Below are 71,258 nucleotides of genomic sequence, written 5' to 3'. Positions count from 1 at the left end.
TTGGGACCGCGAACGCTTAACCGCTGGAGAACACCACAAAGTCAGTTACCCACACCCTGAGTACGACCAACATCAAGTTGACGACCATCATTCTAATGATGAATTAGCTGACTTAATCCAGCAATCCTTCCTCTTTGGTCCTTCCGAGATTGCTGCCCTACGACGCAATATCCCTCCGCAAACCAAACAATTCTCCACATTTGACATTCTTAGTGCTTCTTTGTGGCGTTGTCGAACCATGGCACTTGGACTTGACCCTGACGAGGAAGTTCGCTTGCTCTTCGCTGTCAATGCCAGGACCAAGTTTAATCCGCCCCTTGCGAAGGGATATTACGGAAATGCGTGTGCATTTCCGGCTGTTTGTGCTAAGGCAGGGGATATATGCAATAACAAAGTTGAGTATATTTTGGAGTTGATAAGGAAAGCTAAAAATGAAGTGAATGAGGAATATATGAGGTCTATTATGGACCTTATGGTCACAAAAGATAGACCACATTTTAGTGTGCATCAATCCTATGTAGTGTCGGATCTAAGGCATTTAGGGTTTGCAGATGTTGATTTCGGGTGGGGAAAGCCCGTTTTCGGAGGGCCGGGGAGTAATGGGTCAGTACCAGATGCAAGCTTCTTTATTTCCTTTAAGAATATCAAAGGAGAGACGATGATTATGGTGCCCATTTCCTTGCCTGTTCATGCTATGGATGTTTTTGTTAAGGAATTAGGAGAGATGCTGCGTCACGTTTAGCACCATGGATACCGTTAATTTCAGCAATGTCAAATCTTACTGATTCCTTCTTACTATTGTAATAATTTAATAAATGTTGATTGTAAGGTTTTATAAGTAACATGTACAATAAATTCACAAATGTGCTATTATTTTTTATTTTTCATTTTTAATAAAACACAAATGTATTTTTATTATTACTAGTTGGACCGTGCGCGCTTGCGGACGATTCCAAGGTATACAAATTTATTTTGCTTAAATGTTACGTAAAATACTGACATTTACAATTTTACGTTTAATGCTAGAAACTCAATGCTAAAGTTCAATTTGCTGTAATTAATAATATGAAAACATACGTACATTTACAATATTTGTGTCATTGATATTGTAACATTCCACAAGCAACATTGATAGAAAAGACAAGAAAAGGGCGGAGGAAAGCTAGGTTAGAAAGAGTGGCGAAATCCGGTTAAATGGGTTGTTTGGTTCTCAGCAAAAGGAAGAAAGAAAAGCAAAAGCAAAAGAGGGGGAAAAAAAAAGGAGGCACATGGTAGCCAGATGAATGAGGGTATAATTGTCTCCACACTATATATTGATAAGAACAATACAAGGCTTTACAATGGGGGTAGAATAGTAAGTTCACTATTAGGTTAATAGTAAAAGTTCAAGGCAAGTGTTAGGATTTGTCATTTTATTATATTACGTACTACTTGTTATTCTCAACCATTTTATTAATTATATATTAATTTCTAAAGAAAAGGGTTTTTTTTTTAATTTTGAACTTTAACACACAAAATTATCATTTACTATTTGGTAATACGAAATTGTGAAAATATATTATTTATATACTACTCCCTCCATTCCTTTTTGTTGTTCCCATTTTCTTTTTTGGCGTTTCTTTTTGTTGTTCCCCTACTGAATCTTTACTATTTTTGGCCATAGTTTTTTTACTAATTTACCCTAAGATTCCCCACTATTTACCAAAAATACCCTAAGATTCTACCCTTTCCCACCCACTTTTACCCCACCCACCTTATTTAATTATTTAACCTAACCCCACCCCCCTCCCTTTATAACCCGTCGCTTTCTCACATTTAACTCTCATCCCTCATTCTGATTTCTCTCTCTCACCTCTTCGGATCTCTCTCTCTCTCTCTCTCTCTTATTTCACTCTCTCTCTCTCTCTTAAAATCCCTCCCCTGTTCTTGAGAAAACCCTAGGTTTTCCGCCTCTGTTCTGGGTTTTCCTCTCCAAATCTCTCAAATCTGAAACGTTTTCGCCGAAAAACTTTCATAAAAATTACTCGGATTCATTTTCCGATCAGATCCCCTCTATTTTTGTCCCCTTTTTGGTCCCTAATCGTCGCTGATCTTTGTTTTTCTGGTACGTGATGGGTTCTTCTTTGTCTAGAACTCGAGGTGATTCTGGGGTGGGAACTTCTGGTCAAAGAATCCCCGATTCCAACTGTGATTGGGGATCCAAGTGCAACTGTCCCAATAACGAGCATTCCTACTCCGCCGAATATAAAAACAATCTGTATTTGACCCAAAAAGAAAAGACGAGTACTCGAAACTATTTGGAAGAATGGTTTCGGAAGAGGGAAGTGGAGCCAGGAGAGGAGGTTGAGTCAAAATATGACGATCGGAAACCCACTCCCTCAGATCTGCGTTTTTTCGGTGAAGGAGATTCCGATGAGGTATTACTTTTAATTTTTTGCGATTTATTTAGGGTTATTTATGTCGGTTTTATTAAAATGGTTTGATGATTGTTTGCATGTCTAAAAAAGTGGGATTTGATAAATGTTGGATTTATTTGGAGTATTGTTCATTGAACTCGGATTATTTATTGGATAAGTTGCTCTGATTTCCCATTGCATGTGTTAAAAATGCAGATCTGATATTATTTCGAATTTGTTGGGAATTTTTTGGAGATTTGTTGGATTCAATCGGGCTTTTTATGTTATTTTTTGCTCTGTTTTCTCATTGCATGTTGTTAAAATTGATTTCTGATTTTATTTTGTGCTCTGTTTTCACATTGCATGTTGTTAAAATTGAGTTCTGATTTTATTTGGATATATTTGGAAATTATTTGAAGAAAATCGGAATATTCATGTGTTTTGTTGATCTGTTTTCCCATTGCATGTGGTTAAAAATGGGATCTGGATGTATTTGGGATTTTTTTTGAAATTTTTTGGGTAAAAATGGGATCTGGATGTATTCGGAAAATTAGTTGGATTTTAATGGAATTATTGTGTGGTTTGCTCTCATTTATCTCATTGCATGTGGTAACCATGGTGATCTGAAATTATTTGGAACTTCATTTTGAGTTGTTTGATTAAATCTGATTTTAATTCATGGTCCCCGGTTATTTTATGATGGCACTAATCATGTTGTTTGTCCCCTATTGATTGCAAGGAACCAAGTGGGTCTGATTCATTTGATCTGGTGTATGTTGGAGAGTGTGAATGTAACACCCCGACAATTCTCTCTTTTCTAAAATAATCTTTTAATATAAAACGTAGAGAATTATCAAGGCATTATCGCCCGTGTGAAAACGTAACGGCTTATTCAGAATTTTGCAGCGGAAAACATAAAACTAACTTTAGGTTTATAAATAATCGATTACAGGTTTAATCCCCAAAAATCAACCAACGAAAATAAGGAAATATAAATAGTACGACAAGTTTAAAGTCCCAATTAACAAACCCAAGTCAACTTAGTAAATCAAAACTAAATACAAGCTCTCTATTCCCGATCCCAATGATGCAACATCTTCAAACCTGCAGATGGACAATGCTTATTGATCCTTAGAGACTGCTCACCAAAGATTGGGTCATCACAGGATCAATAAGGCATAGCCATGATCAACATGCACAAGCAAAAGCACGTAATCAGCAAAGCTGCGTACTACATACTAAAACAATAATAATCCTAACATAATTCTATTAAACGAACAATCCTAACATGATGCTAATGAAACAAAGGTAAGGGTAAACAATACATTAATTTGAATGCCACACTTGACCAGACTAAGCTAGACTGGACTAGACTTTTATAACAATAGTATTATTTTAATTGAAATAGGCAATGGACTGAGCTGTCTACTAGAAACTTCTTCTTCTTCACTAAGGAAGACGAGGTACGGGCGCGACTCCGTAAACCCCAATGACCTGCGTTATCGAGGGACTTTTAAATAAAATAGAACCGGTGATCAATCCGGCCCCAGAAAAAGCCATAGGCGACCCATGACCCCAACTCCTGATTGTCCGTCACTTTAGACGTGCACAGTCTAAAGCTATTGCTACTCAGTTTCACTTTACATGACTTAACTTTTAATACTTGGTTATGACTCATCAAACATAAATATTATATTCAACAAGTAAACACAACTTCTTTTATCTTTGAATTAAGCAAGTGATCACAAAGATGTCACACAAGACTTATTCCAATTAATTCAACCTTTCCTTTAATACTGATCAACCCCTCTATATGGGTATAAAGTTTCAACTTACTAAACAAGGTCATCGGCCCTTATAAAGTAGTGAAAAGCTAAAAGGGAACAATAAACAATCGATCTGAATCAATATATATAATAATCTAATGTTCCCAACCAACATGTTCGTATCAATCATCCATACTAACATGTTACGATTCTCATAATGCAATATAAGTTCAATATGTCCGTCCAACAGTATTAAACATGCAATTTCAACCTAACCAAGTTCGTCAATAATATCAACATAACTAAGTTCAACAACAATCTCAACACAACCAAGTTCACCAACAAGTTCAACATGGTTTCAACAATTAGCACACATTCCAAGCACACAGGTATGTACGTACCTTGTGTAAACAAACTGATAGGCCACTTTAACGAATTCAAAAGTCGCCCACAAAGAATTCTCCGCCTAAAATAACCAAGAAACGTACCCAAATCAATTCCTAATAATTTACAGCAACACTAACGTATTCTAAATACATCCTAAACCTATTTAGAACATTCCCCAATATCGAAACTTAATTAAATAATCTCCAAGCATAATAACTATTAAACTAATGATCCCAAAACGTTCTAAACTCCAATAAAACATCCCTTTTAAAATTTCCAGCAATATAGAATAATTTCAAACGTCCACAAAACATAATCAACGTTCTTAAAATCGTAAAAATAATAGCTTTAATAATATATAGTCATTCTATTATGATTTAATCATTAAAAACCTTAAAAATTCACACTTTAATAATTAAAAACTCTTACTTCAATTCAATTATGTAATCTGAAAATTAAATTATTAATTAAGCATAGTATATAATCTGAAAATCTAACTTAATCATAAAAGCTTATAATTTATATTCAAGAAACATGAATTAAATTATTAAAACTCCATTAAAACCCTAACTTAACGTAATTAACAAATCTGAAAATAATTAAATTAGTTTCAACAACATATAATCTGAAATTTCATAACTTAATCATAAAAATCATAAATTTAATTCAAGAAACATAAATTAATTTAATAAACAAAATTAAAATAATTAGCTACTTAGGGTTTAAGAAATAACCAAAAAGAGAAGAGAGAGAGAGCTGGCCGGCGGCAGGGGCGGCGGCAGCGAGGGAGTTGAGCGGCGGAGGGAGCTGGGCGGTCGCGGAGCTAGGCGACGCAGCAGGTGGCTGCAGGTGGTCGCGGTGGTGGTTGCACGTGGCTGAGCAAGAAACAGAGAAGCAACAAGTGGAGAGATGAAGGAGGGCGGTGGCTGGTCCTTTCGGCGGCGGCGATACAGAGGGTACTGGTCGACGTCGGCGGCGGAGGTGTTGTTCATGTAACAAGAACACAAGGCTTAAGGAGAAGTGAAAAACAACAAAATAAAGAAAGGAAGAAAGAGCAAGACGGAAGAGAGTACCGACCGGCGAAGGGCGGTGGCGCAGGGGCGGAGGTCCGACGGTGGTTGGCGGCGACGGCTACAAAGAGTACGGTGGTGCGAAATCAAGAGGAGTAGGGTGGTTCACGTGAAGGAGAAGGATGAGGGTTTTTTTTTTTTTTCTTTTGTTTTCACGTGAAGTTAAGGAGGAAGGGAGTATGGGGTTTATTGGTTTATATTATTGGGCTTTACCCATTTGGGCTAGACTTAGGATATTAGTTTTAGGATTTGAATCTAAAACCGAATAGGATCGTTTTCTAAATTCAATCGATTTTCGTAATTCGAATTCTTTTCAACTTAAAATTCAAACATCATTTTTGATTGCACAACCCGTTAAAATATTTAGAATATATTTAAATAAAATTAAATATACATTTGATATATAAATATAATAAAGTTCAAAAATCGTTAAATATTTAGAACGTACTTAAAATAAAATAAATATACGTTAATTATATATTTATTACTTAAAATTCATAAATTCTATTTAAATATAAATAATATACGTTAAAATATATTAATAAAATTTATAAATTTACGGGGATTACAGTGAAAATGAGAATGGTGATGCTGTTGGGTCTCCAGGGCAACTTTCATCTGGTTATCCCTCCTCAAAGAAAGTTGAAAAGGGAAAAAAATCGGCTTCAGCATCTGATGATGCTTAGATAAGTCTGTCTCCTTTCTCCCTTTTTTAATTTTATTGAATGCTGGCTAGCTGTGGAGTCATAAGGTGGATGCCAACAACTGTGATCTGTTGTTGGCCAGGGGTGTTGTTGTTTGGATGATGATGTTGTGATTAGTTGTATGGATGTTGATGTTAGATAATGATGTTGGTATAATGATATTGATAATGATGATTGGATGATGGTGTTGCCATATGGTTATGAAATTTTGTGGAATGTTGTCTGTGTGATGAACATGATTTGATGGCTTAATGTCCCCTGTTTTATTGTATGTTTTGTGTATGATAAATATTGTTGTTCCTAAGTTTTGGTTGATGACACACACATATTGCAAACTTCCTGATTATGGTTGCTAAATGACTTTGAACAGGTAAATGCCCAAGTTTCTATTAGGATAGGAACTTGAATAAGCTGGTGAAGTTCCTGATGTACACTTGGAACAGTCACTGGAGTTCCAGAGCTGGAAGTTGTATTTGTTCCAGTTTGAAGTCACAAGAGGAGCAACACAGTTACATATCAAGAGTTCCGAATATCCACAAGAACTATTACAGACTCATGGCAACGAGTTCCTATTTAAACATAAGAGGAACTCATTATTGTTCCTGAGCTGGAACAAGTGAAGCTTCAGAGTTGAATGCCTCACCAAAGGAAAGACATATATGTCTAGGTAGTTTATCTTGCTTAGACTATATGTAATATATTAATATGCTAAGTAGTATATAAGGAACTAGAGGAACTTGGATTACTCGTGTGTTTTTTGTCAAAAATATCAAGCAACACAGTTTTAAGGAAAATACTATTAAATAAAATATCTTTTCCTATTTAATAAGAATAAGATTTTCATCACATTCTGTTACTTAAATAAAAACAGTTTTTATCTTCCTAAAACTTCTCCTATTTATTTTGACAAAATAAATAAACATTTTCCAGTGATTGACATAGTCTTAAACACGTCCAGCAGTTGAGGAAGTTGTGTGGGAAGTGGTCTCCCCTTGTTCCTCAAGTCTAGGGACGTGAAAATCAAAGTGTCAGTTGTTGGCAGTTGAGTTTTTGAAGGGAACAAACCCTAAGGACAAAACTCTATATAAGGCCAAGAAGTTTTCTGAAAAAAAAATACACAAACTTTCTAAGAGTTCTTGCTTTCCTAAAAACGCATTGTCAAAGATTTTTCTAAAAACAGTTTGTGTCCTAGTTAATCCTAAGTTCCTAAGTGACATATATACACAAAAGCATCATTAATATCTAGAGTTATCCAAACACGAATTGTATTTGGTATTAGTAAGGATAGAGTTATCTTGTTGAGACTTAGAGTTTAAGTCTGAGAGAGAGAAGTGAAAGAGCTGTAATCAGAGTAGATTACTGTGAGGAACACAAGTTTGAGAGGAACTTGTGTTGGAGAGATTATTGTAATCGAGGCATTACTATAATAAAAGAATTCTCTTCTTGATTAGTGTCAAGAAGTTTTCACAATTGTTGTTATTGTCTTCTCTATTCTCAGTTCCTTGATTGTTTCTTAAGTTCCGCAAGAAACTTTATCAAAGTTCTAATTACAATTCACCCCCCCTCTTGTGCGTGTTCCTACTGGAATAACAGTTGGTATCAGAGCCAGTACTCACTAAAACACAGGAAACCCTGTTTGAGTCAAGTTCCTGAAAGTATGAACTCACAAGAGAAACTGGAAGAAGGTTACTCGACACAAAGGCCACCTATGTTCAATGGCAAGTTCTACTCATACTGGAAGAATAGAATGGAGATATTCATCAAAGCTGAAAATTACCAAGTTTGGCGTGTAATTGAAGTTGGAGACTTCGAGGTAACAAAGACCAATGCTGAAAACGAGGTAGTTCCTAAACCAATGTCTGAATTTTCTAAAGAAGACTTTGATAAATATGAGATGAATGCCATGGCTGTCAAAATCTTGCATTGTGGGCTTGGACCTCATGAACACAACAGAGTCATGGGGTGCAAGAACGCAAAACAGATTTGGGAACTACTTCAAGTAACCCACGAAGGAACTAATGAAGTTAAGCGTTCCAAAATTGACCTTTTGATGTCTAAATATGAAAGATTTGAAATGCTTCCAAAAGAAACTATTCAAGAAATGTTCACTAGATTTACTAACATAACCAATGAATTAGTTTCTCTTGGTAGAATCATTCCCACAGATGAACAGGTAAGAAAAATACTAAGAAGCATGCCACAAGATGATCGTTGGAGAACAAAGGTCACTGCACTGTTTGAGACCAAGGACTTCACCAAGTTCAACATTGAACAACTTGCTGGTTCCTTGATGACACACGAATTGCATCTTGGAGCTGCTGTTCCTGAGAGCTCAAGAAGTCGAGGACTTGCTCTAAAGGCTGAGGAACTCGATGAATCTGAACCAGATGAAGAAGAGGCTGCCATGCTGGTCAGAAGAATGAGAAAGCTCTATAGGAACTTCAAACCAGGAAACCAGAAAGGAAGGAACTTTGCCAAGAAAATCACTAGTTCCAAAACTGAGCAAGGTTGCTTCAAATGTGGAGAAACTGATCATCAAATTCGTGAATGCCCTCTGTGGGAGAACGACAAGACCAGAGGAAAAGGGAAGGAACAGGTCAAAGATCGCTTTAACAAGTCTACCTTCAACAGACCAAACTTCAAGAAGGCCATGATAGCTGCATGGGGCGAAGCAACAGACTCAGAAGACGATGAGGAACAACCAAATGAAGAAACTGCAAATCTCTGCCTTATGGCTAGAACAGAAGGAACTGATCAAGTTCCATCAGAAGAAGTAAGTTCCTCCACTCTTCAGTGTCTCTCAAAGTCAAAACTAATTGAACTGTTGCTAGAAACTCTAGATGATTACAAAAAGCTAAGTATATTAAAAGCACAAAGTGATAGAGCCTTGGAACTCAGTAAAGACCACATAAATTATCTGAACAATATTCGATCTGATGTCCAAGGCAGGTTCTTTGAATTACTAGATAGAAATACCTCTATTAATGAGTCATTCGAAAAAATTAGAAATGAAAACATCCTTCTACAAGTTCAACTCAGTCAATATAAGATGTTTAATCTAAGTTTAGATCCTACAAAATCCTTGGAGATCAACATGGGAGTTTTTAACATCGACTTAGAAAATTTAAACAAAGATCTGATCACCACAAAGGAACAAAAAGAGAAACTGGAAAGGGAACTATCCATGGCCAGGGCACAGAGACAACCACCTAAAGTTCCTCCCAAATGGATTGAGAATGCTCAATCTAAGAGAACAGAAGGATTGGGCTTTAACCATAAAACTAGTCATAAGAAAAAGTATGTGGATCTTCCTAGTGTAAAAGTCTGTTTCTCATGTGGAAGTGGAAGTCATATAAGTACTGAGTGTTCCAAGATGAAGGAACAGGATCAAAGAAACATAAATTATGTAAAGCAAAAATGGGTCAAGAAGTCTGAAGTTATAGTTGAAAAGGAACTCGAGGAAACCCGAGTTCCTGTAACTAACCTTTGATCTCTTTACAGATTCTAGTGAAGGGGAACAGCTCGTGGTATCTCGACAGCGGGTGTTCCAAACACATGACAGGAGACAAATCTAAATTCCTCTCACTAGAAGCCTACAATGGAGGAACTGTGACCTTTGGAGACAACATGAAAGGAGAAATTGTTGGAATTGGAAAAGTTGGAAGGTCAAGTTCCTACGCCATTGAAAATGTATTTTTAGTCGAGGGTTTGATGCACAGTCTACTAAGCATCTCTCAATTCTGTGACAAAGGAAACTCTGTAAGTTTTACTTCTGAAAACTGTCAAATCATAAACAATAACACTGGGAAGGTTATTTTGGAAGGAACTCGTAAAGGGAACACATATTCTGTGGATCTCAATACAGTTCCCAGGAACAATCTAACCTGCCTCAGTGCCCTTGAAGAAAATTCCCTACTATGGCACAGGAGGTTTGGACATGCTAGTTTCTCTCTGCTTGACAAACTAAGATCAAAGGAACTGGTTCGAGGACTCCCCTCAATCAAGTTCCTAACTGATAAAGTGTGTGATGCATGTGCAAAAGGCAAGCATGTCCGAAGTTCCTTTAAATCTAAGAAATTGGTAAGCACCACAAAACCATTGGAACTCATCCATATGGACTTATGTGGACCAATGAGAATTCAAAGCAGAAGTGGGAAAAAATATGTATTAGTTATTGTTGATGATTACTCTCGCTTTACTTGGGTCATATTTCTAACAAGCAAGGATGAAACGTTTGATGAGTTTGTTACATTTTCAAAGAAAATCCAGAAAACCACAGGTCACCAACTGATCCATATAAGATCAGATCATGGAACAGAATTTGAAAATTACAAATTCGATGAATACTGCAAGGAACAAGGTATGGACCACAATTTCTCAGCTCCCAGAACTCCACAACAAAATGGAGTTGTTGAGAGGAAAAATAGAACCTTAGAGGACATGGCAAGAACCATGCTAATAGCCAGTTCCCTGCCTAGGAACTTCTGGGCTGAAGCAGTCAATACTGCTTGTCACATTATAAATAGAGTTATGATTCGAGCAATCCTAAACAAAACCCCCTATGAGCTACTAAAAGGTATAAAACCCAACATCTCTTACTTTAGAGCCTTTGGCAGCAAATGTTTTGTCCACAACAATGGAAAAAGGAACTTGGGGAAGTTTGATGAAAGAAGCGATGAGGCAGTGTTCCTAGGATATGCCTTAAATAGCAAGGCTTATAGAGTTTATAACAAAAGATCTATGTGTGTTGAGGAAAGTGTACATATAATATTTGATGAATCTAACAAAACTGACATAGTACAGGAACAAGAATTTTTCGAGATTGGTTTATCTCGTGCTGCAGAAAATGATGAGGAATTCCAACCAAGCAAACACACAGCCAGAGGAACTGCTCAACAAAATCAAGAAGTTCCCGTACTAGAGGAACAAGCAGAAAACCAAGAAGATCCAGAAACAACACCAGAGGAACCCCACAATGACCAACAGGGAACTCAGGTCATAGAAGGAACTGACGAAAATGCCACAACACCAGTAGCTCAATTTCAACCTAAACCTTGGAAGCATCAAAAGTCCCACCCAATGGAACTCATTGTGAGTGACATCAGAAAAGGAACTCAGACAAGGTCACAACTAAGGAACTTTTGCGCATTCCACGCGTTCCTCTCCATATTTGAGCCAAGAAATCACACTGAGGCTCTGGAAGACGCTGACTGGATCATTGCCATGCAAGAAGAATTAAATGAATTCAAAAGAAACAAGGTATGGCACTTGGAACCCAAACCAAAGCACCAGAAGGTGATAGGGCTGAAATGGGTGTTCCGGAACAAGAAAGATGAACATGCAACAATCATAAGGAACAAAGCAAGGTTAGTGGTCAAAGGTTATAACCAACAGGAAGGTATTGACTTTGAAGAAACGTTTGCACCTGTTGCTAGATTAGAAGCCATTAGAATCTTAATTGATTTTGCTGCTTTCATGGGTTTTAAACTTTATCAAATGGATGTTAAATGTGCTTTCTTAAACGGTTTCTTAGAGGAAGATGTTTATGTGGAACAGCCCCCTGGATTTGAAAATCCCGAATTTCCAAATCATATTTACAAATTAGATAAGGCTCTCTATGGACTAAAACAAGCCCCTAGATCTTGGTACGAGAGATTATCAAAGTTCCTCCTTCAAAATGATTTTAAAAGAGGTAGAATAGACAAAACCTTATTCTTAAAATCTAGAGGAACTGACTTGTTAGTAGTTCAAATTTATGTTGATGATATATTATTTGGAGCAACTAATGAAAATTTGTGCAAGGATTTTGCAAGCTTGATGAGCAGTGAATTTGAAATGAGTATGATGGGGGAACTCAATTTCTTCCTTGGTTTACAAATCAAGCAAACCGAGGAGGGAATCATGATACACCAACAAAAGTATGTGAAGGAACTCCTAAAGAAATATGAGCTAGAATCAGCCAAAGTAAATCACACTCCCATGGGAACTGCTACCAGATTAGACACTGATCCAAATGGGAAAAGTGTGAATCAAACGAAATACAGAGGTATGATTGGATCACTATTATATTTAACGGCCAGTAGACCTGACATTTCTTTTAGTGTAGGACTATGTGCAAGATTTCAATCGAATCCAAAGGAGTCCCATCTAACTGCGGTGAAAAGAATACTAAGATATCTCAAAGGAACTGATGACCTATGCCTATACTATCCAAGAAGTGGATCTTTCGAGCTAAGAGGATATGCGGATGCTGATTATGCAGGTGACTTAGTGAATAGAAAAAGCACATCAGGTATGGTACAGTTCCTAGGTCCATGCATGGTTTCTTGGGGTTCCAAGAAACAGAACACTGTTGCTCTATCCACAGCTGAAGCTGAGTATGTAGCTGCTGCAGCTTGTTGCTCACAAATTCTATGGATAAAACAACAGCTAAGAGATTTTGGTATTATCTATGATTGTGTTCCTATCTATTGTGATAACACTAGTGCTATTTGTATTTCAAAAGATCCAGTTCATCATTCCCGAGTCAAACACATCCACATTAGACACCATTTCCTTAAAGATAATGTTGAGAAAGGTTTGATCAAATTAGATTTTTGCCAAACTGATCACCAAATTGCTGATATTTTAACTAAGCCTTTGAACAGAGAGAAACATGAGAAAATGAGAATGGAACTCGGAATGATCAAGCTAAGGTAATTGCCAAATTGAAGTTCCTCTAAGGCAAAAGCAAAAATCATGGTACATATAGACTATTACAAACACAAAATCTTGTGTGCAAACATAGTTGAAGCTTACCATCGTGGCAAATTCACTCACACTCCAAATGAGCAAGGTAAGCAGTTCCTTTCAAACTAGTTAAGTCAGAGATACGAAATTAAGCAAGTCAAAGTCAAACACAATTTTTTTTTACATTTTCCTTTTATTTTTATCTATTTATTTTTTAAAATTCAAAACCGAATACCCATATTCAAAGAATGTTTGGAACGGTTCCATTGGCAATAAATAGGAGAAACTCTTCCCTTTCCACATTCAATCCATGCAACCCCCTTTCTCTCTCTCCCACACGCCTTCTCCACTGACATCACCTCTCCTTTCACCTATAAAAACCTCCACCATGGTTCTCACAAGCAACAACACTGATCTCACATCCCTCAAACGAAAGAGAAACCCTTCATCTCCAGTTCCCATGGATACCTCACCCATTCAATCGCCAATTCCTCTTCGATCCCACAATCCAATGCTCGCAATCACTCAGGGGGAACAAACCGACACTGACATCGAAATGAAATCCCCAATCTCAAACCCTAGATCCTCCACAAGAAAATCCAAAAAACGACGAGTGGAAGCTTCTGGTGAAAACATCGAGGAAACAGAGGAGAATGCTCAAACTCAGGGGGAAGCAAAAGGGTCCAAGAAACTCACTGCAAAGGAAAACAACCTGGTCGAGGGGTTCGCAATCAACTCAACATGGTGTGAAGCCACGAAATTTAAAGAGTTGATGGAAATCCTTGAACAACAAAAATGGGTAAGTCTGTTGAGTACCTATGCCAAATCCCCCTTAATTCCTGAAGCTATGAAAGAATTCTGCAAGAACTTTGCATGTGTTGATAATGTATGTTCAAGTAAAGTGAATGGAACTCGCATCGAATTTGATGCCTCTTATCTGGAACAGCTGTTTGGTACACCCAATAGGGGTTTTGATATGTGGCTCAAAGGTCAAATCACAGTGACCATAGATAATGTAGATGAGAAAGATATAGTTGGTTCCATTGGAGGAGATTCTAAAGTATCCACCTCCACCTCACACAACTGCTTTTCACCTCTTCAAAAATTACTGTTTAATATTGTGTGGAGAGGTGTAGTTCCTCGAACTCAGAAAAGGAACATAGCAAGTCTGTTTGATGCATGTCTCATGTATTGTCTTGAAAGGAAAATTCCCATAAACTTTCCTGCAATCATGATCAAACACTTATCCACCTGTATCCCCAAATTCAAAATTCCATACTCCTCCCTTCTTACAGAAATCTTCAAAAGCTTCTCAGTTGACCTTAGCCCATACTTTGTGATTCCCTTAAAATCCACCCAAATCCTTCAACTTGAAATGCTTCATCTATTAAATCTTAAAGTGGTTCAGGGTAAAGTCATTAGGGCTGGAAAGGAAGAGAAACAAGATGAGGAAGATCAGGAAGGAACTGTAGTTAAAGAAGAAGTGGAGGAGGAGGAGGAACTCGAACAAATAGAGGTCCCTTTATCTCGAGGGAACAGGAAGAGTGTAGGAAAAAGAAAGAGCTTGAGGGTGGCAATGAAGGAGAACAAGAAAAGAGGGCCTGTCTTCATGGAAATAAATGAGGAAGGGGATGTCAAGGAGATGCCCATAGAGGAGGATGCTGTTCCACTGAATCAAGAGGAACTGCCTGAAACTGTTGGGCCAAGAAAAAGGACACCCAGATCCTCCAAAAAGTCCAAAGCTCGTCGTGTTCCATCTGAACAGGAACATGTTCAAGATCATGGGGGTGCCTGGAACACAAAGGATGATCAGATATTGGAGCTGAAGGCAACAGTTGCTCGTCTGATGGAACTACAGGAGGGAACAGATCACAGGATTAGCTCAATGCAGGCCCACATAGGTGCATTGGTTACAAGTGTCAAGACTCTCTAAAACAATCTTCACCACTACTCAGAACAAGCCAATGCAACTCGTGCCACAATCCTCACCAAGATCAACAATCTGGAATCTTTTGAGGAGACTGTGATAGAAGAAACTGCTGGTTCTGGTTCCCCATCCCAAGCCTAAATCACCCTATCCCATGTTTCTTTTATCTTCTGCCATGGAACAATCTTTTTAATTTGCTTTCGGTTTGTATAATTTTCAAACTTGGGTATTTGTTCCATCTTATTTTGACTTGCTTGGTTACACATATCTGTGCTTTCTAGTTTTGATCATTACTGCTTGCTTTCAATTTATTGTATGAGTTGGCTTAATACTTTGAGTCTAGCTTAACTTGCCAAACGTTGATCGTGGGGCACTGTGTTTGGAATGGCTATATTTCGTGCTATGCTTTTTGTTGATGTCAACAGGGGGAAGTCAAGGGTGCAAACTTCCAAGGCACACTCAATCCCAGTTCCTGCATCAATCTCTCTGAATCTCTCTGTAAGTTTATTTTTTTATTTTTCTTTCTTTCTTTCTTCTCTTTAATCTTTCTCTTTTGTTTTTCAATTTTTATGTTCTGTTTCACAATAGTCTGTATAAGTTCCTGTTTGTACTTACTCTCTTTGTAAAAAGTTTGCAAGTGTTGTCATCACCAAAAAGGGGGAATATTGTTGTTCCTAAGTTTTGGTTGATGACACACACATATTGCAAACTTCCTGATTATGGTTGCTAAATGACTTTGAACAGGTAAATGCCCAAGTTTCTATTAGGATAGGAACTTGAATAAGCTGGTGAAGTTCCTGATGTACACTTGGAACAGTCACTGGAGTTCCAGAGCTGGAAGTTGTATTTGTTCCAGTTTGAAGTCACAAGAGGAGCAACACAGTTACATATCAAGAGTTCCGAATATCCACAAGAACTATTACAGACTCATGGCAACGAGTTCCTATTTAAACATAAGAGGAACTCATTATTGTTCCTGAGCTGGAACAAGTGAAGCTTCAGAGTTGAATGCCTCACCAAAGGAAAGACATATATGTCTAGGTAGTTTATCTTGCTTAGACTATATGTAATATATTAATATGCTAAGTAGTATATAAGGAACTAGAGGAACTTGGATTACTCGTGTGTTTTTGTCAAAAATATCAAGCAACACAGTTTTAAGGAAAATACTATTAAATAAAATATCTTTTCCTATTTAATAAGAATAAGATTTTCATCACATTCTGTTACTTAAATAAAAACAGTTTTTATCTTCCTAAAACTTCTCCTATTTATTTTGACAAAATAAATAAACATTTTTCAGTGATTGACATAGTCTTAAACACGTCCAGCAGTTGAGGAAGTTGTGTGGGAAGTGGTCTCCCCTTGTTCCTCAAGTCTAGGGACGTGAAAATCAAAGTGTCAGTTGTTGGCAGTTGAGTTTTTGAAGGGAACAAACCCTAAGGACAAAACTCTATATAAGGCCAAGAAGTTTTCTGAAAAAAAAATACACAAACTTTCTAAGAGTTCTTGCTTTCCTAAAAACGCATTGTCAAAGATTTTTCTAAAAACAGTTTGTGTCCTAGTTAATCCTAAGTTCCTAAGTGACATATATACACAAAAGCATCATTAATATCTAGAGTTATCCAAACACGAATTGTATTTGGTATTAGTAAGGATAGAGTTATCTTGTTGAGACTTAGAGTTTAAGTCTGAGAGAGAGAAGTGAAAGAGCTGTAATCAGAGTAGATTACTGTGAGGAACACAAGTTTGAGAGGAACTTGTGTTGGAGAGATTATTGTAATCGAGGCATTACTATAATAAAAGAATTCTCTTCTTGATTAGTGTCAAGAAGTTTTCACAATTGTTGTTATTGTCTTCTCTATTCTCAGTTCCTTGATTGTTTCTTAAGTTCCGCAAGAAACTTTATCAAAGTTCTAATTACAATTCACCCCCCCCCCCTCTTGTGCGTGTTCCTACTGGAATAACAAATATGATGCTTTGGTGAGTATGAGATTTGATCAGTATAACTATGTTTTGGATTAGTAAAGGCATGAAATGAATATAATTTGGGGATAGGGTTTGAGTTATTTCAGTCCTCTCAGTGTGGCCTTGTGTTGAATGCTTAATGTCCAAGCATGTCCCTTTAGGATAAAGTAATGTCCCTTTATTTATTGTGATCGATGATGAGTCTTTTTAATGCTGAGGAACAAGTCTTACTAACCACAAATGCTCGTGCTGCCATTAGTATCAGTAATGATATTTCTCGGGCGTTAAGTGTTTGTGGTTTGGATTTGTTTTAATGATGCTTGGGGACATTTTGAGATCAATATTAGGAGGTTTGTGATCTTCAATGATGTGATTGTTGATATTCTGAGATCTTTGTTTTGATAATTGTCCTTTAACTTCTTTTGTCCAACGGAGTGAATGTCATTTCACACAATGAAATGTGAAATATCAATCATTCCATTGGGCAGAAGAACGTTAAAGATATGATAGTATTGAAACTACTTGATCAATGATGCGTGTCAATATGTCTGAGAAATGAAACCCTACATGTTAATGATCTGTTTAATGCTTCATGTCCCATGAATCAGTGGAGGTCTGTGATGAGTCTTTCATTTGATGAGGTTCAAACCCTATGTTTTGATCAGTTCATGGTGATCTGATGCATTGTTGATTGTTATTGTTATGCTTGATCTGTGATGAGTCTTTCATTTGCTGAGACTCAAACCCAATGTTCCAATAACACTTGTGCACCATTAGCATCATTGATGCTCTTCCGGAGCTAAGTGTTAGGGGATAGGGTTTGTGTCAATGATGCTTGGGGACATTCTGAGATCTTATGTCATGTTATATATGTTGTGTTAATGATTTATTTTGGCTTTCCGGTCTTTTGCCAGTCTTAATGTGTTAGGATACAATGAAATTGAATCCTTCACATATAAACTGGCATTAGACGGGAGAGGCAATTCATGTCTTGCAAAACATGTATAATATGTTTCTGATATTCAATGATGTTAGTGTTGATATTCTGTGATGTATGTGTTGATAACCTGAGATATTTGATTCTAAACATGTCCTTCATCACCAATATAATTACAAAAGGGAATATAGATCATGTCACATCATTGATTGATCATGTATCCCCTTTGGTAAATTGGTGATGAGGTTGTAAATCATTTAGAAACAAATCTGTCAATGATATAAAACAACTTAACTGAGATTCAATGATGTTGCCTTGTTCATTGCTTCCTTGTTTTTGCTGCTTTGTTCTTGTTTCCTTGTCCATTACATCTTTTGGCACATCGGCATCCAATTGGAAAGAATTTCCATCTGAAAATGATGTGATATGCATTCTTTCCATTTGGATGCCGATGTGTTTAGAGATGTGATGTGATAAAGTTGTGTACTTATGCCTTGTGATCTGTGATGAGTCTTCATTTTATGAGTGTCAAACCCTATGTTTTTCAATCAAACTCATGCACCATTAGCATCCATGATGTTTTTCAGGAGCTAAGTTTAATTGGAAAGGGTTTGATTCAATGATTTTTGGGGACATTCTGAGATATTTATGATTCTTTGTTTATGTGAGGCATATTCCATGTGTTATCAATGATGAATTGATTGTTTTTGTCAAAATTACATCTTTCGATGCATCGGTTTCAAAGTGGGAATAATTTCCATCTGAAAATGATGTGATATTATTATTTATTTCCATTTTGAAGCCGATGTGTTTAGAGTTGTGAATTTGTATGTCCTGAGTTTCTTAGGCCCTTAGTATCCTTTGCTTAATGGAGTCAGTTTCCTTGCATCTTTTTAAATTGTGTTAGTAATTTGCTCCATTCGGCAAGAGGATATTAATGTCATAAGATTCAATGATGAAAACCAACTTGTAACTGAGAATAACAATTAGATTGACTGGTCTTTATGTTTGCAAGTCCCCTTGCCTCTGCTGCCTATTTGTTGCCTTGCCAATGCTGCCTATTTGTTGTCTTGCCAATGCTGCCTTATTCATGGTTTGCCAATGCTGCCTTGTTCTTGTATTGCAAATGCTGCCTTGTTCTTAATTACCCAATGCTGCCTTGTTTATAGTTTTGCCAATGCTACCTTACCTCTTCTGCCTTGTTCTTTTTCTGCCAATGCTGCCTTGTTCTTGTTATGTACTTCTTCCTTGTTTATTGCCTTGCCTTGATTACTCTATATTCATGTGAATAAGCATGATGAAAAAAAACTTTACTAAACTCAAACATGAGATTCATTCATTGATGCTTCCAAAAGATATGCTTACAAAATGTTTTGCCTACATGTTATGCTTGCATTTAAGCTTACAAAAGTGACACATTGGTTTTACTTGTCAATTTAAAAACATGTCCCCAAAACACAAAAAGTTATCTAATTGTTTTCTCTTTGCTTCACTGGTTTGCTTTCCATTCATCATGGAGTTGCATGCATTCATTAACTGCCCATATAGGTGCCTTGACTTGCTCTGGCAGTCTGCCTTCATCTTCTAAAATCTTCTTCTTGTTGTGTGGAAGTTGGTAATCATTGTTGCCTTTGTGTTTTAGAATCTCATTAGAAACAAACTGTAATGTCATCCACACATTAGACAATGTCTTAGGATGCAACTCATTAAAAGAATCATACACTGCTCCACTTAAGTCCTCCACAGTTTTAGGCATTTTCTTGTGCATAAGTGATTGTATTGACCTGAAAAATCCCAAGTCCAAGATGTTGCAATCTGGACTGTTTGCTGGCTGTTGAGTCAACACAAAAGTGAACCCATCTTGTTTGTAGTGTAGTTGCCATTCAGGATCATTTTGCAATATATGTGCCTTTGCATTATCTTGAATGATATAGATGACCTTTTCCCCTTCATGTGGTGGCCACTTAGCCTTGATTGCTGGAAGTAGCTTGTTGATCATCATTGCCCTTGTCTCTATTTGATTTACAGACTTCACTGGCTTTGTTTCAATGGTCCCCTTGAGTCTGTTTTTTGATGTCCTCTTGGCTGCAATTGCATTTGTGAATGGAAATATGCCTATTTTACCATCAAATTCACATTCCCCATTTTCACCCCACCTTGGTCTGGCTACTGCTGCCATGAACATGAATTTTGGTATCTTGGTTCTTGAACTTGCACTTCTGTGTGGATAGGGTTCATTGTTTGCAAGATAAACTCTCTGGTTTTTTTGAGTCAAATAAAACCACTTCTCATCAATATGAATGAAGTCATACATGCTGTAATATGTTGGTTCTTGTGGTATAATGTAATCCATTATCAGTCTGATTGCCCACCTTATCCTTGCCATTTTACATGCTTCTGAAATGCCTGGATGCAAGGGACTTGAGTGTGGCTTTATAATTTTGCTCTTGATGAGCCTGCATACTGTTGTTGGTCCCAAATTCAGCATTCTTGCAAGATCTACGATGCATGTTCTGTCCCCCATGCCTATTTGTGCAATTGAGTCATAGGAGACTTGAACCTTTTTCCTTCCACATCTGTGATATTGGCTTTGCACAATATATGAATTCATTGCTGCCTTCTGTTTCTTTGCTTTGTCCCATATTTTGCCTATGGTTTTTCTGGTGTAATCATATTCTATGACTGCATCCCTTATTGCCCCATACAACAGAGTTTCTGAATCTGGAATCTTTCTATTGAGCAGGAACACCAATATTTCTAGCCTCAATTCATTATTTATTCTTGGAGTCTTTGGCTTGTGATGATCTGTTGTGTGTGTTGCTGTTTGATGATGATGAGGTGATGCATTTTCTGATGGTGGTGGAAAATTCAAATCAAAAAGGAATGGTACCTCTTGAAAGTTGGTATTTTGCTGCTGCACTCCCCCTTCTACTTCTGGTACATGTTGTACATCTTCAGTGTTGTTTGGTACATCTTCATTTAACTCAAAGTCCCCAAAATCAGCAGCAGTATTTTCAGAAGTTTGTACCAAGTCAGCAGCATCATCACCTTCCTCCGAGTCAGAATCGGAGTTAATGCCGTCGCCTTCATCATCAGAAAAACCGAGGAAATCGTCATACTCTTGATCTGAAGCCATTAAGTCCCCTGTTTTTTTGCTCTTTAATGCTGAATTGAGGAAGAAATTTTGGTGTATTTATTGAACTTGGTTTTAGTCAGATTTTGTTCTTTTGTGGGAGAAAGTGACCCTATTTATAAAGGGAATTCACTTTTACAACCCTCAAAAATTTGGAGGGAAAAATGTAATCCCCTGTTTTTTATAATTTGGGAAAATTTTGGAGGGAAAAGAGAAAGTCAAAAGTTTGGCCAAAATTTCCAGCCAAAAAAACGTGATTCATTGTTTGCTGCTTTCTGATTGGTCCATGTAATCTCAGATGGGTCCCATGGCCTCATGTGACTGAATTTATTTGCTGATTTTTTTCAACACTTTAATAAATATCTACTTTTCCCCCAATTAATTTAATACTTTCTCTCTCTTTACTTTATTCTTTTTCTTACACACAATCATTATTCTTACACCCAATCATTACCCATATCCCAATACAACCCAAGATTCAGTTTTCTTAAAATACCCCCAACATTCCTTATGGGTACAACAAAAAGGAATGGAGGGAGTAGTACTTAGGCCCTGTTTTTTTGGGTTTTATTTCAGTTAAGTTCAGTATCATTCAATTTAGCTTCATTCAGTTCCGTTGAGTTAAGTTCAGTTCAATTCAAAAGAACGGTTTTGTGTTCAATTTTGGTTTTAATAATCTTATTATTTTTTATTCTTTCTTACTTAATTTTTATTATTTATTAAATATTATTTATTTATTTATTTATAATTAAGTTCAGTTTCGTTGATCAGTTCAATTTAGTTTCATTCAGTTCAGTTTAGTTCAGTTTAGTTAAGCTCAGAAGAACGAGGTCTTAGAACCGAGTAGTGCCTCGATTAATACATGAATAACAATTCCAAATAAATTCATGATTTATTAAATTATAATTTATTATATTTTGTCAAGAAAATATGACATATAATTGTAGGGGCTTACAGTTAAATACATAACATGATAGCAGAATAACCTCAAAACCATGAAGCATGTAATGGAGGCACACTCAGCTCTAATGGAGGCACATAGAGAATTAGGGTTCTTTCTTGATGTGCTAGGGTTAGTGTGTGACTGAATTAGTTGGAAAACATTAGGTGTTAGGTTATTAGAATAACCTATTAAGTATGTGTGCCAACCGACCAAGCACAAGGCTTAGCCGGCCAGTACACACACATACACACACTTGCATAAGATTGCACGGCAGTGGGCCTAGGGCCGCACCCAAGTCGGCCTGCTGCATGCAGCACTATTGCTGTTGTGGTTGGGCTAGCGCGCGCACGTAGCCGTGTAATAAATAAATAAATAATGACGATACTAATCTAAATTTAATTAAATTAGATTGAATCAATTGAATTGAATTTGACTGAAATGATGTTTCCTGAAATTCAACGAAAGATTAATAGGGCCTAAGAAATCATGGTAGAGAAAACTAAAGAAATAATTAAAATGGTTTAACAAACAACATGTAAATCAATAAAAGATGTTAACTATACTTGTAATCCCCCGTAATTTTATACATTTTATTTATATATTTTAACGTATATTTAATAACTAATTTATGAATTTTAGAAATAAATATATAAATAACGTATATTCATTTATTACATTTTTAATGTTTTTAATGATTTACGAAATCAAAAATAATTTTGAATTTTATGTTGAAAAGAATTTGAATTACGAAAACACATTGGAATTTGGAAAATAAGCCTAATCGATTTTGGATTCAAACGTAAAAGTTCAATTCTAATCCTAGCCCAATTAGATTCCTAGCCCATAAAATATCTAAGCCCCAACTAACCCCAAAAAGTTTACTCACTATTGTTTTCTCTCTCCTCTCAAACCCTCATGAAGTCTCACGTACTTTTGCTCTCTCCTTTCACGTGAAACTCTCAAAACACACAAACTCACAAACCCTCTCATCCCTCCTTCTCCAGCCGCCGCACCAACCGCCGTGACTGCTGCCGCGCCACCGTCGCCCTTCGACGTCCGGTACTCTCCTTCTCCTTCTCCTTCTCCTTCTCTTGTTCTTTATTTCTTTCTTTCTTTCTTCCTTTTTGTCTCCTTATTTCGGGTCCTCCTTTCTCACAGCCACCGTGCTGTCACTCGCAGCCGCCAAAGTCGCCGCACCACCGCCGGCGAGCCTCGCCCTTCCTTCTCCTCTCGTTCGTCTCCCCTCTCTTCGCCTATTGCTTGCTGTTGGGTCTTTCGCGAGCAACCAGCGCCGCTGCGACCCACCTGTGCCACCACCTTCGGTGCCCAGTCTCCGTGGCCGTGCCTCCTTGTCTGTTGCCGCCACCCTTGTCCGTCGGCCAGCACTTACCTCCCTCTTGATTTGGTTAATTCTTAAACCCTAAACTAATTAATGTTTTAATTACGTTTTATTAATATAATTCATGTTTTCCTTGAATTAAGTTATAGTTTTTATGGGTTAATGATGAATTTTAGATTTTATGTTTTTCACAATTAATAATTTTAATTTCAGATTATATAATTGAATTAAAATAAGGATTTTAATTATTAAAACATGAATTTTTAAGGTTTTAATAGTTTTAAAATCATGATAGAATGGTTTGAATTATTAAAGTTATTAGTTTTATGTTCTAAGCATGATAATTTGGTTTTCGGAAAGCTTTAAACGATTTCATATTGCTGAAAATTTAAAGTATGATGTTTGCGAAGAGTTTTCAACGAATTTCAATCAGTAATTTAATAATTATGATGTTAGGAAATCAAATATTCAAGTTTGGTTATTGGGGAAGGTTCTAAATATGTTTAGGATGTATTTAGAATGCTTTATTATAGTTGTGAATGATTAGAAATTGATTGGGAATCCTTGTTGGTTGTTTTAGGCGGAGAATTCTCTTTAGGCGACTTTTGAAAGTGTTAAAGTGGCCTATTAGTTGTTTATGCAAGGTACGTACATACCTGTGTGCTTGGAATGTGTGCTAATTGTTGAAACCATGTTGAATTGTTGATGAACTTGGTTATGTTAATGTTGTTGATGAACTTAGTCAGGTTGAAATTGCATGTTTGATACTGTTGGATGAACATATTAAACCTTTATTGCATTTTGAGGATTATAACATGTTAGTATGGAAGATTGATGCAAACATGTTTGATTGGGAACACTAGATTATTTAGTATATAATTCAGATCAGTTAATTGTTGTTCCCTTTTTAGCTTTTCACTACTTTATGAGGGCGGAGGACCTTATTTAGTAAGTTGAAACCTTATACCCATATTCAGGGGTTGATCAGTATTAAAGAAAAGATTGGAGTTAATTGGAATGAGTCTTGTTTGATGCCTTTGTGATCACTTACTCAATTCCAAGATAAAAACAGTTATAAATAAATGTGAGTTGCATGCCTTATGTGATTGTTGAGTCATAACAGGGTGTCAATTTGTAAATCATGTAAAGTGAAACTGAGTAGCAATAGCTTTAGACTGTGCACGTCTAAAGTGACGGACAAATAGGAGTTGGGGTTCATGGTGGTAGCCCATGGCCTTTCATTCGGACCGGATTGATCACCGCGTCCTATTTTCAGTCAAACGTTCCTCGATATCGCAGGTCACTGAGGTTACGGAGTCGCGCCCGTACCTCGCCTAGCTAGAAAACTCGGTCCATTGCCTATTTCAATTAAAATAACATTATTGTTATAAAAGTCTAGTCCAGTCTAGCCTAGTCTAGTTAAGTATGGTCGTCAGATTATCATGTTTTGTCTGCCCTTAATTATGTTTAATAGTATCATGTTAGGATTATTATTGTTTTAGTATGTAGTACTCAGCTTTGCTGATTACGTGCTTTGTTTGTGTGTGTTGATCATGGCTATGCCTTATTGATCCTGTGATGACCCAACTTTGGTGAGCAGTCTCTAAGGATCAATAAGCGTTGCCCATCTACAGGTTTGAAGATGATGCATCATTGGGATCGGGATTAGAGAGCTCGTAGTTATATTTATTTTATTAAGTGATTTGGGTTGTTAACTTATATTTGAAAGTTGTCGTACTATTCGTATTTCCTTATTTCCGTTAATTGGTCTTGGGCTTAGTATGTAATCGATTATTTATGAACCTAAAAGTTAGTTTTATGTTTTCCGCTGCAAAATTCTGAATAAGCCGTACGTTTTCACACGGGCGATAATGCCTTGATAATTCTCTATAGTTATATTTATAAAAGGGTTGTTTTAGAAAAAGGGAATTGTCGGGGTGTTACAAAGTGGTATCTAGAAGCTAAGGTTTTACTTTAATAAATTTTTAGGCGCCTAACTACCTAGTTATTTAAAATAGATTTCTTAAAAATCGAGCTTCTACGGATTATAGTGTTCAAAAATTGGTACTTTTTTTTTGGGGGGCCGATTTCATTTTATCTTGTTTGAAAGTATACGATATTCCTTATTTACGTTCAAAATCAAATTATTTTTCCAAGTTAAAGTGATACTTTGGACATTTATTTTTTATTATTTATTATTCAAACAAATAAATAAAAATCATATGAATACATTTTTTTAAAAAAGGAGTTCAATTTTTTTTAAAGTTGTTTCACGAGTTAGAATTCGTTAATTAGGAAATATAAATCTTTTTGAATTAATAACTTTATTCTCGAATTTATTCGCTACGTTATAATTTTATTATATTTTCGTTCTTTTATTTCGTTATATAAATGATTCTAATGCTTTAGTTTATGAGAGATGGGTAGTATAAGAAGGGCATATAAGATAGAATTATATGTACATTAGTAGCTAGTCAATGATAAGAAATTGATTGTTATGTATGTGCATGTGCTAATTGTTTAAGTGTTACATTTACAAGTGCATAAAGAATTGTTTGATTCCACCAAACTTATCGATTACTGAACCTTGTTTATGTTTTGGCTGGAAAATCGTTAGTGAGACCTTGAATTGTTTATTTCAGGAATAAAATGTTTCTTTCCAAGTATACCAATATAGGATCCTTCGAGAAACTTGATATAGAAACCCCAGATATTTATGTGAAGAAAATTGTGTTTGGATGTGAATATTATGCTAAGGTTCAAGGGCAACCTATCTTAATGAGAAAGGATATCATAGCAGCCACTATCATTAATTGCTTACCTAACAAATTTCCATACCTAGAACTCAAGGAAAGGTTTAAAGACATGCATTCTGATAATGGAACTCCAAACTTGGTTAAGTATGGAACTTGGGATGGTAGATGGAAATATGATTCAGAAATTCTGACCACCATTATTGAAGCAGCAGAAAGTGGGTTTAGAGACGGTAAAATCGTAGGGAGTCATGTTGGGGATTCAGTTACAGAAGAACCTATGGGAATTAGTGTAAATAATAACCTAGAGGAAAATGATGTAGATGTGGAGAACGAGAATGTAGGTGTTGAGACAGAGAATCCTAACTCAGCGGCTCATGAGCCAACCATTGAGATCTCTAGTGATTCGAATACAGAGCTCGAAAGTGAACAGGAGATGACAAGTGAGCCTAATCAAAATGAAGACATGGGTGAAGATGCAAACCCTGAGGAAGACCCCGATGAAGACCCTGAAGAAGAGTTCGATGATCTTGAGATCTAAATTTCACTCCGCAAGTTTCAGGAGCAATGGATAGGCAAGAGGCCACAAATATTTTGAAGTCATAAATAGTTTATTAGCTCTTTTATGTTTTAAAGAATAAGTAGCAAAGCTACAACAGTTTAAGGTTAAATTTTATTGAAGTTTGAAATGTTCTTTATTATTTTCAAGGATGTATTAAACCTTTATAGAACTAGCAATAAAAGTTAAAGTATTCGTTTCCAGTGTGAGAATTCCATAATTCGCCACAAATAGTTTATGTTTATATCATAGAACTTTTAATTTTATTTTAAGGACAGGTGTGTTGTGGATATTTAGGATTGTTATTAACATTCTTTTGAGGAATAGAGTTAGATCATTGATTATCCAAAGGATCAAGAGTTTATTTTGGGCACGCAAAGAGAATGTTTTCTTCTTTTATTCTGCCTTATTATTCGTGATGATTGAATTTGTTCCTTGTTTCTCAGTTGAATGTCATGTATGCGAATATCATTCATAAATGATCGTTTATGTATGTGAATTCTGGATGCTGGTGTGATATTACATTGCTAGGATAATGTTAAGTGAAGTTTTCGAACGTAAAATAGAATATATTACGTACAGGTCGCGCTTTAGGATGGCCAACAATAATGACCTAGCTGCTGCTATTCGCCTCTTGGCGGAAAAACTAACCCAGGAAAGAACTGAGCGCCCCGATTCTGCAGGGGACATGTTTGAAAGGTTTGCGAAAGTTAAGCCACCATACTTCAAGGGGCATGCAGACCCGACCTTCCTAGAAAACTGGATTAGGGAGTTTGAAAAACTATTTTGGGCGGTAAATTGTCCTGAAAATATGAAAGTAGGCCAAGCTGTCCTTTACCTAAAAGATGAGGCCGATCTATGGTGGAAAGAGAATGGAACTAGGCTAAGTGTTGTTGAAGGATTTAATTGGGACTCATTTGTCGTTGCGTTGAGGGAAAAGTTTTATCCTCCTTTCATAACAAAACGAAAAGCGCAGGAATTCATAAACCTGGGGATGGGGAGTATGACCATCGCTGAATATTATAGCAAATTTATAGCGCTGTCGGAGTTTGCACCTGAGGTTGTAGCCGCAGAAGAGATAAAGGCTCAGAGGTTTGAGCAAGGGTTGACCGATGAGATCCAGTTAGGATTAGGTGGAGAAACCTTTACATCTTTAGATAATGTGTATGAGAGAACCACTAATATTTATGGTTTGCAGTCCTTAAGGGACGAGAAAAACGTTGTTGGGAAGAAAAGAAAAGTGTTAAATGTCCGGGAAAACCAAGGGAATTTCAAGAGGAATATGAATGAGAATAGGAATGGAAACGGAAATGGAAATTATCGAGGAGGAAACAGTCAGGGGCACAACAATAGGAGTCAATCCGAGAGAGTGTATCACTGCAAGAGGTGCAACAATAACCACCCTGGGAAGGATTGTAAAGGAACATTGGTGAATTGCCACTACTGTCAGAAAAGGGGGCATAGAGAGTTTGAGTGCTTCACTAAGCACAGGAGGGAGCAGAATGGTAGTGAGAGTGGTAACCAAGGGAGACCAGGGTTTAACCAATCCGGAAATCGGAGTTCGAAGCCTATAGGGTCGCAGAATAACCTGGGGAACCACAGTAAGTCTGCCAATGAGAACAACAACCAGAATAAGGCTCCGGGCAAACTGTTCATGATGACTAGAAATGAAGCTGAACATTCTGCAGACGTAGTTCATGGTACTTTTTCCTATTAACTTCGTGCTAGTAAAAACATTATTTGATTCGGTAGCAACTTATTCTTCCGTTTGTCATCTGTTATTAAGAACCTGAAGTTAGTATATCTTGAATGATTGATTTACCTGTTAGTATACCTACCGGTGTAACCATAAGGTGTATAAGATTATTTAAGAACTTGCCTTTGAAGATAAAATATTGCGTTCTCATTCTGATTTGATAAAAGTTTAATCTGAAGGATCTAGATGTAATTATGGGAATGGATTAACTAAGTTTTTTTTTCAAGGCTAAGATAGACTGTGAAATTTAGAAAGTAAGTTTAAGGAACCCTATTAGAAGGTTGACCTCATATAGACGTTTTGAGAAGTCCAATAACCCTTAGTTATTTCGGTAATGCAAGTGAGGAAATTGATGAATAGGGAGTGTGAGCTATTTCTCTGTAGTGTGCTAGTGGGAGTAAATAAGTTGGAGTGAAGATCGAGGATGTTCCCAGTGTGAATGAATTCATTGATGTGTTCCGAGTGGAATTGCAAGTATGTTACCTGTTAGAGCCTTTGAGTTCACTATAGACTTAGTTCCTGGAAAGACACCTATATCTAAAGCACCATATAGAATGACACCTCCTGAAATGAGCGAATTAAGACACAATTGCAAGAATTGTTTAGTTAAGGGGTATATTATGCCTAGTGCATCACCGTGGGGACCTCATGTGTTGTTTATTAAGAATAAAGATGAGAGTGTGAGATTGGGTATCGATTTTAGGGAGCTAAGCAATGTAACCATCAAGAACAAGTATCCTTTGCCTAGGATAGATGACATATTGGATCAATTAAATTGGGCGAGTGTGTTCTCGAAGACTGATTTGCGTTTGAAGTACCACCAAGTGAGAATAGCTGATAAGGGCCTAAGACCTCATTAGGATTCATCATTGTCAATATGGGTTTAGAGTAACGTCTTTTGGGTTAACCAATGCACATGCATTAATTATGGATTTGATGAATGAGATTTTCTACGAATTCCGAATTAAGTTCGTTATGATGTTATTGATGATATCCCTATTTATGCAAGGAATGAGAAAGAACATGACAAACACTAGAGGATTACTTGGAGACGCTTACGAAGAATCTAGTTTTATTAAATGAAGTATACAAATCTTGAAGTCATATGTGTATAAGTGACACCGACGGAAAAGTGAAGGACTAAATTGATTGAGAACTATGTTACGTAAGGGAATAAATCTAAGAGATGATTTGAGTGGTCCAGGATCGTTAGAGATCATTGTTGTCTGGAAAAGATGAAAAGAAATACATGAATTGGTGCAAGAGCTAAGAGTTAAGCCCAAAAGTTATACACCCATGAAAAGTGTAATGAGGTTCGGTAACAAGGAAAAGTTGAACAGAAGAGGTTTTGTGGATCATGCTAAGATTCAAGCTGTGAGTGAGTGAGTGACCTACTCCAAAGAACGTGTCCGATACTTGAAGTTTTCTAAGCCTAGATGACCATTATAGGAGGTTGTGAAAGACTTTTCGAAGAGAGCAAAACCATTGACCAACTTGTTGAAAGAGGAATCAAAATTCGAGTGGAGTGAGAAATGGGAGAAAGCTTTCTAGATTTTAAAAGGGCGTTTGACCTCCGCACCTGTTGTCGCGTCAATTGAAACTTTATGAAACCAATTACCCAACCCATGACCTAAAACTAGCTGCTAGTGCGTTTGCTTTGAATAATTTGGAGACATTATCTTTATGGGGCAACATTTGAGATCCTTACCGACTATAAAAGTCTGAAATTTTGGCAAAAAGGTCTAGTGAATCTTGTGAACGACATTGAAATGAGTATTTCTTTCCACCCTGCAACCGATAGACAGACTGAGATTACTACGAAATATATGTTGAGATTCTGTGTTATTGACTTTAAGGGTAATTGGGAAGACCAACTAGAGTGATTGAATTTCTTGCACAAATAGTTACTATGCGAGCTTTAAGATGGAACCTGTTGAGGCATTGTGTAGAAAGAAGTGTAGAAATCCCACTTGCTACGATTTTAGTGGAAATATAGCTTTGGGGGCATGATTCGTTGAAGTAGAAATAGCCAAAGTCATTCCCTGGGATGAGTTACGAGGGCGTAACTCGTTTTCTTTTAGGGGGTAGAATGCGATAGAAATTCGCGCTTTTTACCTATTTTTATGGTATTTTTATGCATTTCATGCTTATTTTAGCAACCTTTACATGTTGATGCAAGTAAATAGATTCTCCGCATAAGAAAATGTGTTCGTGAATATTACAAGTAACTCTTAGTTGGCAAAAGAGTGAACAAGAGTGGCACAAAGTACTTGTACAATAAGAATAAGTTGAAAAGTTTGGAAAGATATGTGAATTTTCGTGTCAAGTTTCGGGACGAAACTTCTTTTAAGAGGGGTAGATTGTAATCCCCCGTAATTTTATACATTTTATTTATATATTTTAACGTATATTTAATAACTAATTTATGAATTTTAGAAATAAATATATAAATAACGTATATTCATTTATTACATTTTTAATGTTTTTAATGATTTACGAAATCAAAAATAATTTTGAATTTTATGTTGAAAAGAATTTGAATTACGAAAACACATTGGAATTTGGAAAATAAGCCTAATCGATTTTGGATTCAAACGTAAAAGTTCAATTCTAATCCTAGCCCAATTAGATTCCTAGCCCATAAAATATCTAAGCCCCAACTAACCCCAAAAAGTTTACTCACTATTGTTTTCTCTCTCCTCTCAAACCCTCATGAAGTCTCACGTACTTTTGCTCTCTCCTTTCACGTGAAACTCTCAAAACACACAAACTCACAAACCCTCTCATCCCTCCTTCTCCAGCCGCCGCACCAACCGCCGTGACTGCTGCCGCGCCACCGTCGCCCTTCGACGTCCGGTACTCTCCTTCTCCTTCTCCTTCTCCTTCTCTTGTTCTTTATTTCTTTCTTTCTTTCTTCCTTTTTGTCTCCTTATTTCGGGTCCTCCTTTCTCACAGCCACCGTGCTGTCACTCGCAGCCGCCAAAGTCGCCGCACCACCGCCGGCGAGCCTCGCCCTTCCTTCTCCTCTCGTTCGTCTCCCCTCTCTTCGCCTATTGCTTGCTGTTGGGTCTTTCGCGAGCAACCAGCGCCGCTGCGACCCACCTGTGCCACCACCTTCGGTGCCCAGTCTCCGTGGCCGTGCCTCCTTGTCTGTTGCCGCCACCCTTGTCCGTCGGCCAGCACTTACCTCCCTCTTGATTTGGTTAATTCTTAAACCCTAAACTAATTAATGTTTTAATTACGTTTTATTAATATAATTCATGTTTTCCTTGAATTAAGTTATAGTTTTTATGGGTTAATGATGAATTTTAGATTTTATGTTTTTCACAATTAATAATTTTAATTTCAGATTATATAATTGAATTAAAATAAGGATTTTAATTATTAAAACATGAATTTTTAAGGTTTTAATAGTTTTAAAATCATGATAGAATGGTTTGAATTATTAAAGTTATTAGTTTTATGTTCTAAGCATGATAATTTGGTTTTCGGAAAGCTTTAAACGATTTCATATTGCTGAAAATTTAAAGTATGATGTTTGCGAAGAGTTTTCAACGAATTTCAATCAGTAATTTAATAATTATGATGTTAGGAAATCAAATATTCAAGTTTGGTTATTGGGGAAGGTTCTAAATATGTTTAGGATGTATTTAGAATGCTTTATTATAGTTGTGAATGATTAGAAATTGATTGGGAATCCTTGTTGGTTGTTTTAGGCGGAGAATTCTCTTTAGGCGACTTTTGAAAGTGTTAAAGTGGCCTATTAGTTGTTTATGCAAGGTACGTACATACCTGTGTGCTTGGAATGTGTGCTAATTGTTGAAACCATGTTGAATTGTTGATGAACTTGGTTATGTTAATGTTGTTGATGAACTTAGTCAGGTTGAAATTGCATGTTTGATACTGTTGGATGAACATATTAAACCTTTATTGCATTTTGAGGATTATAACATGTTAGTATGGAAGATTGATGCAAACATGTTTGATTGGGAACACTAGATTATTTAGTATATAATTCAGATCAGTTAATTGTTGTTCCCTTTTTAGCTTTTCACTACTTTATGAGGGCGGAGGACCTTATTTAGTAAGTTGAAACCTTATACCCATATTCAGGGGTTGATCAGTATTAAAGAAAAGATTGGAGTTAATTGGAATGAGTCTTGTTTGATGCCTTTGTGATCACTTACTCAATTCCAAGATAAAAACAGTTATAAATAAATGTGAGTTGCATGCCTTATGTGATTGTTGAGTCATAACAGGGTGTCAATTTGTAAATCATGTAAAGTGAAACTGAGTAGCAATAGCTTTAGACTGTGCACGTCTAAAGTGACGGACAAATAGGAGTTGGGGTTCATGGTGGTAGCCCATGGCCTTTCATTCGGACCGGATTGATCACCGCGTCCTATTTTCAGTCAAACGTTCCTCGATATCGCAGGTCACTGAGGTTACGGAGTCGCGCCCGTACCTCGCCTAGCTAGAAAACTCGGTCCATTGCCTATTTCAATTAAAATAACATTATTGTTATAAAAGTCTAGTCCAGTCTAGCCTAGTCTAGTTAAGTATGGTCGTCAGATTATCATGTTTTGTCTGCCCTTAATTATGTTTAATAGTATCATGTTAGGATTATTATTGTTTTAGTATGTAGTACTCAGCTTTGCTGATTACGTGCTTTGTTTGTGTGTGTTGATCATGGCTATGCCTTATTGATCCTGTGATGACCCAACTTTGGTGAGCAGTCTCTAAGGATCAATAAGCGTTGCCCATCTACAGGTTTGAAGATGATGCATCATTGGGATCGGGATTAGAGAGCTCGTAGTTATATTTATTTTATTAAGTGATTTGGGTTGTTAACTTATATTTGAAAGTTGTCGTACTATTCGTATTTCCTTATTTCCGTTAATTGGTCTTGGGCTTAGTATGTAATCGATTATTTATGAACCTAAAAGTTAGTTTTATGTTTTCCGCTGCAAAATTCTGAATAAGCCGTACGTTTTCACACGGGCGATAATGCCTTGATAATTCTCTATAGTTATATTTATAAAAGGGTTGTTTTAGAAAAAGGGAATTGTCGGGGTGTTACAATACTATTATTTTTAAATAAATTTTTTTGCTTTTCACTTTTCTATTCTTCAATTTTCTCTACTTTTTTTTGGGTTAATTTTACTACCTTAAAAATACAACACTTTGTGTTAACTATCTTATAAAAAATTTATTGTTGTTTACTACCTTAAAATATGTTTCGGTTTTACAATCACTATCACTTTACGGTTTTCTCATTTTAAAATTAAGATACCATGTCTCTTTGATTTTTAAATCGTTTTAAGTGATTCAAATTCTATTCACCTCCTTTATGTGTAAATATTCCATAAAGATCATGCATTGAAATTTCATAAAAGATTAACAAATTAAAAAAAATATTTGTGAAGTATCAAACGAATTGGTTTGAAATACCGTTTTGTATGAAATCCTTACATAAAAATCAGAAAAATGAGATTTAAATCATTTTAAACATTTAAGAATTAAAAGAGATATCTAAATTTTAAAATGAGAAACTGTAAAGTGGCCTGTAGTGATTTCAAAATAAAAACATATTTCAAGGTAGTAATTACAAAAAAAAAAAAAAAAAAACACTTTCATAAGCTAATTAATACTACCTCGATAGCTGGAATGGGTTGGGTGCTTAGTAATCCTCTGATAACATCGGATAGGATCTTAGGTGGAGCTTCTGTAGGGACAGCGAAGTCAGCTCTTCAAGCGGAGGTCCTTGCATGTTTGTTTGCACTTAGATGGAGCATTACAGCTACAGTTCGACATATTACTGTTCTAACGGATTCTCATATGTTGGTTGAAATGCTTCTCCAACAAAGCACGATTGACATTAACCTGCTTTGGACCATAACTGAGATTAAGCGTCTGGGAAGAATGTTCGACTGGTGCAGCATCCAAAAGGTAGGTCGAGATCAAGTTCAAGGTGCTCACGACATTGCAACCTCTGCAGCTGCAACTTCTATTTCTTTTGCTTTCTTTCCTTAATGTTTGTTTAGCACTTGTCAAAAAAAAAAAAAAATACTACCTCGATTTGTTCTTAAACGTTCTTTACGCCTTAGAATATGTGTCCAAAGTATGAAAACTTTGACTATAAATTTTCACTATTATATACGTCAAAACGTTATCGTGTGAAATCTTGTTAGATTGGTCTCGATATGTATCTTCATAATATCAATTTTTTATAATTTTTCGCATACAAAATTGGATATATCACTGGTTAAATACTGCATTAGTGTCCGTATAAAAATATATGGTAAGCGTAAAAAAAATATTATGAAACGGATGTAGTACAAAAGTAGTGTATATTTAAGACTATATTAGATCTCGTGCACGCACAAATATTCAAAAAAAACATTTTACCATTTTCTGGTTAAATATTTGAGTAATAAAAGAATGATTCAAAAATAAAGTAGTACAGAGTACAAACAATATAGCTTGCAGATTTTTAAAAGATTAATAAAGTCATGATATATTTTGTAATATATTTTATAATTTATAAATATTATTTTTTATAAATAAAATTAATTACAATTAAAATTATATTGAAAATCAAATAAATAAGGAATGATTAAAATTCTAGTCAAAATAGTGAATCCTTTCCATAAAATTTAATTGAAATAAATAAATGAATTAAAAAAGAGAAAAATTTTTACGGGAAAATTTTTCACCAGGAGGTGACACGTGTCACTCCTGGTGTGTGTTTTATTATAATGTAATAGATAGCACGTAAATACCAGAATTTCCTTTTTTTTTTATTAATTTACCTTAAAATCCTAATTTTTTTAATTATTGTTATTACCCTGTTTAGATCAAATAGTGTTTTACTTCATTTGTCCTGTAATTAATAGTTAACCCGTTTTCATTTTTAGCACTATTCATGTCTTAGATTGACGGAATTTTTTCTAATCTTAATTCTATAAGGGAAGAGGAAAGGACTTCGTGTCTAGTTAAAAATACTAAAACACCCTCATTAAACCACTATTTAACTAATTCAATAGCATTATCCTAGTATATCGATCTCTATCTCTAGATATGTGCACGCTTCACGTATACCGAATGCTAGTATAAAATAACAAATGCTATTATGAAAATTGGTTAACCGACTAAATTTATAACTAAAATAAGTTTTGATAAGTTCAGAGAAATTCAGTTGAGTTCAGATAAGATAAGTTCGGGAAAAATAAGTGAAAAACAATTGAATATATCACATGCACCCTTATATAGAATTTGATTTTACTTTTTATTAAGTACTTCATATCCTATGTTCCTATTCCATTAGTAACTTGTTATTTAGTGTAATGATTTTTGTATTAATTTTGTGGTAAATAAGAAAGAGTTGCAAGTTGCAATGTTTGTTGATCGGCCTCTATAATCTATATGAAAGGACTATGATGTTGGAGACTTGGAATTTGGACCTTGCCAAATTTGACGAAATACGACAGCGCCGTCAACAAAGTCGGGGAGCCACACACCAATTTGGCAATTCCATCACTTTTGTTGATTATTCAACTTATTTATACCCACGTGATTTAAGCCCCTTAATTACACATGTGTGTTTCCATGCATCTACCTAGCTCTTATACTTCCTTCCGTACTAGCCTACTAGGAGTATACTTATAAACGTAAATCCATACATTCTTCCTACAACACCAAATTAACATTCATAACTCTCATTTTCATACAACCTAGCCTCATTATCTTCAAATACTTCATTCATAACTCTCATTTCACTTGATTTCGAGATTCCATTATGTCTCTTATGGCGCAAGACACCACTCCCCTAGTGTTAAACGTAACACGAGGGGTACCACAGCTTGTGTGCCCGGCTGAGCCCACGCCACGAGAGTTAAAACCACTCTCAGACATCGATGACCAAGAGGGTCTTCGATTCCAGATGCCGGGTATCATGTTCTATCGTGCTCACCCCTCTATGGAAGGTAAAGACCCAGTGAAGGTGGTTAAGGATGCATTGGCTAAGGCTCTTGTGTTTTTCTACCCATACGCCGGCCGGCTAGTAGAAGGACCTAAAAGGAAGCTCATTGTGGACTGCACAGCTGAAGGTGTGCCGTTCATTGAGGCTGAGGCAGATGCAACACTCGAGGATTTCGGTGGTGAAATTCATCCTCCATTTCCTTTGGAAGACTTGCTTTGTGACATTTCTGGTACTGATGGGATGCTTGGCACTCCCCTGCTAATAGTTCAGGTAACACGCCTTAGATGTGGTGGATTCATAGTGGCCCTTCGATCAAACCATGTCATTGCAGATGGCACCGGAACAATGCAACTAATGAATGCAGTTGGTGAAATAGGGAGAGGCTTTACCACCCCTTCTATCCTCCCTGTCTGGGACCGCCAACGCTTAATGGCTAGAGAATACCCACAAGTCAGCTTTCCTCATCCTGAGTATGATCAACATGAAGAACACATCGATCAAGGCAACTTAGTCCAACAATCATTCCTCTTTGGGAGCAATGAACTTGCGGCCCTACGCCGTCACGTCCCTCCACAAATCAAACAATTCTCCACATTTGATATCCTTAGTGCATCCCTTTGGAGGTGTCGTACCATAGCCCTTGGACTTGACCCTGAGGAGGAGGTTCGTCTACTCTTTGCCGTCAACGCCAGGACCAAGTTTAATCCACCACTTGCAAAGGGATACTACGGAAATGCATGTGCATTTCCGGCTGTTTGTGCTAAGGCAGGGGATATATGCCATAACGATATATCGTACATGTTGGAGTTGATAAGGAACGCTAAAAGAGAAGTCAACGAGGAATATATGAAGTCTATTATGGACCTTATGGTCACCAAAGAAGGATACCTTTTGCGGTGCGTCAAACCTATGTGGTGTCAGACCTTAGGCATTTGGGGTTCGCAGATGTGGATTTCGGGTGGGGAAAACCCGTTTTCGGCGGACCAGGTAGTAACGGGTCAGTAGCAGATGCAAGCTTCTTTATAAACTTTAAGAACAAGAAAGGACAAGGTATGATAATGGTTCCTATTTCTTTGCGTCCTGCAGAAATGGATGTTTTCGTAAAGGAAATGCGAGCTATGCTTGATGCTCACCCCTCAATCGTCAACTTTTACTAGTACTTTGAACTTCTAGTGCCTTGGAGCAACCGAACTATATATGCTTGTAGCATTTATTTAGATTTTTTGCAACTCTCTTGTAGTTTTAATAGATTAGGTTACATGCAATTCACCAATATTACTAAATTTATTTATTTATTATTTATTTAACATAAACATGTAAAAAAAAAAAACTAATGCAATAAAATACACTTTTTGCACAAGTGAATCGGCAAATATATATACTTCCTCCGTTCTATTTTAGTTGTAACATTTACCGTTTAATCCTAATTTTTGCAATGCAAACTCTCTTGTAGTAATAAATTACTTTCCTAGTTTCATGCCCCCGTTTTTAGATGTTATTAGGGGAAAATGTGTGTTGTTGGATATAGATGAAGTAGTTTGGTAAAGTCAATTGAAAGTTACCAAAAATAAAAATATTACAATTAAAATAAACGTTTCAAAGTAGAAATGTTGCAACTAAATAAGAACAAAAAAGTATTAAGAATAAAAAAAGTTAAAAGTAAGGACGTACGCAATATAAAGTTATTTATCTTATAGTAAGTAGTATGTAGGTTTACAGGGTCGACCTTCCTATCAAAGTCAAAGTTATACGGAGTATACCAAAGTCAAAGTTAAAGGAAAGGACCATTCATTTCTTGTAGGAAGGACCATCCATTTCTAAAGGAAATGATATTTGCCTATTTGGAGGAAATGGAGAAAATCTCTGCTCGAAACATTTTAAACATGGGCCATACTCCATAGGGGACGGGGTGTCGGGGTGGACCGCTGAACTAGACATGTGATTTGTAAAGTGAAGCAATTAGTACAATCCAGTATTTGTAAATTGTGATGTCTAAAGCTACCACAACTTGCCCAGTTATTAATTATTATCCGCAATCCACATGACAACATAGACCTTCATCAGATATTCTTGCTGCATTATGATTTAATCAACAACTCACTATGAGTTCATCCCATTTGACTCTTTCTTTTCTTTTCTTTTCTTTTTTTCTATTCCCTCCAAGTCCACACTAGTTTCGCTCAGTGTAGTGGTTGTGTAATTTGTTCTAGGTTATGATTTTTTTAAAAGTCATGTTAAAAATTAAAAAAAAAAAAAAAAGTCTAGCCTAGTCGGGGGTTTGGACATTAAACGAGCACTTTATTTATCGGCCGTTTGTTTCTAGGATTTTAGGAAAATAAAAGGGTATCAACACCTCTCATTCCCTTTTTTGTTGTTTGTTTATCCATTTCAATCATTCTCTTTACCCCCTCTCATTTCCCAATCCTCTACCTTGATCCCCCCTATCAACCTTACCCCCAAACTCCTCAACCAACTTATACACCACACCACCACCCAACTCCAACACCACAACTGTCACCCTCGCAACCATTGAAACAACCTCGAAACCAACCATCACCACCCGCAACCACTCGAAAGCAACCACCCCGAAACCAACCCCCACCCCCAAATCCAAACGTGGACACCCCGAAAATCCACCCCAGCCCTAAAAATTTGAAGAAAAAACAAATAGAATGAAAATTTAGCTTTTTTGTACTAATCATGTCTTTGAAATGGTCAAAGTCGAATATGGAGAGGTTCTCATAGTCAAATGAGACCATTTAAGCATCAAATTGTGAGAAAATAAGAGGCAGAGGGAGATGCAACAACCGTAAGATGGAAGAGAGCGACGCCGGAGGGAGCAGGAGAGGAGGCGACGCTAGAGGGAGAAGGAGAAGGGGAGGCGGCGGCGGCGGAGGGAGCAAGAGAAGGGGCAGTGGCAACACTGAATTTGGTGGAGCAATTGTGTGAGAGAAAAGTATGGAAAATGAACAAAAGCACCCCAAACAATTCATTACATTAAAGGGATTTAATTTTCGTTTCCCTTCTATCCCTTTCTAGATTTCATTTTGTTTACCCCGTGCGAACAAAACGGCCTATATTACGACACATGAAAAGTTTATCCCTAAATTGAACAAGGGATCAACTACTGATAGCAAGGGAAAAAATACAACAATCTCGCAATAAATTTATGTATGTTTAATACAAGGGTCTCTTTGTTTCAACTGACTTAATTCAGCAAAAATAAGAAGTACTTCCTCCGTTCATTTTTACTCGCAACGTTGGTCACTTTCACGCATGTCAATGCACAACTTTGATCATTAACATATTTAATTCTCTTGAAGCAAACATCATTAAAAGTTGAAATTTTGTAAATACACATTGAGACAAATCTAACAAGATCCTACGTGACTATGTTTTATCTTACACAAAAATCACCAACGATAGTCAAAGTAGAATATGTAAATGGTGTAAAAAGTCCAAACGTTGTGAGTATTAAAAAAAATAGAGGAATTACATAAATTCAAAAATAAAATAAAGATTTTTTCAGACAATTTAACACAAAAATAAGTTTAAATATGTTTAGCCAACAATAAAGAATGTTTTTGGAAATGACTACTCCTTATTTATCATAATTTTGAGTGACAGGAGACTATTTATGATACTTGGACTTACCTATATGGGTATCAGGCTATACGCCAATATGCCATATCTGGGATGAGTAAACAAGTCTGATGCAACATAAATTCCAAGAGAAACGTCTCAAAAGAAAAAACAAAACTTTCTTTTTCTTTGACAAAAGAATTTAACAAATGGACAAGATACTGGTTGTCCATATTTTTTGCTGTTACAAGCTAAACTACTCCGTATTTGTGAGACATAGGACAACAAGACAGCAGTTGCAGATAAATTAGAATGGTACTTTCACTGCACAACTATAATACTCTTACATCTTGAAGGCACCTAAACATTTGAAAAACAGCTCTATGCTTCAAAGCAGAAGGACCACCTCACTGTACTTTACCACACCCTCAACCCCAATCTCAAAGGATGGAATTTCCCTCCATGTTTCTCATTTTTACAGAATCCTCTAATTGTCCCGCCAGCAATCTACTGGCGGTCATTCAAATCTAAGTAAACTATCTTGATTGTCCGGGAAGGCGAGGACTTACAGTCTTACTGCAGGCGACATTAGCTCTCTTTGGATTGGATTATAACCCGAGCTCCTGAAGACAGCCTGTTAGGATAGTACACCAAGTGGAAAGTTAGGCAACATCAAGATGCGAACAAGAATTACTAGCAAAAAATGGGAAGGAATTGAAACTTAACTTTCTTCGATTTTAAAGATCTTCTCTTCTCTGAAGGAATTTACTCTTGTCGACGGATTCTTCCCAGAGGAAGGCTCTGATATCCTTTTACTGCTACCATTTGACGTATCATGAGATATAATACGTGATTCACTGGACACCCTAGGTTTATCTGAAATGGGCGATCTCAATGATTCAGTTTTTGGCTTGCTTATAGAGGGTTTGATGGACCTTGGAATGCATTTAGTCTTTGTGGAGGTTGCCTCTCCATTATTATCAACTGCATCCAGTTTCTTAGAAGATCTGAATGAAACCATTTGATTGTTATCACATTAGCACAACTACATTGTTATAACATGATCTTATAGCCTTTTTCACAACGTAGGCATATATAGAGATAATGTACGCAAGTATACAGGCATCAACAACTAATAACGATAATCCAAATGCAAAATCGATATTACAGCTAACGACATGCAAGTTTCCGGTAAAGGTTTGACCAAGCTATCATATCTAGTTGACTAGTACTGTGGGATTTTTACAGGAATCTACAATTGTTTTATCTTTCTACTCAGCTTTGCAACGTCTCTTTCCACTAGAGAAAATGGGGTCATCTTATATCATTTCTTACGGTCTTTAATGGTCCAGAGGTTCTGTTTCACCATCAAATCCCAGACATTCCTGATTTACTAGCCAAAAGATGGTTTCCCAACTAAGCAAGATTTACTTATGAACCAGGAAATTACATACCTAAAAGGTAGATTACTAGATTAACTCAGAGTCAATCACACAACGCAAAACTTGAGAAAGAGAATTCGGAAGTATCCAAGTACACAGCATCTACATTATGCAAGGTAAAAAGAAGTGCAGAAAGAAAAACCGCCGTATTACCTGTCAGCGTTATATGAAGAAGATCGTTTGAGAGTACGCCCATCCACTTGTTCCTTTGGCAATTTAGTCTCGACCAAGCTTCCACTGAAGTACTCCTTATCTTCCAATCTGAGACCCATTAATCTTGAGTTGTCTGACAAGCAATCAAGCTCACCTAGCATCACCGAAGTGGAGTATAGAGAAGAGGGAAATTTTGAACCAGAAAATCTTGGTCGGTATATAGGTATCAGCCCAAAACTATGATCTTTCACTGATATTGACCCACAAGAAATCAGCTGCATCAACATGGTAGATGCTTTCATTTTGTTGCCACATGGCATGTCTTCCTCTTCATGTTTTTTTAAGATATTAATTTTACTCAAATCAGACCTAATTAAAGATTCCAACGTTTCAGCCTTCTCACCAGATGAAGATGCACTTGAGGAAGTTGGTGGAGAAACAGATTTTTCACGTATCTCTGAATTCTGTTCTGTACTATTAGCATGAGTCTGGGTGTCCTCGTGGTGTTCACCATCTAAAGTCTCATCCTCTGTAGATACACCTCGAGTACAGGTTTCTTTCTGTTTAACTAGTCTCAGATTTTCCTCGGTTTGAGTTGAAGCATCAGTAGCACAATCACTCTTGGGTACCTTGTATTCCGTCAAACTTAAGGAAGTACCCCATGGAGAGTGGCTTCCTGCTCTGGACTCAGGGGAAACAGCCGAGGAACCTGAACGTTGAGATGGAGGGGATATCTCATCTTCACTAGGATGCTTTATTTCTTTGTCATCTGTGCTCATTGAAGGGGATGTATCCTCTTGGCTTCTACAACTAGGCGGTTCTGGCAATTGTTTTAAGTTGTGCATCCTGTAAACAGCTACCGGGCTAAAACGATCTGCAAAATTAAGTTCACCAACCTTCATCGATATCACTATTATTGGTATATGAAAGCCAAATTCTTCATTATCTCAATTTTGATAGTTAACAATTAACAAACACATATTGACCTTTTCCATAACAGAAAGTATACAATGGAGATGAGTCTGAATAAAAGCAAAAAAAAAGCCCAAAGTCTGAAACTTCTGATCTTCACTAACATGTCTGACCTATCATTAAAGAACTCCCTAATTCCATAGCATCACATCTTTCAGCAAGCTATTGTTAGTGAAATATTACCTGAGTTTGAATTTGAATCTTCAATAACCTCAGAACCCTTGAGAATATACTCATCTCCGTGAGCCGGAAGTATGAGATCATCTTCACAGAGATCATGCCACACAAACCCGCTCTTGTAGCTTCTGTGTTGATTCAAAGAAGCAGAATGAGTTAAGAATTCCAAAATTCAGGAACAAAGAAAAAGCTCAAAAGTTTCTAATAGTATGCTAAAAGCCTAAAAGTAAGTTCTCTTCAGTGACAAAAGTTGCCAAAGGCAATGACAATACTCCATTTTGCTTGGAGAGAAGGCATTCATTTTCAAATAATTCAAAGTATCTTTGATCAAACATATACTACTGCAATTCCTATGCATTTAAGGTGGCACAAATTTGATATAGGGATTAAAGTGAGAGCATCTTATTTTGAAAATGTTTACTATCATCGTGACAAAATGATAATAACAGGAATAAAGAGATTTCCCATAAAATCTACCTAGTACTCCTATTAAGCTAGCAAAACTGGTCAAAATCAACAATGTAAAAAAACTCATTTTTTTTATTGAAAGCATGTAAATAAACTCATCTAATTATGCTTCAAAGCACATGATTCCTTATAAGCCTTTTACTTTTTCATCTTTTGTTAAATTCCTAGACAAGCAACATGTGCAAAAGTGATACTGCATTACTACCTTTTAGAAGACCATGAGTACATTGAAGCCATGCCCCTCCCTCTCAAAATGTTAAGCCTCTCAATCACATCTGCAAACCAACATGTGCGCACACACATATCAACATCAATAAATCATATTTTCATAATAATCACTTTTTCTCCATCTAATTAGAGGATAATTAAGGAACAGTACCTCTCAAATAGAGACCCTCGGGAGAGGAGATAGGAACCTCAATGAAATGAGGATGCTCAAGCTGCCGATTTCGACACAGATAGTAAACAACCGGCACTTTACGGTTCTGTACATACTTCGGAGATCTCTCCTTCCATACTTTCGCTCTTTCCGGACTCACTTGCCTATACTTCTTCATCCTTCCTTCCATTTTCACCTTTCTCTCTCCTCCCTTCTCTCTTTCTCTCTCTCTCTAATCACAAATCCCTAACAAACTTTGATTCCAACAAAATACACCTCAGGCACGCAAATCTCACTCACCTCTGAACTTAAAATCAAAATCAAAAATAAATATTAGCCAAAGTTGCATCAAATTCTTCGAATTTTGGAACCGGAATCTACTTCTTCACCAAATATTAAGTTAACTAGTACATAAATAATTAAACATCAGGCAGAATAATGAAAATCTCGCTCACCGCTGAGCTTTAAATTCAAACTCAACAAAATATTAAGCAAAAGTAAAATCAAATTCTTCGAAATTTTTAGCGCAAATCTACTTTTTCGCCGAATTCAATAGCTAATTCATACACAAATATTAGCCAAACTAAAGCAAATCTCGCTCAATTTAAAATCACACAAGTATTAGCGAAACTAATTCCAAATTCCTCCAACTTTTTGAGCTGAAATAAACATTTCACCAATTTCAAAGCTAATTCATACAAAAACTTGATGTAATTTGCAACAGAAATTCAAAAACAAGACGAAGAAAAAAACAAAACAAAAAAAACCAAAGTGCGAACAGAAAAATCACGAATTAGAGAAATTGAAAGTTGGGAGGAGAGAGAAAGAAGGTAATGAACCTGAAAAGCGGAGTGGAAAGATGTGGAAGAAAAGAGGAGGTGGTGGTGGTTAATCGTCATGAGTACAAAAATGCGGTCCGCAGTTATTGCGGGAAAGAATCAGAGGGAACTGCAATGCACAGCAACAAAGGTGTGTCTGAAAGCTTCAGCGCTGGAGAGAGAGAGACTGGGGACTGGTATTTTGAGAGTGAAATTTGAGAATTGAGAGTGAGTGAGGAGAGAGAAAGTCAGTGACAAGAGGGACCAACCGGGGAATTAGGATTCTACCATTCCTCCGCTTTTAATTCGAGGCTTCTTTTTCTGTGAATTTTTTTCCCCGTTCCGTTGTACAGTTAGAGTTGTTAATTCTCAACCCGAATCGTTAAACCCGTTAGATTAATCCGATCATTAAGAATTCAAACTGTTAATAATTCGCGAGTTGTAATCCGAAACCTAATCAGATCCGATCCAATTAAACCCAAACCGGCTCGAAAATATTAACCCTATTAAAACCTGAAACCCGATAACAAACCGTTCTGCGGCAACCCGAACAGTTTATACCCGAACCAATTGGATCTGAAATCCGTTAATGACCCGATCCGTTTTAATCCAAACTTTTTTAACCCCAGAAAACCCCGTTAAATTCGGACTGTTTACAACCCGAATCGTTTACAACCCGAACTATAATGTAAACAGTTTAACTCAGATTGTTCAATTAGTAACCCGTTTAATCCAAATCGTTTATAAGCCGTCTATCCCCGAACTATTTACAACCGTAAAGCGCTTTATTTAATCCAAATTAAAAGTTGTACTATGTAGAACATTTTTAAAACTTAATGTCGAGATAGGAATAATCGACTTAATTCATTAACAATTGAACTTGTTTGTCTCGTTTCGTTTTTGAACCTGGTTGTCTCGTTGATGTTTAAACCAATATGAATATATGATAGACTTGTATTTACAAACTTTACAAATTTATTACTCCATAGATATTAGTTCAGCGTTATCGATTATAAATTACTAATTATTAATTATTAATTTATCTATTACTACACCCAAGTTCTCTCTTATGCTGAATGGCTCATCCCATGGGTTCTTTGCTTCAAGAAGGGGGCTTAGACAGGGTGACCCACAGTCACCCTTACTATTTGTAGTTTGTATGGAATACCTTTCCAGAATTCTGTTAAAACTGGGACAGGAGAGTGACTTCAAGTTTCATCCTAGGTGCAAATCAACAAAACTCACCCATCTGTGTTTTGCTGATGACCTTATTCTCTGTTGCAAAGGGGAGCTAGCCTCCATTTCTATGCTTCTGCAGTGTTTCAAATTGTTCTCAGACACTTCTGGTTTGAAGGCTAATGTTCAAAAATCAGCTATTTATTGTGCTGGTATGCAGCAAGGGGTGATAGACCAAGTTGTTGAGCTGTCTGGTTTCACAATTGGTTCTTTCCCTTTCAGATACTTAGGTGTCCCAATCTACTTCAAGAGAATAACTAATGCTGATTGTGAGTGCCTTGTGGACAAAATGCTGGCCAGAATCAAAATCTGGAGTTCTAGAAATCTCTCTTTTGCTGGAAGGATTACTCTGATTAATGTTGTGCTTATGAGCATTCACTCTTACTGGGCTCAGGTGTTTGTGTTGCCTAAACATGTGTTACACACAGTGGAGTCAATCTGTAGAGCCTTTCTATGGCAAGGTACCTATTTTAGCTCTAAACCAGGATATGTAGCTTGGGGAAGAGTATGTTCTGAGAAGAAAGAAGGGGGGTTAGGGATCAGAAATGTTCAGATATGGAATATTGTTGCACTGGGGAAGTATGTCTAGGCTATTGCTAAAAAACAGGATTCTTTGTGGGTGAGATGGGTGAATGCCATCTATATTAAAGGGGGGAATTGGTGGGAGTATCAGCCAAGGGCTGATAGTGGTTGGTATTGGAGAAAGATTTGTGAAGTTAAGGACACTTTAAAACTGCATTATGATGAGAGTGCTATATGTGCTATGCCTATTTATTCAGTAAAAAAGGTCTATCAGCAATTACTTCAGCACACTCAGCATGTATCTTGGTGTAGTGCAGTCTGGAATAGATCATCTATTCCAAAAACCAGAGTCATTTGCTGGTTGATGTTACAAGGTAGACTTCAGACAAGAACCAGATTGTGTAAGTTTGGGGTGTGTGATACTACAAGTTGCCTTTTCTGTGACAGTCATGAGGAGACTCATGTGCATCTGTTTTTTGACTGTCTATACAGTAGGAAGTGTCTTTTGGAGGTTAAGCAATGGCTGGAAATTCCAGTGAACATTGTTAGATATATGGTTTTGATGAGATGGATACACTGGAAGAGTAGAGGATGCAAATTTCAGAAGCATGTCATGTATGCTGCTATTAATGCAACAGTTTACACAATATGGAGAGCTAGAAATGAGGTTCTTTGGAACCAAAAGCTTCCTACTGTAACTCATACAGTTAGATTTGTACAGCAAAGTGTAATAGATAGAATGCAGCAATTAGGGATTCCCAGAATCAGTAGTAGGATTGGTGGCAGAGTAAAATGCTTGTATAGCTTGGGTCTTTCACATGACTGCTGTCATGTTTTTTGGTAGGGGATAAGCTCTCTGAAAGCTTATCCTAGGTTGTAAATTGGTTCAACTTTTTTGCTAATGAAGCTAATCTTACTTATCAAATTTTTTTTTATTAATTTATCAATAAATGCTTCATTAATGCAAAGTGATAAATTTTATTAGTAACTAGTTCATCGTTATCGATTATTAAACTAAGTCATGTACGATATGCTCACTAATTCTGCTGGTCTTAAATTTTTAACACTTTTAAAAGTTAGTTATCGCCTTTGTCCCCTAAATAAGGCATCGATATCATAATTTGTAAACGTATTGAAACTTGCTATTTTAGTAGTAAGTCGATATTGTTTATAACTTTGAACCGAATTGACCTGACTCGAAGAACAACTAGCTACGCATTTCGATCATCCTGATACTGATTTATCCACAAAGTATGAACCCAAGCCGATAAGAACTGAATTGATAAGAACTCAGACCTATAAGAACCTAAACCCAGCGTAACCCAGGTAAACCTATTCAACCCATCCCATTTCAGAATGTTATCAGATGAACCAGGCCCGATATGATCTGAACCTGTTACAACCTGGCTAAACCCGCTTCCAACCTGTCGAGTTCCAACCTGACTCGACCCGACTATAACCTGACCCGATCTGACTCGAACCTGTTACAACGATATGTCGATATCTACCAATGCGAACCGAAATGACCCATTATTTTTTCAACCCGACCTGATCGCACTCGATTGCCAAATGAACTCGTTTTAACTCGAACCGATGAACCCAACCCAAACTCGACCCCTTTGCCCGAATTGACACCCCTAGTTATACTCTTGTTCCCTTTCTAGAATTTCACTAAATAAAAATTACTAATAAAATTTAATATTTTCAAAATAAACAATGATATAAATTTAGCAAAAGTCGCGACATGAAGGGCTCATGTCTCTCTTCTATAAATGAGGCTCATACACGACTCGTCTAACTTTTCATGTGTCACCTCGTGCCAACTTTATAAAATGATCTCTATGTAATGCCAATGGCCCATCGACGTGTCTTTTGTATCGTGTCAGGCCAATTTTTGTCAGGCTCGAACAACCCATGTGATAGCCCGCTCTATGCCCATCTCCAGGGTTCTAGTTTCACACTCCGTAAAATATTGTCATAAAATATCAAATGATACATTGACTGATAGACATGTATTGACCTACTTCTCTCGTCCCTAAACACAGTTTTTAGAACAATCCTTTATAATTACTCATCTTTGCTTAGAAATAAGCTACTCGTGTTACGTAATAAATAGGATATAACAAGATCATACACACTAACACAAATTGGTGGAATTAATGAGAACTAATGTTGTGACCTTGTCCAGGCCCATCAATTATGACTTTGAAATAGCTCAAACATAGACTTATATAAATAGACTGACTAACATGAGATAAGTGTTGATTCATTTTTTTTTTCCCTTTAACCTACAAAAAGACATCCTACCTACTTACCAGCTTACCTAGTAACACTGGGCTTATCAATAAATTACAATATTTTGAAACAAGCAGTATCAGAGGTAATACCCCTTCCTTAGAGTTCCCCTAGTAGGATGAATTTTTTTGACCGAGTAATGAAATAACTAATCCTTACACGAGTACAAGTATACAGTGCGACCTAGTTTTGGTTGTTTAGGTTCCTTTTTATATTCTTTTATTTTGGGGGAAGCAATCCGTTTACATCATTTGGTTCTTTTGTCATTTTGGTTTCTGTTATTTATATTTTTTTTCGCGCTTTAAGTTGAAGATGAAATTCCATTTTCTCAAAGCTGTGGTTTACTTTTGGTAAACATCACTCTCTAATTCTTTTTAGACTTTTAAATAAAGTCCACTACTGGTCTTCTGAAACTTTTTGAAAAGCGCGAGGCCTAAGTGTACCAGGCTACCAGTATCTGATGCTTCTGATTCCACGTGGTAAAAATAATTATGTCAAATAACTCCCTCCGTTTTGGTCTCACTTTTGTAATTTTTCACTGTTTAGAATCCGTACCTTTTTTTTTCCACCATTAAAGAACCTTAAAGAATAAAATATGAAGTTAATATCCCCGGGTGCTAATGCCACCAAGGCCTAAACACTGTAATCAGCGTCTAGATAAATACACTGTTGTCAAAAGAGCAATATGGAAAACTACTTGATTTATACTCCGTAGTGAAACATTCTGTCACGAACTCGAGCACAACAATAGCAGAATACGTCACTATTCCCTCCGATATTTTTAATTGCATCACTTGAATATACCCACTTAACAACGTACAATTGACCATTAAATATCTACGATTTTCTATTTGTGAAAATTTAAAAATATAAAATTTGATATTATGATAATATGCATTCTGACTAATCCAACAACATTTTACATAAAAACATTAATTATTATACATTGGTAAAAAGTTCAAGTCAAACTTAGTATATTAATCACCAAAGCCAAAATGACGCAATTATTTTAAAAAAAAGAGTAAAGGAGGGAGTACTCCGGAACTCCCTATTAGAGCCATTTAAAACCATCGGTTGCCCCACCTGCCATTTATCTGCATGCTGCTGCTTCTGGTTCTCATTCTACCTCTGCTTCTGCTAGAGTAAAACTACATACACAGTGTTGAGAACGACTCTAAAACTTGTACCCTGAAATTATCCAACATGGCTTCTCTTTGGTTCCATGATTTGAAGGTAAAAGTAGCCAGCACCATTTCGCACAGGCCGCGGTTCTTGCTTTGCGAAACCTCATCACTTTGGCCAACTTTCAGAAATCATCCATGCTGTATTTGTGTATACATCAACTCTGAAGAAAATTACCGTCTGTGCATAAATATATCCTGCATTTTCTAGTCTGAAATAACCAAGGGGTATATTCTGCTGCCGTTACAAAACTGTTTGGATAACAGGACAAGCATCTTGGCTTCTTCTAAATGCTAAATCCTGATACAGAAGTTTATCTGTAATAAAAGATTACGAAAAAGTCTAAACGAAACAAACACATGCACACAAGTTCACAAAACTCTTCTATGAATGGGTACACAACACTCCCATCTCCATGAGACTTTTCTCAATTTACTGGACCCCGGAATGAGCAAGATAGTTTCAAAAATCCCCCACCCAAATCCAGATACTGTAGAGGATCCCGATCCTGCAATCTCCTTCATTGAAAAAAAATCCCAAGGAAGAGGTAAAGGCAGCAGGCATCCTCAAGCATATTTTGACTGCAAATGTGAGCTAGAGCTAAAAAAATTCAAGGCTTTTAAACCTTTTTTCTTTTTGTAGAGGTGGAGAGGTTGGAGAGTGAAGCAGCTGCAAGATTTTTGGTGCACGCTACACCTCTTGACAACCTCGGCCTTGGACCGTAACACTGTCTTCTTTCATAAACTCCAACATCATGAAGAATTCAGCATATATAGTGCAGTGATGCTGTAGACATCATTTCCGTGTATAGACTCCATAAGAACTGAGCAGCTGCCATTTTATCTTTGAATTCGACTTCGTGCATAGTGGAGTACATCACTGCAAGCACTAAAAACAAAGATAACACTTAGAATCTTTATGCATGTAAATTTGCCCCTAATTACTCAGGACTATAAGAGATAGTATTCTCAAGACTCGCAGAGACAACGATTTTGCAGGAGGAGAAAAACATAGAGAAGTACAGTCTAAGCAGAGCAGTAGACAAAAAATATTAAAAAAAAGGCGGTAAATAACACTTAAACTGTTTCTAAATGAAATAAAAAAAAAGTTAAGTATATACTGTACAAAAAATAAAGTGGAAGACTGGAAGTTAATATTGGCGTAATCTTTAAAAATTACAATGACAGGAGATTAGGAGGCAACCATCTTTCAAAATATTCAGTAAAGGTAAGCTATAATCAAACGTCACATAATGATAATAAACCACCCTGCAACTCAAGATCGTCCCAGCAAGTCTGAAGTTGATTGTGAAAATATAAAATACGCAGCATAAAAGGAAAAAAAAATGAAGGTCTTACTGATACAAAACCGAGCATAGATCCTATTATTACTAATACTTAACCAGAACACTAACCAACATTGTTATTACTTAGTGTATTCATAACCACACTCCGTTTTCTGCCTAGCTTGCAGCAACATTGAATTCTCAATATATAAAAAAACACTATACAAGGTGAACTGCGTGAAGGTAGAATGTCGTTGAATTATGGCACTTTTCTAAAGTGTAATGAGTTAGTTTTACATAACAAATGTGGCTCATATCGCAAATTAATTAAATGAGAATTTATTTAAGTGTCCTAGACTCAATTGATCCTCTTTAGCTCATACGGCCATACCTACTGCCAGTAAATGTGTCAAATTAGCAAGTGAAAGAGCCTTTAGCTAAAGATGAATTTAGCAAGTCTAACATCATTCACTTTTCATAGAAAAGCTTTCTTTGTTACCAGTAAATTTGTGTTCCCCACATAACTGTAACAAGGATGTCATTAGGCCGAAAGATGTATGCGGTATTACGGGGTTACCCATCTAAAACAGAGGATGTTTCCAGCAATGACAATGGTAATCAAATCAACGGATATGGTCAAGGCGGACTAACAAAACTACATCCGTAGACATTTTTAGGAAGAGGAGGTAAACTACAGTTGGTTTTTCTGAAATTAGCTAACAAGACCACTCAGGAAACAGAACTCCAAGGAGAAGTTAAAAAGGTACAGCAAAAAGCACAAGAATACAAACACAGACAACCAAACAAGAGCAGGTTAGCTAAGAGGACGTTAAATTTTATGAAGGCAATTGATGTTAGAAGGGAATATGCAGCTTGAAGTTCATATTACCTTCGGTAAACATCATTTCATGTCTGTCTCAGGGACTGTGGACACTCTACCCGTGATTTTATGATCTAATATTGTCCATGGGGCCCAAAGACACTTCATCAACACGTACAGGTTGCTGATGCATCTGGTGTTGATGCTGGTGGATGTGGTGGTGATGATGATTATGATCTCGAAAGTGTTGCCTGGGCTGCCTACTTCTGTTAAGAGGAAGACGGGAAGTTTGTTGAGTAGAACTAACTCTCCATCTAAGGTATTCCACAATTAGGGCATTTGTGCTTATTGCAATTCCAAATCCAGTAAACGAGGAGAGAAGAACTGACAGAAGTGCAGCAACATTAAGCTGTATTTCCAAGAGTGAAAGACGAGAGCATGTTAAGGAGCTTCTCATGCAATAAAAAGATGCATGGACTGTATAGGTAGAGTTGCTCTTACTATAGTATAAAAGATATGAGCGAAGAGGACCACAATTGCATACTGGAACGAAGCATATGCCCATATGTATCCCTTGCTCACTGTATCCATAAAAACCAAAGCTTTTAGAAGATGATAATCTAGATAATATCCTTAAAGAGTTGGATGATTAAGTTAAAAGTGAAAGGAAGACAAGTGACAGATACTAATTCACATTGATAAAAATAATTTTATTATTAAATGACTAAGGCGGAAAATGAAGTGAATTTAATAGATTTAAAAAAATTTACCCATGGTAGAAGCTATCATGGAAGATAGAAGACCCAGAACACACGCAAAGGGTAATGATATGGCCAGAGCACGTGCTCCAAGATCTGACACCTGTGTATGTACATCATTAGAATTAATCCATTTTGAACACGGTGACAGAGAAGGAATCAGCAGTGGGGACTCGGCAAGTAAGATTAAAAAAAAAAGATGAAATATCTTCAGTTTGCATACTAACTATAGTAAGTTAGCTTTCTCTCTTGCAGGTAAAATAATAACAGTAAACCAGATGAAGCAGGTTTTCAACTTTCCATGGTTACAAACCGCCCTTTTTAACTTTTTTGTGTGCGTCTGCATGGGGCAAACAATAATTACTTGTATTGCCCTATAAAGCTAAGAATCCAGATCAAGCTTATAACATTACTTGTTCATAGGCAATATCTATATAACAGCATAGTCTTACAATTATAAGAGCCAAAAAGTGGTAGTTCGACAATCAGATATAACAAGCCAAAATCACAACAATTTTTGAATTGAAGAAAGGAAGAAACTTCTACCAGAAGTTGCTCCAAAAAGCAAAAATATGCTAGCATGCTCACTAACACAAGAACCGGGATATCATGCCAGACCCTGCAAACAAAATCAAGGGAAAATTCATCAGATTTAGTTGAAAATTTCACCTAAAAGCGAACATTAATTCATCAATACAACAAGAAGTACAGACCTGTTTCATTGTATCATCTGCATCAAATAAATCATGTCCACTTTGTAGTTTTATAAAACATATTCCACACCATCATACTATCTCAACATGCTTTATATGATAATTATATCTATTAAATGTAGTAGTACAATTGACAGTTACATTATCGCAAGACAGTTAAACATTTAATTATGCAAGAAGCTGCATGTTAACAGCACACACACAGTAGCATCATGGAAAGAAAATTAAGATAATCTTACTTCCTGACAAGAAAATTGGATACTAGCTAACAGAATAACTTGAAATTTCTTTCACCTTGAAAACGTTCCTGCATATCCAGTATTTTCAGGCACCGAAATTGAAAATATGTAGCACTAAGCAGTAATACTCGTTCCTAGTCATATTAGATGTCTATTTAACTAACTTTCCTTCTTCCATATTATCTATCACTTCATTTCAGAATACCAATTCAACATCGACAGAATTTAATACCAAAGCAAAAACTGACAACTCTTCCGTACATGTCCTTACAAGACACATTTTTGAGGTATGCAGATTGCAGAGTGTAAAGATTATGCACTCCATTGACAAAGTCGATCTACAGTGACAGATCAAGCAAAGCTAATTCTTTCTGGAACAGAAATTTTCTTGTTTTCCCTGTACTCTTTTCACAAGCTCGCCAAAGGAGACATTTGAAGAGTTGCTGTACACCAGGAGAGAGAGCGGAGGTAGCAAACCAAGTCATGAAAGGTTAACTTGCCTGTAATGCGGGACTTGCGTGCTTTCTGTGATGATCGGTGGTCGCGTTTGGACAGGACGAGGAGTTGGTAGCCTCAACAAGGTCACTGGGAGATTCCTCACATCTTGCTTGCAAACATCACATATTTTGTTTCCTTTAATAGTAAACCACTTTACAGCACATTCCTTGTGAGCAAGTGCAAGTTCACCTTTGCAGCTGCACTCCAACTTAAATGTAATACCTTCTTCCCCTAACTCGATCAAACATATTCTGCAAACAGCTTCTTCTTCAGGGATGTCTTCACTGGCATCTTTATTACCTAGAGTACCAAATCACAGCAAACAATAAATAAGGCAGTATGGATATTCAATCTACCAGTGTGATAACTCCTCGAAATAAACAAAGTGAAGGCTTGAATTCCATCTGTTTAACAAGGAAAATGGAGCCTCAGTTTCAATCTCAACGCAATAAAGTTGCTGTCAACGAATAAAACTGGAATCTGGCAGAATCAGCCAGATTCTTCTTTCAAAGCTAGTGCAAGAAGATCCTACATTTTTATTAACTCAAGCCATCCGATTATTTTCATGTTGTCTTGAATCACTCAGAATTTAATATTCAACCTGAGTTCCTGATTCAATTAGAAATCCTTCGTAAAGGTTCTGCTATTTCTATACTGGTTTGTGAAGAGTGCAGGATAACAAAGAGTGAAAATCCCACAACAAATCCCAAGTAAGGTTCCATCCTAACTTTTAGTAACTTCAATAGGTAATAGGAGCCTAGGATGTGTATTCCCATGGATTATAAACTGAAAGATCTCTACTCCACATTCCAATGTTGGACAGCATACTCGCACCTTCACCAAACAATCTCCCCTCAAGTGTGAGTCTCTTGAGCAGAAATGGATTGAGAAAGAACCCAAACATAATATGAAACAAAATTTTAAGGAGATCGCCAACAAATGGGACCTAGCACCATAGGCCCAATACAGACGGCTTACAAAAAAACCAATTGTCTATAGGACGAGTAGCCCACTTCGGTAAAAACTGAAGTATATTTACTTCGTCTTTCAATGTGGGACAACATACTCACATTTTGGCCTAACATGTTTTCATTGCTTAATTCAAATGGGGGTGGCTTGAAAAATTCAATCATAATCCACTACATACTCTCTCCACAAATAAATGGTAGGTTTGAGATCAAAGTTATTCATTTGATTGTAAAGCACCAGAGACCAAACAAGTGTTTCATTGCTATAAAATCATTGCAAGCACAGGATTTTGTATACGTTCAGGTTCTTCAAATCAAATTCTAGGTCTAGTAACATCATTTTTGTCCAGGAGGAAAACTAAAATATTCTCATTCACTCTGACTGTCAAACCCTCATAAATAAATACATCTATGACTCTAATCTTACAATTTCCATCAGCCTTTTTTGAGGGGAGGGGTTATTTTTTAAAATTGGGTAAATAGTTGCTTACTTCCATAAACTGTATTTTGGACGATTTATCGTTTTCCCCATCCACTTTAATGTACAATAACGGACATAGTCCTCCTGGATACTGTGCACCTCCTTATTCACCAAGCAAAAAAGCAAGAGTAAAAAGAACAAATCAAATAGCAACGATCTTGGATGTGCAGAGCTTAACAGGAACTGATTGATTAAAAGGCTATAATGATTACTAAATATTGTATACTAATCTGAAAATGAGGGAAGTAAAACGAAATGTACAACATCAATTACAGTACCTGCACCAATATAATCCTTCTACGGCTCTGATTTTCACGGTAAGATAAGACAGGAGGTAAAACAATTACTCTCGTATATGTCACAATATTATCATTATTATCATGACCCCATCCATTGCCTCAAAGAGGCACCCGCGAGAAGCGGGGTAAGGGGGGGTCGGACGTACGCAACTTTACCCCTGCAATTGCAGAGAGGTTGTTTCCAATTGACCCAAAAGCAATAACGGGACAACAACAGGACGACCATCTTCTACTTTATGGAAAGGAAGCGAAGAGGTTTTAAGAGCCATTTTGATTTAGTCCATTACATCCCAAAGCCAAAAGAACAAATGAATCACAATAACATAAAAAAAAAATTAAACCACTATGCACATACCGATTTCTACAACTGCTGTATCATTTTCCAAAGAACTATCAACTTTCACTTGATGAGGTGTCACTGGAACAACACGGATTACACCTCCTGTGGAACCCAATCTTCTTAAGCTTGCATTTCTCACATTCACTGGAACAGAAAATGAGCGTTTCATTGGCAGCTCTGCTTCTTGGTTCTGGATAAAAATAAATCACATACTCAACAAGATAGGACAATTTACCAGTACTCACATGATTTTCAATAATGTTCTCTTACGAATACAACATAGTGACAGAAACAAAATGGTCCAACCTCAAATGATAAAAAAGAAAAAGAATGTAACACTCACTGCGGCATTAGGAAGGTTGACAAGATTCGCATCCCTTTCCCGCACAGACTTGGAACCTGAATTTGCAATGGGTGTAACTGGTAATGAACATGCTCTCTTGGTTGAAGGAGAAGAAAAAACCTTGTTGAGAGAGAATGACCTTGAAGTAGAAGGCTTTTCCGTAGTAATGTCTGACTTTGGTATGTTTGAGAAGATAAGAAATGTCTTTTCACCATCATGAGAAGAAGTCTTTGCGCAGAGGCTTCTCTGAGGAAGCATATTCCGCATAGATGATTTGAAACCAGCTGAGAATGGTCTTGGTGGCAATCCTGCTCTGGTGGAAGAGGGACTCGATATGGTAATAATATCTGTGCTTGACATATTATTTTCCAAAGACCTGGCAGGAATTTGCAGAAGAGATAGGTTTGGACGTCTTGAGTGACGAGCTGTTGAACTCTCATCTATATGTTCACCCTGAGAAAATGACAGAAAAAAATGGTAACCCATTCAGCGCGGAAGAACTTGAACAACTACAGTACTCCTCAAAATTGCACCACAATGCTAAAGTTAAAGCAGCTAGCAAACTATACCAACCTATTTGAGGATAACAGAACTCTGATAGATCAGAGTTTTGCTTTAGGTTCCAACTTTCTTAACTATGTAATGCTAGAGAAGGGATAGCTAGCAAACGAGGACAAAAGAATGCAAGTTATTTTCAATTAGCTTCCAAACTCCCAAGTCCATATATTTTTGTTACACAAATATCAGGTCCAGTTAATTGGAACTTAGGACGACTAAGCATCCACATAGAAGTAATTATCATTAAGGCACCAACTACATTCTTCTAAGATCCCCTGCGTGGGTGTCAGGATACACTCTATGTTACAAAGTAGTCTAACTCACTTTAAACAGTCAAGAAACAAGTTGACCTAAAAATAAACCCTCGTCCTTTGAGATGACGTACTCCACCAATGAAGAACACTAGCTCAGGGTGTTAAGGTGCTGAGCACTGACAAACGATTCTTACAAGAAAGTCAACCCTTGCCAATTCGCTTATTCAATTCCTATTACCTCATTTAGTAATCCCATCCCCATAACTTCATTAATGCATACCAATCTAGCCGTAAAAGTGTTGTTAAGAGTATAATTCACATGTGAGTCCTGGACTAGTTATCCCACAATGAAGAAATAAAGAGAGATTGGCTAACATATAAGATAGGTGAGCTATTCCACCTATGACCAATTGGTTTTAGGATGGAACTCAGCCATATTTATATGTGGTCAATCTCTTCTAATATATATGCTCACATATGGTCCGGCAAGTTTATCAAGGAATCAGAGCCAACGGTCTTGGCCCATTAATGTGAATGCCCCAAGTAGGGGCTTAACCTCAAGTTAAGAGGATGGAACCCCACCACGTTTATATGTGGTAAATTACTTTTCTTGTATGGGTTCACGTATCACGTATGGCCGCGGTGAGTTTATCAAGTTTAACTCTACAATGGAACCTCCACCCTTAACTTTCCACTCATTAGACAATTTATCCCATTTATTTAGTATCAAAGCAAGTTAAACTAACAAGCCAGAGCTGCCATTCTTATAACCTAAAAAACATTACTCTCTGAAAAAGCGCGAAGGCAGTCTGCACTTTATTGAAACCCAAACTGTGAAACCAGTATTTTTGAGATTTTGAGCTATCACCTCCACACGTCCAAAAGATTAAGACAGGTTTGGTATAAAGTTTTTAAGTGATGGAAATGAAGTCATTTAACTATTTCCATTACCTAGTGTCTGGCATGAGATGTGTGGTAACACAATCCATTTCCTAAGGGTAATCATTTCAACCATTTGTTACCTCTCCCAAGTTCCAACCGATATGGTAACAAAATGGTTACCCTCCTCAATCCCCAATTTGTTACAAGTGATTCCTTTTCCTCCGGTATAACAAACAACTAATAATGGCAATAGCTACCCTTTCCCCTTATATTTACTTCCTTTCCTAATTTTATACTTCGTACCAAATATGCACAAGCTTTTGGAAGCTGCTGCTCGTAAGATCCCTAGGATTAGTGTAATTTTCAGTTAACTACGAATCACCCCCATAAAAGAATTCTAAGCACACAACAAAAATAAAATTTCCATTAAAATCTAAGTTAATACCCGCATATTGATCAATCTCACTCACAGACGAACGGTAAAGTACATATCACTAATATCTAATTTATGCATAAATGGCAGAACAAATAATTCAAGAAACAACCAAAAAAAAAAAAACTAAAATTAGAAATAAAACAAATGGAAAACCCAAAATTACCTGATGATTAGCAAGAACAGCTTCAGGTTCTATGAGCTGAGGTCCAGAAGTTTCCATTAACCCTTGTCAAACAAAAAATTAAAAAAATAAAATACAAAAGATTCAAACTTTCCCCCAAATTTCTGCAGCAAATTTAGACAAAAACAAAGCAGGTGGGAGAGGAGAGAGAAAGAAAGAAAGTGGGAGAAATGATGATGATGATTGGAAGAACAGTACAAAAGGGTATCTTTTTGTGGGTATTTGGATCTGGGTAAATTCATTACTAATAATTTCTTCCATAATTTTGTTTAATAAAATTGGAATTACGCGCCAAGTTGTTTGGTTGGTTCGAGTAGATGGGAACCCCACAATCCAATAACAAAATTGGTGTTCATTGTTTGTATTAAGGACTCTGAAATCTGAATCTTGCTTTAATTTTGCCCTAAGATTTGTTTCATCATCTGATTCATCTCTTTGCTTTTTCCTAAATCTATGGTTTGACCCTTTAGTCCACCTTTTTTGACTCATTTGGTCCACTTTTAGTCCACCTTTTCAAGATGGTATCCAAGACAACTGGTGGAAGAAAAATACGCACTGTACGTCTGTACATTATTTAATTTCGTCGGCCAAATTCTCACAGAAGACTGTCCAAAACCAAATGACATAACCTCTAAGTATTTTAGCGGTTCTACATGTAAAACTGCTATTGGTGTTGGCGGTTATATACTTATATATATAATACCGCAATTGGTGTTGGCGGTTATATTATATAATACCACAATTGGTGTAAGGGTTTAACAAATTAAGAAAAAGACAAAACCTATATGTAATCCTATTTGGATAGTATCACGGGAATTAGTTTATAGATCAACGCAAAACAAGGAACATTTTAATTTTAGCCAATTCAAAGAAATTGTTCTATAAAACTCATGCAAACTTATGATTGAACTATTTGTTGTTAGTTTAAAAGCTTACACCATACAGAACTTTTGAGGTGAAAACAAGGACCTAAGCCTAAGTTATGTTCAAAATCATCCCTTCCTAACTATTTTTATTTTTCTAATGTTCAATCATGATTAATCTTCCGGAAGATGCCAAGAAATGTAAGAAAGACTGTGCGACGGCGCGACGCTATGCACCAAGGAAGCAACACAAGCAACCGAACCTGCATCCGCACCGGAATCCGAACCTGCATCCACGCTAGCACCCAAACCCGCTCCCAGTACATTTCATTAAGATGGGCTATATATGAGGAATGCCTAACCTTAAGTCGTGTCCACATGGACTCAAGTGATCCGAATAAAATAGCTTTAATACCAATATAGAATATGTCGGTACCAAAAACAAAAATGAAAATAGGTTAATATCAAAAACAAAAATGACTTAATTTGCGCTTTTGGTACTGTCATATTCTGTTGGTATTCAATATGGTTGTATTTGGACCACTTGTGTCCATATGGACACAAGCCACTTGTGACCAAGACTCGCCTATATATAGTGGTTGTTACATCATTGAATAGGGCACACTTTTTGCTGTGTAATTCTATTTAAGAGATTGGAATTTCAATTCATAAAGAAGATTAGTAAAGACCACGGAGTACAAATTTTGTTTTCCTTAACCTTTTGTGTTTTTTTAATACTGACATCAGCTGTATTATATGATGGTCTCATGTGATATTTACGCAATTAATCTAATGTTTGCATGTTATGATAATCATTCAAATTTAATCAGTTTTGACAACTATTTAAACAAAAATATCTCGAATCTTTGCAATTAATAGTATGTCAAGATAGATGAACATTTTGCTATTGACAAATATGATTCTTAACCACTGATTAGCATAAGTTTCCTATGGTATAATTGTATAAGAAAGAAATGCTATCTGCCAGATACTGCGGTTACACTCATCTCATTGCTGCAATGTGTTTCAGAAGTAGTAACCCCTGATAACAGTTCTTTGTCCAAGAACTCCCTCCCAATGAAAAACCCGGGCATCTTCGGTTGAGGTAATTCAACATCACTATCTAACATTACAACAACAGACAACATGCTGGGCCGATCATCAGGGTTTTGTTGCACGCATAACAACCCTATGTGCATTGATCTCAGTACCTCGGATGCATTGTAGCAGACCTCTATTGATGAATCAACAAGTTCCAAACCCAAACCTTCATTCAGAAGTCTCCATGCCTAGATTAACATTACTTCCAAAGATTTAATTAACATACAAACTAGACCGAGAAAAGGGTTGATTGTGAGTCAGTGATGCAAGCATTAAAGAAAAGAGGATGCAAGATTTTCTTACATGTCCAAGGAGGTTATGGTGGTGATCAGGATGATTGAATCCTCTGTTTCTCTTGCTACTGATGATTTCTAGCAGTAGTACCCCAAAGCTGTACACGTCCGATTTTACTGAAAACAGCCCGTCTATTGCATATTCAGGAGACATATACCCACTGCAAGTATAAAAGCAACATCACATAGCATTAGTATAGTACTACCTCAGTTCCTGGAAGTTCGTTATGCCGTGGAGTATGTGCCCAGATTATGAAAACTTTGACTGTAAATTCTCATTATTATATACATCAAAACGTTATCATGTAAGATCTTGTTAGATTGGTTCTTGGTATATATTTTTATACATCAATTTTTTTTTTTAATTTTTCACCTACGGAATTGGATATATTAGTAGTTTAAGTTGGAAACCGTGCAACTAGTAGGTGTAAAAAACTTTAAGGAACGAAGGTAGTACTAGATTAGGTCCTATGCACGCACGAATATTCTAAAATTATTTTTGACCATTGTTTATAAAATATTTGAGTAACAAAAGAATTGTTCAAAAATATACTAGAGATCAGAGAACAACAGATCTTGACAGGTTTTCAAAAAATTAAAGAAGTTAGTATATATTTTATAATTTTACAAATATTGTTTTTTGAGAAATTAAATTATAGTTGAAATTTATATTGGAGATCAAATGAACCGGGAAATAGGGAATTATAAAATTTTAGTCAAATATACTGAATCTTTTCCATGAAGTTATTGAAATAAATAATGAATAAAAAGGGAAAAGAAAGTTTTGTCGAGAATTTTTTTTCACATGGAATTAACATGTGTCATTGCTGGTGTCTGTTTTAGCAGAAAGTACTCCGTAATAGATAGATAGACAAGAACAAGGAAAAGAAGAGTAGTATATAATGCATGTGGTGGAAGAATCTTACTAGGTTCCAACTACTTTGTTAGTCTGTGCTTCATACTCATTCCCTTCAAAACTCCTAGCCATGCCAAAATCAGAAATTTTAGGGTTCATTTCCGAGTCTAGCAGGATATTGCTGGCCTTGAGATCTCTGTGAACAATTCTCAATCTTGAATCCTGATGTAAGTAAAGAACACCGCGAGCTATCCCTTTGATAATCTGAAAGCGCTTGGGCCATTCTAGCGACTTACTTCTCATATCATCTGAAATTTTTTATTTCTTCAGTATAGTAACTGAGGTGAAATGAAATACAAATAACAAGCTGGAAAGTTGAGAGCTGAGTATTACCAAAAATGAATAAGTTCAAGCTCTTGTTGCTCATGTATTCGTACACTAGCATCCGCTCTTCTCCTTCAATGCAGCATCCCAAAAGTTTTACAAGGTTTCTATGCTGCAACTTTGCGATGCATATAACTTCATTCTTGAACTCGTCTAGTCCTTGCCTTGATTCTTTAGCGAGCCTCTTAACTGCTATCTCTTGTCCTCCTTTCAGCATACCCTAAGTAAGTATTATTCTTGTAAAAGTTATAAAGATTTTCCCCGTACATATTGGAAATAATGTACACAACAGTCATTAAGTTTTCACAAAACATTAGGTGTTAAAAACAGTTTAAGGAACAAATAGTCAGTCACCCTTCCTCAATGACAACTATAGATACTTTGTATATGCATACAAGAAGCCTCTCATACCTTGTAGACAGGGCCAAAGCCGCCTTCACCAAGCCTATTTGTATCTGAGAAATTATTGGTAGCCTGAGCTATAACATCGATGTCAAACAATGGCAACTCTGACTCTGCATTCTCAGTGTCATTGACCGTGTAGCCATCACTAGCTTTACCTGCAAGTGGAAATGCCGCCATGTAAATTATACTACTATAATGCACAGTAAAATTCCCGCTTATGCTATGTATTAAGATTTAAGCCGTTTTTATCTCTCAATCTAGAAACCATAATAAGAGCAGAAATCTACACATTCAGTACAACATAGCACTTGACAAATAGAAAACTACCTTTTCTCCTGAATTGCCTTTTCTTCCATAAAATTAGTGTTGTGCTCAAAACAAGGAGTATCACAGCACCAAAAGTTGAGCTTAATATCATCCAGATTCGCCTTTTCCCCTTTCCTGTCAATAATATAACCAAAAACAGTTTAAGAAGCAAACAGAAAACGAACTTCTGAAAATAGTTAACCTCTAGGCCAAATAGCTTCTCACACAACAAATTAAAATACATGAGCATTTTGTGATAAAGGTTTTACCTAATTCAGAAGCATTTAGCTTCACATAGAGGTCTTGGCCATTATCAGGGAAAATCTTTAGATCTATTAGAACATCAGTCCAAATCAAACACCCGCTTCCCCCTGCTCTCACATCCAAAGTAGAATAAGCTACACAAGAGCAATTCAACAAGCACTTGTTCCTGCATTCATCGAGGCTCATGTTGGTGTTATACCAGGAATTCTGCGTATCAGGCAACTTGACGTGTGTATACTTGATGAAACCATCTCCCCCATTACAACTCAAAGTGGTCTTCCTTGCACACCCATCTGACCATTCCCTAGCATTCCAATCATTAGGTGATTTTGGTTCAAAACCTTTTAAACACCCACATTCAGGGGAATTGGCAATGTTACAACTTCCAAACTTGCCACATAAAGAATACGTATCACAATTATCAGACTGCGCGGTCAAGTACATTACCCAGCCTTGTACATGATCACTCCAAACAAACCTTTGCATGACTCCATCTGAGTTCAACATCCTATGAGAAATGACCGAGGTGTTAACAAGTTCATAGATATAATATATTTCCTTGGAGTTCATGACAAACTTGAAGGTATAGAAAGGGTTGTTAGGCTTCATGTTAGGAACACCACTGAACCTTACTCCGTTCCATGGTCCATACCTATACTGTTCCATTTGACCTTTCATCACAACTAGCTGTGGGGATCCACGGCAATCGAGACGATGTGTATAGCTTCCCAGAGAAGGATCATCGCTGCTACTCCAGGAAGTGAGGTACCGATCAAGCCCTGACACCAAGTCCTTTCCCAGCTTCATTCCAGGCAGGTGGATGTGACTCGGAAAATCAAAGCTCTGCCACAAATAACTATCAACATATATTTGATCGTCATCCATCTCTTTTATCACAAGGTTTCCTGAGTCTAAGAGCTCAGCAACTGGATTCTTCACCGTTCTTGTTACGTTGGTTGTCCAAATAACCGCACCTGTGCCATTGATAAGCTCAAGGACTGACCTGCTAGTGAGTTTAAGCATGGCTGCTGAAGAACTTACAAGAGTCTCGAGTGGCTCCTCCCGATTTGCTACCCAAACTACAGTTTGGATAGGTATTTTCTTGTACCATATTCCGAGGTACCTTTTATCAGAATTGTCAGGGGTGAAAAATCCCAGCTCAAAGTTTCCACCTGCAGAAACCAAAGTTTCTCCATCTTTCAAGGGATGGGTTGCATTGATTATACTAAGCGAAAACGAAACTAACAGTTGGGAAGACATGAATGATAATAGACATAAAACAAAATTAAGGCAGTAGCTTGCCATAGTTAAGTAGCTGTTATTCTAAAGAATGAGAAATTTTCCTCTATATTAAGAGAAGAAAGAAGAGCAACAAGCAAGAAACGACAGACCCTCTCACATAAGAAATGCCCAAAAAAGACTTCTAATTAAGATTCCAAAAAACACCAAAAAGTCAGCATAAAAGTCCTACTCCGTACTTAATATGAAACAAGCCTACAAAGTGCCTCACACATTGATCACACATTCAGAATAAGACTCCGTCTCTTACGTTTACTTCTTGTTTCTTTCCTGAATGCTGAATAGTCAGCTTCAGAGGAATTATTTGTCACTATAACACAACCTTTTCCCCTTCTAGACTTTTATTTCCTTATACTCCCAAAACTATTTTGTGCTCACTATTCGTCGTTCTGTATTATGACACTCAATACTGCTCGGAGTTAAGTGGCAACTCACAATCATTTAATTGTATAATCAAAGAAAACAAGATTAAAAACCAAATCAAAATAAATTTCTACATGGATTCACAGACACGCTCTACCAGTAACTGTCGTCTGAAAATCAACGTAACAGATCTAGAAGTCTACACCAAAGCCTTACAAGTTACAACTAGTTGCATCGGTAGAAAATATCTATCAAAAAAATGGGACTATATAAACAGAGTGCTAGACAATTGGACATCAACATTGTAACAGAAGCGTAACTATCATTAAAGTGCAGATCTTAGACTCATAGGTGACAGTGAGATAGTCTCACAGTAATAAGGCTCTTCCTAAAAGAGTAATAAGTCGCCTTCAGAATAAATTAAAAACGCACGCCAACCGGCTCTTTCTCGTACAAGATTTTGTCATATCTAAGAGCAAAAATTCGTAATGCTGAAACGTGAATTACATTACATATAAATGATATTTCTTCCTGCACCAACTTCACAACTATCAATATTGAAGTCCAACAGATATCTTGCTAGGTACCGAAACTAATAGGCTACAAAAAAGTTCCAAAGTCGATAGAGAGGGAAACAGCTCAGTATTATGCTATTCTTATGCATTCTATGAAGTATATTCCTGTAATTACACTCGGATGGAAGGAAGCCACTACAAAAATGTTGCATTACTCCCAGTTTAGTTCAAACAATATTTGAGTCTGGTTCAATAGACGACTGTAGACCCCCCCGGATCATCATTTGAGAGTAAAATTCGGCATGCTCCTGTCAACCAAAACAAGTGTTATAACGCTTTAGTTAGAGTGCGACACTGGAAGTCAGAAGACTCAGAACCCACTACAGAGTACTTTAAACTTCATTAGAGTATTCATGACTATTCTGCAACCCAAAAGTTTAAAACACCACAGATAGTTCAAGCAATAAGGGAATAGCTGGCTAACACACAACCACCCACCACCCTCCCACCATCGGGGAAATAAAAAAGGAAGCCAGAAAAACTATAAGCATAATCTTATCAATATTGAGTTGGTACTTAGATCATGGATTGGTGATTAAATGATTTGAGTAGGTGTCTAAAACTCTAACATCTCCCATCTCGTTGAAATTGTATGGCATGCATCTTTTCAGCTCACCAATTGTTAACATTCTTGATGTGTAAACAAATATTTAAATATTCTATCAGGATCAAGAGCTCAATTTCCTTGACACCTCAACACTACTCCCTGGAGCTCTGCACATCAAATGTCTTTTATACAACTATACGTCAACACTCAACAGTCAAGCATGACTGAAAATCTCATAATTAACAACCTTAATGAACACAATAGTATTTGGTTTTCACTTGCTTTGGCATACACTAGATGTCTTCTATAATAGTTGTATTTACAGCTTAACACATACTATGGAAAACTTCAGAATTCAGATCACAGTTTACAAGTTTTTGACAGACTATAGAGTTAGATAAGACAGAAGCAACCTCCGAACAGCATGATCCTGAATTATTTATAAGCTAGGGTTTTCAATACTTTTAATTAGTTGCAAAAAAATGAAAGACAATCTTGATTCGTAGGTTCAGAACTTCAGATAATTTTTAACTTGTGAACTAGGTTCTCTTAGCTACCCTTGTAGTGAGAAACTGTAGCTTGTACCTGCCAGCAGATTGTAGAAGAAAGCCCAAGTAATTCGTGATTAACTTTTATATTATAATTTTTTTTGATGGATAAGCATTTTAAATGGTTACATAGTTACTTTTATACACTATGAATGATTTTGAATGGATAATTTTTATTAAAGCGAAAATTTTTATCACTGGAAAATAGATAACTTTTACATTATACCCAGAGTCAAATAACAAATAGATAACTTCTAAACATTTTGACTTCACTTTTACTCCGATGTTATTATACATCACCTTTAAATAAAATTCTCTTCCAACACAAAGCTATTCTATAAAATCTTGAAGTTGAAAATTATAGAAAACTTGTAGGAAAAAGTAGTAGTTCAGCTCTATGCTGCCTCTGAATTTCTGTGCAATGTTCAAAATATTGTGCTAGTTCGAGTTTCCTCTTCTTCACCAAATTATCAGAGGAGTAGCGGAAAAGAGCATTTTTTTGGCCAAACATAAAGAAAAACTTGGTTTTAAACTATCCAAAACAAACCCCAAAACATCAAATCTCTACAACTGATTGAAAAGACTAGTTCCTAAAGACATACGGAGTACACACTTTGTGACAACCCATATCTGGTTCCCAATGCCCACATTTATATACAATTAAAAACTTTTAGACAGTTTCCATGTTTAGGTCAAATTTGGTCGCAAATACAAGCATTCACATTGTGATTGAAACATACATCAGAACCCAACTGCCAGATAGTATTTGGGTATTGAAAGAAATGCTTAGAGCATTGTGACACCAAAATGTCATTGTGTATTTTTCAAGAAAACATTTTTAATTACTATTGTATTATCTGATGAAACTTTAAGAAAAAAGAACAAGGAGCGACTGGAAGAGAAGCAAAAGGTGTAGATTACAGAGACTAGCATACCTTCACTGTCACTATAACCACTGCAACACCATTTTCCCGTGATGCACTGTAGATTCTTCTTGCATCGTCTGGAGTGACGGATGGAACGGCTTGAGGCAACACCTTCAAAACTATACATAAAAGGACAGCACAACTTAGAACCAAAAATTTCAAAAGACATAATCACCATAAATTATGTTGAATTCATCGATGTACAGAATGCAACTTTTGCTTACCAAGATTTTCCGTGTGGCGTTCATCATCAAGCAACAAAACTCTGTAACTGTCTCCACTTCTGTTACCTCTCTTATCCTTTACCCGTCCAATGTCTCCTCCTACAAAATATAAACAAGTTATTCACCAATAGCTACACTTCCAATCTTCCATGTACGAATTACAACTTGTACACGGATACAGGAAAATATATAACTAGTAAACGCTGCTAAAGTGCTAATATAAGGCTATAACAACATTTCATGATTCAAGACAAAAGAATCCTTGTAATTGTATCAATTAAACAATGAGTAAAAAAACTGACCATTAATTCAATTATCATTATCTATCCACAAACAGAACAGTTTACTCTTAATAGTTAAACAGTAATCAACTAATCATAAGACATTCAACCAAATGCGGTAACCCACTCCCAAAAAGCTGAATTTAACCAAACCCGGTTACACAATTTAGCAAATTCTTGTATCAAACGGTCACACGAAGAATCCCATTTGAAGTGAATTACAAGAAGAACATTGCAATACAACAAACACACCAAATAGAGTGCATGCAAAAATCAGGGAACACAAACAAAATTGAAGCAGCAGTAATAAGACATTCAACAAAACCCAATAACCTAAATTCGACAAACCCGAATTCAACTAACAAATGGACCAAACTATACAAATAAGAATCCCATTTGAGGTGAATTACACAAATAACAAATGGACCAAATTAAGAGCAAATGAAAAAAAATGCAAAAACCAAGAAACACAAACAAAATTGAAAGACTACCTTCTTGAACTTGGGTTGAAGGGTCAAATTGGGACTGATCAAAAGTGGGTCGTTCCAAAACAGCACCACCACCTCGAAGAGACCCAAATCTTGATTTCACTCCAACAGCCATTGAAGCAACACTAAACCCCTCATTTTCTGTCCCCTCCATTCTCAGGTTAGAAGGCATAGCTTTTGAACTTTTGAAATGGGAAAGTAGGCCTGATGGTGTTGTTGTAGTTGTGCCTGCTAAGAAAGAAATTGATGAAGATGCCATTTTTTCAGCTTGCAGAGTTGAACACACAGAAAAACCCTGAAAGATAAAACCCAGAAACAGTTGTGAAATTGTGTCAAACCCTGAATATTGTGAAATTGTTGGTGGGTTATATAAACTTATACGGAGTAATATAGAGAAGTGATCGAGTGTTTGATTTGGTTGATTTGTGGATGAAAATTTGCGTTGTTTAACGTTATCAGTTGCTGCCAAATTGCGAATCACATAATGGTAGGTACAATTTTGTCCACAATTATGATTTTATTATGGGTTAATGATAAGGATTAAATAAGTCAACTTCTTGGAAGTTTGACTTTAGGCGCCAATTTTGTTATAACTGATTTTGCTGATGTGGCAGTTGGTTGTAGTTAGTTACAGCTGAATTCTTAATGTCAGCAGTTGTATAAATAGATCATCATCTTCATTGTATGATTCAATCAATTACATAATAAAAATCACAATCTCCTTCTAATTCTCTAATTCTGTTTTCTAGTTCTAAAGTCTTCTTTTCTCTCTTCTTCTAATCTTCTTCTCTTCTGTTCTGTATTCTTCTCCTCCTCTTCTGGAAGTCGATTCTATCAGCTGATCTTCACCTTGGAGATTAGTTAACAGTGAAGGTAATAACCTTCCTGTATCAGTGGTATCAGAGCAATATTGAACTCATCAATCAAAATTGATTCCAAGAGTTCTTCTCGATTCTGGAATTTTAATCTGAAAAACAATCGAGTGAAATTGTGTGATTTGAATTGCAAGTAAAAGCAATCTGGCTCCAGCAAATAAGAAAACCATGGATGAACATCTTAGACAATTGGAAGAACGATTGATTGCACAAGCTCAAAGGGTTGATGATCAATCAACTCAGATTCAAGATCAATCCAAGAAGATGGATGGAATCATGGAGCTGCTACTTGAAATGATGAATCAGATGAATCAAATGAAGGATAGCACTTCTGAAAATGGTCACAGTAGGCAGCCAGGTGGTTCTCAAGGCCAGCATTCCAAAACATTAGGGTATACTCCTAAACTTACATTTCCTAAGTTTGATGGCAATAATACAAGAATGTGGATTAAGCAATGCAGTAGATATTTTAATCTGTGTCACATTCCTGATGAACAAAAAGTGGGTTTAGCTTCATTAAATATGGTAGACAAGGCAGAAAAATGGGTAACAAGTTACCTAACCTCAAGAAGAAATGTAGATTGGGGGGAATTCTGTTTGGATTTAATGGCTAGATTTAGGGATACTAGAGGCAGTAATTCTGTGGAGCAGTTTAATAAACTCAAACAATCTGACTCTATTGATTCATATCTTGATGAATTTGAGGATTTGAGATCTGATGTTCTTAATACTCATCATACCTTGTCTGAAGAGTATATTCTAGACAGTTTATTGGGGGTTTAGACCCAATAGTAAAGCCATTTGTGAAGGCCTTTAAGCCAAATTCCATTGCTGAAGCTGTGGATTTTGCAAGATTACAGGAAGAACAAAATCTGGCATGTTCACACAAACAGATTAAGCCTACCTATTACTCTCAAACCAATAAACCCACAAATTTTTCCCAAAACACTAAAGCTATACAAGCCATTCCTGTGAGTGTAAATAAACCTGCTCTTCTTCCTACACCAACCATCAAACCTCAGTTACCTTCTACTAAATTTCAACCTAAGTTTGCAAGGAATTTCAGACACATTCCAGCTGATGTCAGGGCAGAGAAAATAGCTAAGGGGTTGTGTTATTATTGTGACCAACACTATGATAGGAATCATAAGTGTCAGTTCAAAGAACCCCAACTGTTTGCAGTTGAAATTGCTAGTAGTGATGATAAAATTGGACTCTCACAGTGATGAGGAAACAAATGATTCTGAGGATGAGGGTTTTAATGAACCTGTTCTTTCTCTAAATGCTCTTTCTGGTAATCAAACATTTCAGACAATGAGGGTTAAGGGGTTAGTTGGCTCTAAGCTTTTTCATATACTGGTAGATTCTGGAAGCACTCATAATTTCCTGGATTTGGATTTAGCTAGAGATGGGTTGCAAAATAGAAAGCATTCCAGTTCAGCATGTTGCAGTAGCTGATGGAAATCACCTTAACTGCCAGCATGTGTGTAAGGAATTTACATGGGAGATGCAGGGACAAACCTTCAAAGTAGATGTGATGTTGATTGCTTTGGGAGGGTGTGACATGGTCCTTGGAGTCCAGTGGTTAGCAACTTTAGGGCCTATTTGTTGGGATTTCAAGGAACTCAAGATGGAATTTACTCAATCTGGTACACAGTTTGAATTAAAGGGTGTGCATCCCCAAAAGGTTAAGTTGGTAGAGGGAACTCCATCAACTAAATTGTTTGACAGTGCAGTCTAGTTGTGTTTATTACAAGTGAGAGACATGGCCTTTATGAAACTGGAAACAGAAGAAACACTCAAGCAATCTGTACCAGTGGAGTTGTTGGAACTTCAGAACACTTACAAAGATATCTTTGCAGATCCATAGCAGCTTCCACCTCACAGGGGTGTTCTTGATCACACTATTCCATTAGAACCTAATTCAATACCTGTTAACATCAGACCATACAGATATCCTCTGAAGCAAAGGGACATTATTGAGCAACTGGTGCAGGAGATGCTTGAAAGGGGCATCATTCAGAATAGTGC

General features: G+C 36.6%; 5 protein-coding genes and 1 pseudogene across 10 annotated transcripts in view; 2 read left to right on the top strand and 4 right to left on the bottom strand.

Annotated features, from left to right (window-relative positions):
* LOC110787908 (benzyl alcohol O-benzoyltransferase-like) overlaps positions 1–880 on the top strand; it is a 2,016-nt gene extending 1,136 nt beyond the window's left edge. Inside the window, exon 2 of the mRNA XM_021992542.2 lies at positions 1–880. This exon is cut by the window's left edge and continues 140 nt beyond it. Within this exon, the coding sequence (XP_021848234.2) occupies positions 1–742 (742 nt within the window). The 3' untranslated portion in view covers positions 743–880.
* Positions 881–36,077: 35,197 nt separating this feature from the next.
* Positions 36,078–37,682, top strand: LOC130467114 (benzyl alcohol O-benzoyltransferase-like; annotated as a pseudogene).
* A 2,407-nt stretch (positions 37,683–40,089) lies between these two features.
* LOC110787967 (protein SOSEKI 3) lies at positions 40,090–44,628 on the bottom strand. Of its 2 annotated transcripts, none has more exons than XM_056837421.1 (7): positions 44,361–44,628; positions 43,522–43,828; positions 43,348–43,417; positions 42,681–42,802; positions 41,526–42,399; positions 40,658–40,937; positions 40,090–40,566 (listed from the first exon to the last, which is right to left on the bottom strand). In XM_056837421.1, exons 2-7 carry the CDS (start codon positions 43,709–43,711, stop codon positions 40,519–40,521), a joined length of 1,584 nt encoding a protein of 527 aa, XP_056693399.1. In that variant the 5' UTR covers positions 43,712–43,828; positions 44,361–44,628; the 3' UTR covers positions 40,090–40,518. The 2 variants fall into 2 exon arrangements, with proteins under 2 accessions (XP_056693399.1, XP_056693400.1); XM_056837422.1 differs by having other exon boundaries at positions 40,090–40,564; positions 40,657–40,937; positions 43,522–43,823.
* Positions 44,629–49,738: 5,110 nt separating this feature from the next.
* LOC110802925 (uncharacterized) lies at positions 49,739–59,122 on the bottom strand. 3 transcript variants are annotated; one of them, XM_056837420.1, is made up of 10 exons: positions 58,612–59,122; positions 56,458–56,771; positions 56,319–56,374; positions 55,991–56,165; positions 53,890–54,187; positions 52,984–53,056; positions 52,450–52,540; positions 52,181–52,260; positions 51,749–52,088; positions 49,739–50,462 (listed from the first exon to the last, which is right to left on the bottom strand). In XM_056837420.1, the coding sequence occupies exons 2-9, from the start codon at positions 56,756–56,758 to the stop codon at positions 51,807–51,809; spliced, it is 1,356 nt and encodes a 451-aa protein (XP_056693398.1). In that variant the 5' UTR covers positions 56,759–56,771; positions 58,612–59,122; the 3' UTR covers positions 49,739–50,462; positions 51,749–51,806. The 3 variants fall into 3 exon arrangements, with proteins under 3 accessions (XP_056693398.1, XP_021864069.1, XP_021864068.1); XM_022008377.2 differs by having other exon boundaries at positions 49,739–50,453; positions 56,319–56,771; positions 58,612–59,121; XM_022008376.2 differs by having other exon boundaries at positions 56,319–56,771; positions 58,612–59,119.
* A 1,212-nt stretch (positions 59,123–60,334) lies between these two features.
* Positions 60,335–65,001, bottom strand: LOC110802924 (G-type lectin S-receptor-like serine/threonine-protein kinase At4g27290). 3 transcript variants are annotated; one of them, XM_056837418.1, is made up of 8 exons: positions 63,754–65,001; positions 63,107–63,609; positions 62,859–62,972; positions 62,538–62,686; positions 62,136–62,346; positions 61,813–62,050; positions 60,897–61,047; positions 60,335–60,781 (listed from the first exon to the last, which is right to left on the bottom strand). In XM_056837418.1, the coding sequence occupies exons 1-8, from the start codon at positions 64,404–64,406 to the stop codon at positions 60,470–60,472; spliced, it is 2,331 nt and encodes a 776-aa protein (XP_056693396.1). In that variant the 5' UTR covers positions 64,407–65,001; the 3' UTR covers positions 60,335–60,469. The 3 variants fall into 3 exon arrangements, with proteins under 3 accessions (XP_056693396.1, XP_021864067.2, XP_056693397.1); XM_022008375.2 differs by having other exon boundaries at positions 63,107–65,001; XM_056837419.1 differs by having other exon boundaries at positions 60,639–60,795; positions 63,107–65,001.
* Positions 65,002–65,266: 265 nt separating this feature from the next.
* Positions 65,267–68,817, bottom strand: LOC110802950 (ATP-dependent Clp protease adapter protein CLPS2, chloroplastic). The gene is made up of 4 exons (XM_022008410.2): positions 68,356–68,817; positions 67,584–67,682; positions 67,369–67,478; positions 65,267–65,586 (listed from the first exon to the last, which is right to left on the bottom strand). Exons 1-4 carry the CDS (start codon positions 68,609–68,611, stop codon positions 65,506–65,508), a joined length of 546 nt encoding a protein of 181 aa, XP_021864102.1. The 5' UTR covers positions 68,612–68,817; the 3' UTR covers positions 65,267–65,505.
* Between the last annotated feature and the right edge of the window lie 2,441 nt (positions 68,818–71,258).

This window comes from Spinacia oleracea, chromosome 2 (assembly GCF_020520425.1).
Source record: "Spinacia oleracea cultivar Varoflay chromosome 2, BTI_SOV_V1, whole genome shotgun sequence".
NCBI classification, from domain to species: domain Eukaryota; kingdom Viridiplantae; phylum Streptophyta; class Magnoliopsida; order Caryophyllales; family Amaranthaceae; genus Spinacia; species Spinacia oleracea.
This window is presented reverse-complemented; position numbering and strand designations above follow the sequence as displayed.

Excerpts from the sequence above, each read along its gene's own strand:
- LOC110787967 (XM_056837421.1), bottom strand. The coding sequence starts at position 43,711 with ATGGAAGGAAGGATGAAGAAGTATAGGCAAGTGAGTCCGGAAAGAGCG. Across the intron at positions 42,803-43,347 it reads TACTCATGGTCTTCTAAAAG|AAGCTACAAGAGCGGGTTTG; the intron begins GTAGTAATGCAG and ends GAATCAACACAG. Across the intron at positions 42,400-42,680 it reads AGATTCAAATTCAAACTCAG|ATCGTTTTAGCCCGGTAGCT; the intron begins GTAATATTTCAC and ends TTAATTTTGCAG.
- LOC110802925 (XM_022008377.2), bottom strand. The coding sequence starts at position 58,668 with ATGGAAACTTCTGGACCTCAGCTCATAGAACCTGAAGCTGTTCTTGCT. Across the intron at positions 56,166-56,318 it reads TCAACCTTCCTAATGCCGCA|AACCAAGAAGCAGAGCTGCC; the intron begins GTGAGTGTTACA and ends ATTTTTATCCAG. Across the intron at positions 53,057-53,889 it reads ACGCAAGTCCCGCATTACAG|GGTCTGGCATGATATCCCGG; the intron begins GCAAGTTAACCT and ends TTTTGTTTGCAG.
- LOC110802924 (XM_022008375.2), bottom strand. The coding sequence starts at position 64,406 with ATGGCAAGCTACTGCCTTAATTTTGTTTTATGTCTATTATCATTCATG. Across the intron at positions 62,973-63,106 it reads GCTAAATGCTTCTGAATTAG|GAAAGGGGAAAAGGCGAATC; the intron begins GTAAAACCTTTA and ends TATTATTGACAG. Across the intron at positions 60,782-60,896 it reads ACCATAACCTCCTTGGACAT|GCATGGAGACTTCTGAATGA; the intron begins GTAAGAAAATCT and ends ATGTTAATCTAG.
- LOC110802950 (XM_022008410.2), bottom strand. The coding sequence starts at position 68,611 with ATGGCATCTTCATCAATTTCTTTCTTAGCAGGCACAACTACAACAACA. Across the intron at positions 67,479-67,583 it reads ACGCCACACGGAAAATCTTG|TTTTGAAGGTGTTGCCTCAA; the intron begins GTAAGCAAAAGT and ends TTTTATGTATAG. Across the intron at positions 65,587-67,368 it reads TGGTTATAGTGACAGTGAAG|GAGCATGCCGAATTTTACTC; the intron begins GTATGCTAGTCT and ends TTTGGTTGACAG.